General features: G+C 45.8%; 4 protein-coding genes and 1 non-coding gene across 8 annotated transcripts; 3 read left to right on the forward strand and 2 right to left on the reverse strand.

The window, feature by feature from the left end:
* The first annotated feature begins 23,314 nt into the window (after positions 1–23,314).
* LOC109745000 (E3 ubiquitin-protein ligase BRE1-like 2) lies at positions 23,315–33,800 on the forward strand. 4 transcript variants are annotated; one of them, XM_020304138.4, is made up of 19 exons: positions 23,315–23,451; positions 24,422–24,583; positions 24,668–24,755; positions 24,834–25,064; positions 25,191–25,358; positions 26,794–26,987; positions 27,087–27,170; positions 27,277–27,396; positions 27,476–27,662; positions 27,762–27,922; positions 28,969–29,040; positions 29,873–29,949; positions 30,709–30,903; positions 31,749–31,821; positions 31,912–31,998; positions 32,472–32,609; positions 32,792–32,994; positions 33,091–33,253; positions 33,455–33,800. In XM_020304138.4, exons 2-19 carry the CDS (start codon positions 24,422–24,424, stop codon positions 33,584–33,586), a joined length of 2,535 nt encoding a protein of 844 aa, XP_020159727.1. In that variant the 5' UTR covers positions 23,315–23,451; the 3' UTR covers positions 33,587–33,800. The 4 variants fall into 4 exon arrangements, with proteins under 4 accessions (XP_020159727.1, XP_020159728.1, XP_045089806.1 ...); XM_020304139.4 differs by having other exon boundaries at positions 23,342–23,589; XM_045233870.2 differs by lacking the exons at positions 23,315–23,451; positions 24,422–24,583; positions 24,668–24,755; positions 24,834–25,064; positions 25,191–25,358 and adding exons at positions 26,150–26,267; positions 26,367–26,454.
* A 1,692-nt stretch (positions 33,801–35,492) lies between these two features.
* Positions 35,493–36,710, forward strand: LOC109745004 (protein ASPARTIC PROTEASE IN GUARD CELL 2-like). The gene is made up of 3 exons (XM_073496004.1): positions 35,493–35,889; positions 35,969–36,285; positions 36,387–36,710. Exons 1-2 carry the CDS (start codon positions 35,752–35,754, stop codon positions 36,254–36,256), a joined length of 426 nt encoding a protein of 141 aa, XP_073352105.1. The 5' UTR covers positions 35,493–35,751; the 3' UTR covers positions 36,257–36,285; positions 36,387–36,710.
* Positions 36,711–42,202: 5,492 nt separating this feature from the next.
* Positions 42,203–43,518, forward strand: LOC141020730 (uncharacterized). Its single transcript, XM_073495670.1, has 4 exons — positions 42,203–42,206; positions 42,276–42,863; positions 42,948–43,224; positions 43,449–43,518. Exons 1-4 carry the CDS (start codon positions 42,203–42,205, stop codon positions 43,516–43,518), a joined length of 939 nt encoding a protein of 312 aa, XP_073351771.1.
* A 5,540-nt stretch (positions 43,519–49,058) lies between these two features.
* Positions 49,059–50,743, reverse strand: LOC141020731 (F-box protein At5g49610-like). The gene is made up of 2 exons (XM_073495671.1): positions 50,608–50,743; positions 49,059–49,582 (listed from the first exon to the last, which is right to left on the reverse strand). Exons 1-2 carry the CDS (start codon positions 50,741–50,743, stop codon positions 49,059–49,061), a joined length of 660 nt encoding a protein of 219 aa, XP_073351772.1.
* Positions 50,744–56,818: 6,075 nt separating this feature from the next.
* TRNAL-CAG (transfer RNA leucine (anticodon CAG)) lies at positions 56,819–56,898 on the reverse strand. Its single transcript has one exon. It is a non-coding gene; the product is annotated as a tRNA-Leu (tRNA).
* Positions 56,899–71,084: the final 14,186 nt, after the last annotated feature.

Raw genomic sequence — 71,084 nt, forward strand, 5'->3', positions numbered from 1 at the left:
ATTTGCAAATTTTCAAAATTTCCCACATATTTAGTTAATTTTTTGACCCTGGTACTGACCAGAAAATGGCCAGCAATTCTAAAAATGGAAAACGGGCTGCAATAAATTCCATATGAATTAGAAAATGAGTAAAAATTATAAAAATAATAGCAAATGGGTTGTACACGCCACAGATTTCGAGGCTGACTTGTTTACGCAAGGCTTTGTCAGTGAACACACGACGTGCTTCTTGAATCTCTGATCTTCCTGCTCTAGCCGCCTAAACTAGCGCCAGCGGGACTGCCTGCTCCCTCCTCTTGTGGCCCGCTATGATGCCGCGTAGGCTTCCCCGGCCCACCCTACTCCCTCCGCTGGCCTGGCCGCACGCAATCAACTGCCTCCTTATTACACGAAAAAAAATGATTCCTCCCACTGACATCTGGGGCCCACCTGTTGGGAGGCTGACCTGTGGGCCTACTAAGTTGACGCGTACGCAGGGCTTGTCAACTTAGTCAACAAACGATTCTAGCAGCAGTAACCGTTGGATTTGAATCGAACGGTCCTGCTGCTTCTTCAATCGCTGCTCTTCTTGCACCAACCGCCCAAACCAGCGCAGGGGAGACCGCCTGCTCCTGCCTCCAGTGGCCGGCTGTGCTGCCGTTGAGGCCTCATCGCCCCCTACTACTCCCACCGCTAGCCAGGCCATGCGGCGACGGCAGCCTCACACTGTAGCCGAACCAGTGAACCCTCGTACTCCTCTCCGCGTGGGCATCCACTGCCGCGTCTTCCCCGGCTCCTTCCTAGGCCTCGCCGTCGTCCACCGCCTTGGTGCTCTCGGCGCAGCGTGGTCAACGACATTCCATCGGAAGAGTATTGTACATGGAGGGGCTGACAGCTGGGTCCACGGCCACAGCCCAGTTTTTTTGTGATTTGCCAAGTAAGTCGCTTTGTCAGGCCTATTGGGCTGCAAATCTTAGAAGACGAGGAGAGCTTTCATTCGGCTGGCCGAGAAAATGGCCCATCAGTAATGAGAAATGGGTTGTACATTTTTAAAACACATCAAACCGGTAATTAGTTTCAAATATCTTTTTTTTCATTTCGAGATTTTAAATTACATTAATTTTTATGCGTGGATAATTTGTTGGATTTTATATTGATATACATTTATTTTTAAAATCAGTTTGAATGTGAGTCAAAATTTTAGGATTAAAAACAGTTCGGACCGCAGCAAAATATGCAAAATTTCGTATAATTTTTTAACCGTGGCCACAATATGGCCTGTAATGCTAACAAAAAGAATATGGGCTCCAAAAAAACCTTAATAATTAGCAAATGGGCTGTAAATTATTAGAAATAATGGCAGATGGGTTGTATGCTGTTTTCCACATATTTGAGGCTTTCCTAAAAAAAGGTTGACGCACAGGCACTGACTGTTGGATGTCCATCCAACGGCCGTCGTGCTTCTTCAATCTCTGCTCTTCCTGCTCCAGCCGCTCAAACAAGCGCCGACGGGACTGCCTGCTCCCTCCTCCCCGCGGCCGGCTCTGCTGCCGCGCAGGCCTCACCGCCCCACCGTACTCCCATCGCTGGCCTAGCCATCCCTCTACTCACCCACACCTGCTGTTATTCTCCGGCGACGGCAGACGAACCAGTAAACCCTCGTACAGTCGTACTCCCCTCCGCGTGGGAAACAACTGCCGAGTCTTCCCTGCCTCCGTGTCGTTCCCTTCCTAGGCCACGCCGTCGTCCACCGCACTGGTGCTCTCGGCGCGGCCTGGTCAACGTGGTCAACGACCGACACGCATCTGAAGTGGACTGTATGTGGAGAGGCCGACAGCTGGGTCCACGGCCGCACGCAAGGAAATGCCTCCTTATTACGCGCAAAATAATGATTCCTCCACCTGACATCAGGGACCCACCGAAAGGGCCTCTGTATTTCGCGAAAAAACGTTACCGCCGCTGACAGCTCGGACCCACCAGCTATATCTTCGCACGCAAGGAAGTGCCTCCTTATTACGCACAAAAAAATGAATACTCCCCCTGTTAGCTGGGACCCAGTATAGTGGCAGGCTGACTTGTGGGCCTACTAAGTTGACGGGGACGGAGGGCTTTGTCAACTTAGTCAATATGCACGATTCTAGCTCCAGTGACCGTACGATGTCCATCCAACGGCCGTAGTGCTTCTTCAACCTCTGGTCTTCTTGCTCCAACCGCCCAAAGCAGCGCCGGTCGTGCCGCATGCTCTTGCCTCCCATGGCCGGCTATGCTGCCGCAGAGGCCTCACCGCCCCCTACTATTCCCACCGCTGGCCAGGCCCTGCGGCGACAGCAGCCTCACACCACAGCCGAACCAGTGAACCCTCGTACTCCTCTCCGCGCGGGCTTCCACTGCTGCGTTTTCCCCGGCTCCCCGTCGTCCCCTTCCTAGGCCTCGCCGTCGTCCACCGCCCTGGTGTTCTCGGCGTGGCGTGGTCAACGTGGTCAAGGAACGACTTCCAACAGACGTGTACTGTAAGTGGAGAGGCTGACAGCTGGGTCCACGGCCGCAGCAAGGAAGTGCCTCCTTATTACGCGGAAAATAATTATTTCTCCACCTGACAGCTGGGACCCACCGGACGGGCCACTGTATTTCACAAAAAAAATGTTTCCCCCTGACTGCTAGGACCCACCAGCTACATCTTCGCACGCAAGGAAGTGTGTCCGGGCAAAAAAATGATTCGCCCCCCTGATTGCTGGGACCCACCAGCTACATCTTCGCAGGCAAGGAAGTGCCTGACAGTCGGGACCCACCTGGTCGAAGCGTACGTAGCGTTGTCATTCTGGTCGCGAACGTGTACGTACATATATACTGGTGGATGTAGAGGCGCGCACGTGTCGTAGTAGAGGCGCGTACGTGTCGTAGTAGAGGCGCGCACGTAGCATGTACACGTACGTACAGCGGCCAGGGTGCAAGAAAGAAAATACGGACATGTATGTGTACATACGGGCGGGGTCTCGAACGCCTACTCGCGCATACGTACGGCTAGGGCTCATGTACATGGCTGGGTCGGAACGGAGAAACAGTGTCGTCGTCGTGTTCATGGGGAGCCAACCGGCTGGGTCGAAACGGAATGCGTCGTCTTGTTCGTCGGGAGGGCTTGGACGGAACAACCGATGGAAACGAGGCCTGGCGTACCGCAGAACGGAGGAAACGGCCTTGTGTTCGACCGGCCACGTTTGAAACGGGATCCTGTTCATCGGGAGGGGTCTGGCGTACCGCAAAACGGAGGAAACGGACCTCCTACGGTCGAAACGGGGGTCCTGTTGATCGGGAGGGGTGTGGCGTACCGCAAAACGGAAGAAACGGACTTGTGTTGGAGCGCTACGGTCGAAACGGGGGTCCTGTTCATCAGGAGGGGTGTGGCGTACCGCAAAACGGGACTCCACGGGATACTGTTCATCTCCACCATCGACCCCCTCTAGCCTCCACGGGCTACTGTTCATCCACCGTCGACCTCCTCCAGCCTCCACCTGCGACTATTCATCCACGGGCTGCTGTTCATCCAGCCTCCACCACGCGCTACTCCACCGGCTACTGTTCAACCAGCCCTCTCCACGGGCTCCTGTTCAACCACCCCTCCACGGGCTACTGTTCATCCAGCCCTCCACCGTCTACTGTTCATTCTGCCCTCCACGGGGTGGTCCTATTCATCCTGCCCTCCACGGGGTCCTGTTCATCCAGCCCCAACCGGCTCGATCGATCGGGGTACTGTTCATCCAAAGGCAACACCACGGGGTCCTGTTCATCCACCCCCACCGGGAACTGTTCATCCAAACCCCCCAGCAACGCTCACTGTTCATCCAGAGACAGCATTGATCGGCTTCAGTTAGCAGCAGTAGCGAAGGAATCGCTCGGTCGGGTTCAGTTAACAGCCATCGATCGATCGCTCAGGTTCAGTAACGCGTAGCCTGTAGTGCAATCGCTCGGGTTCAGTTAGAGCCCAACGCCTCGCTCGGGTTCAGTTAGAGCCAATGCCTCGCACACACACGCGTACGTGTACGAGCGAAACGCGCATCGCTCGGCCCCCGACCTCCCACCGTAAACGGGAACTCCCGGAAATTTTCCTCGCCCTCGCTTCTACCACGGTTTTTTCCGTCATGGACGGCCCAAAGAATGTCATGCAGCTGCGTCTCCGGCCCGCCCAGGACAAAAAGCCCATTTTCTGTCATGATTTTTTGTCATAGAAGTAGGAGCCCACCACATCTATGATGATACCGGGTTTTGTCACAATTATCGTCATAGAAGTGTCATACGTATGACAGAAAAAAATTCGTTTGGCCCAAAATGTCACGGATGTGTCTTTTTTTGTAGTGCGTTAATTGTGCGTTTTGCCACCGCCTTGCGCTTTACTGACCAAAGCGCATGCTTATGCGCAGTTATGCACAGATTATGCGTAGTTATGCGCAATGCGTTTTGCCAACGCCTAGAGCCTAGGCGCGCTTAAGCGCTCGCTTAGGCGCGCCTTTTTTAACTATGATTGCTTTGCTCTTGTATCACTGTATTTACTCATACAAACTTATTTTTAAATTGAAGGATCCAATCAAAACTCCAATGGCATAGCAGGTATGTTCACGCATGTTTCTTTAATAGGTTTGCTCTTATCAATAGCTCTGTTGATTTCAATTTCAATTGTGTATACAGTTGACTCTCATATCATGCACATTACTAGCATCACAACAGAGCCAATAGTGTTGTACATGTAGACCCGTGGTACCCATCTGAAATCTTGTTGTGCCGTGTAGTTTCCTACGCTTTGTATTCTTTCACTGCTGCTTTGTCTTGAACTAATATGATTTGAACCGTGTCTCTATTTTGATTTGGCAAGACAATGCAGTGACCATAGGACATAGATATATGTTTGTTTGATGCTTTTATTATGTACTAGTACTTGGCAATAGAAGACTTGGTAGTTTAATCCTGTCCACCTTACTAATGAACTGGTTCACCGAAATGAGTTTCATATACTAGTACATGCTAAACTTGTTATGTGTCTGCTTGTTTCTTCTTTTAGAATGCTGACAGAATATTGGGGAAGAGTGCCTTATTAAGCAATGGTAAAGGAAGTAATGCAGATAAGGTTCAGGATAGTGACACATCCTTGTTGGTCTCCAACAAAGCTGATAAAACAGCTAAGGAAGACTATCTTGAAGACAGCGAGACAACCCCAAAGTCCTGTCTTGGTTTAGTGTTCGAGTTACTGGCCACTACCGCTTGCACAAGCTATTCAAACTCACTGTCTGAATCAGTTCGGTTTCTTGAGTCTCAACTACAAGTTGAAAGACATCGATCAGCTGTGCTGCGACAAGAAGCAGAAGGACCGCGGAAGTCCCTGGAGCATTCAGATGCATACTTTCTGGTGCAACAGCAAGCGTTGGAGGATTTTAGCGCCAAACAGGACAAAGCTAATCAGCTTGCTAAGCTTATTGCCAGCATGGTGGATACCTAGGATAACGTTTCTTGGGCTCTTCTGAAGTTGTTTCAGTTATGCTCTTGTTTTGCTGCCGCATTTATTTGCACTGGTGGCCAATTTTGACGGCCAGTGTATGTAATGTGCTGCTTTGTTCCCTATATTTGCACTGGTGGCGAACTTTGATGCCCAGTGGATGTAATATGTGTAATAGCGGTAATAGGCTAGCGTTAATTGCTTGCTTATTTATTTCCTTATTGTCTTGTTTAGTTGTTTGCTTGTAGTCACTGCAGTTCTTTTTCTGTTTTTTTCTAGTGGCCACAATAGACTATTTTTGGTAACTAGGCCAAAATAATCATGGCAACACACGGACTGTTGTAACCATGGGCCTCCTGCCGGCCGTATGATCCATGGGCCTTCGTCCGGCCATAGGATCCATCGGCCTTCTATACAGGCCTTAGGGTCCATGGGCCTTCTACGGGCCGTAGGGTCCATGGGCCTTTTACGGGCCGTACGATCCATGGGCCTTCTACGGGTCGTACTATCCATGGGCCTCATACGGGCCGTAGGATCCATGGGCCTTCTACGGGGCGTATCATCATTTCGCTAATCATGGGCCATACTATTCGTGGACCATAACGGGCCGTTAATAGGCTGTATTTGATAACTCTATGAAAACAGCCCAACGGGTTTTTTTGACATGAAAACGGTCCAACGTATTAACGGTTCGCAAACGGGCCGACTGTAACGACGGGCTGAATTTGGCCCACAAGCAGAAAATGACAGTAACGGGCCGTATGTAACCGAATGCTGCAAATGAGCCCAAGAATCAATGGGCCCTGAGAAGGCCGAAAGATAACTTGGGCTGGAAACGGCCCAATGGAATAACGGGCCATTAATGGGTATAAAGTGATACACTGTTCATTACGGGCCAGTTTCACCACGGGCCGTTAATGGGCCAAGAGTTACAAAGGTCCTCATATGGGCCGAAAGAAGTCATGGGCCACACATGGGCCGGAAGTTAAAACGGGCTGAATCATATTGGACAGCCCAGATGACGCTACTGGACCTAATTCGGATAGGGAATAACGGGCCCTGGGTTAGCGGGCTGTAAATGGGCTATATGCGAACAAGCCGTTAACAAACTTTCCGTGGGCCGGCCTGCCACCTTTTGACCAAGTCAAACGGGCCGGCCTTTTCACAGGAATGGGCCTCTATTGGTCCGTGCCACGTGTCGCCGTATCATAGGCGCCTTCGGTCCAATGAGCGGATGGCATCTGTCCCAACGGTGAGCCGACACGTGTTTCCTCCAGCCAATGATGATTTTACACGTGGAAAATCCCCATTGGTCGGGGCTGTTAACGGGTTATCGGATCCAAAACCTGACCCGATAGCTTAACGGCGTTCCGTTACGGTGGATGCCACGTGTTGGTCACCCTTGACAAAAGCACTTCTGTGACGCGCGATTTATCGTCATGGAAGTGGACACTTCCGTGATGATAATTTTGGCAATGTCATGGAACACTTCTACGACAGCACATGTATGACTATCTTGATTCTGTCATAAATTTGTCATGGATGTACATGCATGACAGAAAACGCGACCTACTGTGACAAACACGTATCATCACGGAAGTGTATTTTTTTCTAATGGTTGCTGCTGCCGATCCGAAAATCATCACCGTTGCGGTCGAAGAGTGGAGCGCCGGTTCCGTACCGGCCATGAAGATCGCAACCCGGTTTGGCAGATCAAAGGGGTCCGGAATACTGTCGCCATCGGAACAGCCCCCAATCCGGCCATCTTGTAACTGATATAACGACTCAGTTTCTCCGGTCGATGACTCGTCGCCGGAATAAACAACGGTCTCATCACCAGATTCCGATCTATCCTCAGATTCCCCTCCATGGATAACTCCCACGAAGGCACGCTTCAGACAAGCTTGACCCGAGCAGATCTCGCACGCTGAGCCGTTTCAACAAGGTCGGTGCAGATGTCCGGCTCAGGGCCCGGTTCGCTGATCTTGCCAATGAAAATGTGTATACCACCAAAGGGGACCCGGTACCCGTACTCGATTGAGCCGGCCTCGGGGCCCCAGCCTGCATCGTCGATGTAGAGCTTGCCGCGACGACTCATGGTCATCCGGCCCACATCGTAACCCTTAAGTCCTTCGAAGATGCCCTCCAAGAACATGAAACCATCGTGCGATAGCCCCATGGTGGGCGCCAGCTGTCGTGGTTTGTCACGGCAGATGTCCTAGAGAAAGGACTTAATCATGGAGCCATCGCTACGGGTTAACTTAAAGGGGTTAAAGCGGACAAGGGATGCAAGAGAGTTTTATACTAGTTCGGCCCCTTACGATGAAGGTAAAAGCCTACGTCTAGTTGTGATGGAATTGCTGGGGTTTCGATGACCAGGGAGCGAATACGCTTTGCCTGAGTCTCGAGTTGTTGTCTGTTGTCCTTGAACCGCCGCCGGGTCGTCCCCTTATATACATGGGTTGACGCCCGTCGGTTTACAGAATCCCGAGGCCGGCTCATAATCGTGTCCGGCTCGGTCTCTGCTACTTCTATCTTACAACACAATTTTACATATCAATACCGGTTTATGTCTACAGGCCTTAAACCGGCTTTGGGCCCTGGGCCTTCATAAAGCGTCACCGTCTGTCTTCCTGGACTTCAGATACAGATGAACTACTTATGGGGTTAACCCGGCCTCTCCTGGCCGGTTTACGCCCAGTGGTAATATCCCCAACACTTATGATGAAACTACTTCTATGCTTGATACTACTGTGCCACTTGGTGAATTTCTTGATGAACAACTTGCTAGGGCTAGAGAGCATGAAATTATTGAAACTGATAATATTGATGAAAGTGATGATGAAGATTCTCCCCCTAGATATGAATTGCCTGTTGTGCCTGAGGGCTATGTTATGGATGAAGAAACTGCTAGAGACTTTCTTGCTTGCAATGATAGAAGTGATCTTAAGAAATTATTAGCTAAGTTGAAACAAAAAATCTCTGAATGCTAGAATGAAATATGATCCTGCTTATGCTACTTCACCTATCTTTGTTACTGATAAGGATTATGAATTCTCTATTGATCCTGATATAATTACTTTGGTTGAATCTGATCCTTTCTATGGCTATGAATCTGAAACTGTTGTGGCACATCTTACTAAATTAAATGATATAGCCACCCTGTTCACTAATGATGAGAAAACTCGCTACTATTATATCCTTAAAATATTCCCGTTCTCATTAAAGGGTGATGCTAAGATATGGTTTAATTCGCTTGATCCTGGTTGTGTGCGTAGTCCCCAGGATATGATTTATTATTTCTCTGCTAAATATTTCCCTGCTCATAAGAAACAAGCTGCTTTAAGGGAAATATATAGTTTTGTGCAAATTGAAGAAGAGAGTCTCCCACAAGCTTGGGGGAGGCTTCTCCAATTACTTAATGCTTTGCCTGATCATCCTCTCAAGAAAAATGAAATACTTGATATCTTTTATAATGGACTAGCCGATACTTCCAGAGACCACCTGGATAGTTGTGTTGGTTGTATTTTCAGGGAAAGAACTGTCGATCAAGCTGAAATTCTATTGAATAATACGTTGACCAATGAAAGTAATTGGACACTTCCTAAACCAACTCCTAAGCCAACCCCAAAGAAAAGGGGTGTTCTATTTCTTAGTCCTGAAGATATGCAAGAGGCAAAGAAATCTATGAAAGAAAAAGGTATAAAAACTGAAGATGTTAAGAATTTACCTCCTGTTGAAGAAATACATGGTCTTAATTTACCACCTGTTGAAGAAACACATGGTCTTGATAACCCGAAACATGTAGTAAAGGTAAATTCTCTTTATAGATTTGATGAAGGTGATATTCCTCGTTATAACTCTGCTAGCCAATGCTTAGATGAGTTTGATAATTTATTGTCAAACAAGAAAACTTCAATGCTTATGTTGGTAGAGAATTAAAACTCAATGCTTATATGATTGAACACTTGAGTGATTATATGTCTAGAGTTAAAGGTGAACTTAAACTCATTAGTAAACATGCTTTTATGGTTACCACTCAAGTAGAACAAGTACTTAAAGCTCAGAATGATTTGCTCAATGAATTGAATAGTAAGAATAATGACTTTGTTGTTAGAGTTGCAACTAGAGGGGGTAAAGTGACTCAAGAACCTTTATATCCTGAAGGTCACCCTAAGAGAATTGAGCAGGATTCTCAGAGAAATCATGTTGATGCACCTAGTCCTTCTAAGAGGAAGAAAAAGAAAAATGATAGGACTTTGCATGCTCCTAGTGAACCTGTTGTTGACACACATGAGAATCCCAATGATATTTCTATTTCTGATGCTGAAACACAATCTGGTGATGAACATGAACCTAGTGATAATGTTAATGATGATGTTCATGTTGATGCTCAACCTAGTAATGATAATGATGTAGAAATTGAACCTGCTGTTGATCTTGATAACCCACAATCAAAGAATCAACATTATGATAAGAGAGACTTTGTTGCTAGGAAGCACGATAAGGAAAGAGAGCCATGGGGTCAGAAACCCATGCCTTTTCCTCCTAAACCATCCAAGAAAAAGGATGATGAGGATTTTGAGCGCTTTGCTGAAATGATTAGACCTATCTTTTTGCGTATGCGATTAACTGATATGCTCAAAATGAATCCTTATGCTAAGTATATGAAAGAAATTGTTACTAATAAAAGAAAGGTACCAGAAGCTGAAATTTCCACCATGCTTGCTAATTATACTTTTAAAAGTGGAATACCAAAGAAACTTGGAGATCCAGGAGTACCTACTATACCATGCTCCATTAAAAGAAATTATGTTAGAACTGCTTTATGTGATCTTGGAGCCGGTGTTAGTGTTATGCCTCTCTCTTTATATCGTAGACTTGATTTGAATAAGTTGACACCTACTGAAATATCTTTGCAAATGGCTGATAAATCAACTGCTATACCTGTCGGTATTTGTGAGGATGTGCCTGTTGTGGTTGCAAACGTTACTATTTTAACGAACTTTGTTATTCTTGATATTCCCGAGGACGATAGTATGTCTATTATTCTTGGAAGACCCTTTTTGAATACTGCAGGGGCTGTTATTGATTGCAACAAAGGCAATGTCACTTTTCATGTTAATGGTAAGGAGCATACGGTACACTTTCCGAGGAAACAACCTCAAGTCCACAGTATCAATTCTATTGGAAAAATTCCATCGATTATTTTTGGAGGTTTTGAATTTCCTCTACCTACTGTCAAGAAGAAATATGATATTCTTATTATTGGGGATGTGCATATCCCCGTTGAGGTAACAGTGTTATTCGAAATTTCTCCGGTTCCATGTTATTCGGAATGAGTTTGTTAACAAGACTTGATCAACCTTGTTAGTGGATTCCTTTTGATGAACTTGAGATGGATGAAGTTAGAAAGCACAACTTTCTGTACCCTCCTTTTACTTTCTGTTATTTAGCATAAATAAAGCAAAATAGTATTTTCTGTCAGTTTTCTGAATTATCCGTGCAACAAAAAAATACCCCGAAAATAAAAGTTCTCCAAATGCCCCGAAAATGAAATATGATTTTTTCTAGAATATTTGAGAATATTTGGCACTGAGAACACATCAGGGGGAGCAAGCACGTGGCCATGAGGGTCCTGGGCGCGCCCACCCCCCTGGGCGCGCCCCCTGCCTCATGGGCCCATGGTGGCTCCCGTCCATTTATTCCTGCACCCACACACTCCTTCTTCCTCCCAAAAAAATCACCAACCAGCTCAAGCACGAGTTCTAGCTCATTTTGCTGCGATTTTCGATCTCCTTGCTCAAAGCACCTCTCACAAAACTGCTTTGGGGGATTATTCCTTGGTATGTGACTCCTCCAATGGTACAATTAGTTTTTGTTCTAGTGCTTTATTCATTGCAAATTTGTGCTGCCTAGGTGACCATGTGTCTTGAGCTTGCATGTCAAATTTATATGGTTCCAAGTGGTTCTAATGCATGATATAGTCTCTAGGCACTTGTGGGAGTAGTTGCTATCAATTTTGTTGAGCTTGGTTCACTTTTATTTGAAGTTACTAAAAATTTCAGAAATTTTCAGAAAATGATGAAGAGATTTTTGAGGGGCTCTTCGAGCCGAAGCTCGAAGGATAAGCAAAGTGAAGAAGAAGAGAGGCCCAAATATAATCTGCCTCGCACCGCGGAGGTTCGGCCGTGTGAATGGCTTGTGATGATTTCTTGAGAGCAGCCGGGATTTATGATGATTTTTATGAATTGGCTGAGAATGAAGGCCTCACCGACTTCCTCCGCGACCAACGCGAACAGTATCTCTTACTCACTAATACCTTTGTGCAAAATTTTCATTTCCATTCTAGGAGGTCACCACCTACGGTGGATTTTTATTTTATATGATGAGTATAAGGAGATGACCCTTCGTGAATTTTGTGAGGTTTGCAAGTTGCCCTTTTCGGGCATCATAGAGGAACCACATCGTGACGATGTGGATGGGTTTATTGATACCATTGCTGTAGGGGAAACGAGGAAGGTTTCCGACGCACGAATTACTAGCATACACTTTCCTGTTCTACGTTACTTTGCTATATTTGCTAGTAGATGCTTAATTGGTTGAGGAAACTGTGGCAACCTAAGTGCCCTTGACATTGTTATTTTGTTTCATGCCTTGTTTCGTGATGACACATTTAGTATGGGCGCTATTGTTGCAAAGCGGTTAAATCTTAACCGTACTAAGGACCCTATCTTGGGAGGCATCTTCGCCTCGCGCCTCGCTGCATACTATAACATACATATTAGGCATTATGAGAAAGAAGAAAAGTTGCTGCCTCATGTTTATCTAGATTATAAGAGTATGGTAGCGAATGATTTTATTGTTACGAATAGGGAAAAGGCGCTTAAGTACAAACTCTTATTTGATAAAAATCACCCTAAGACTATTACCTTGCCTGCTCCTTCCCTGTTTGACTTATCTGCAGGCAAGTATCTCGTTCCGCTGGCGGCCATCCACGCCTACCGGAACCCTACATCAGCTACAGAGCCAGAGCCGGAACCACAATTTGATCCTCCACGATAGTCTGATTACCAGTGGGATCTGGAGGTGATTGCCAACCAGTGGCAATCCGAGGCTTCTTCACAGTATGACCCCAACTATAGCTTTGGATATCCGCCAGGCCAGCCGTGGCAATAGACCAACTTAGGCCAAAAGCCTAAGCTTGGGGGAGTACGTATCTCTCACCGATATTACATTCATGTTCACACACTCATTGCTAGATGTCTGTGCTCATACTTTTTCACTATAATATCCATGCTAGTTTATTTTCCTTTTTATGCTTTCTTCTTGTGTGTTTGAAAAACCTTAAGAAAACCAAAAAAATTAGTAGTAGCTTTTAGCTAGTTTACTTTCTTGCTGTAGTAGTAATAATTAAAAGAAAACCCAAAAAAGATTTCTAGTTCTTCTTTTGCTTGTTGGGAGCTTTCCCGTGTAAATAGTTTTACTTCTTTTCTTTTCTTTGGGGGTCAATAGGAGAAGACCATAATAAAATTGTTGAAGTGGCTCTTATATGCATTGTTGTTGATTTAACCAAGGGCCCATATTGCCTTGTCTTCTCCTGTTTATTGAATGCTCGCAGATTCCAGCTTAGTCCAATGCATGTGCACTATTATTATTATTCACATCATTCGGCCGTGCAAGTGAAAGGCAATTATGACGATATATGATGGACTGATTGAGATGAGAGAAGCTGGTATGAACTCGACCTCTCTTGTTTTTGTAAATATGATTAGTTCATCATTCCTGATTCAGCCTATTATGAATAAACATGTTTGCAATGACAATTAAAGATTATAGTTGCTTATGCCATGCTTAATTAGCTAGGAGTTTATAATGGTTTACCTTGCGTGCCAACATGCTATTAAAATGGTTGTGATGTGGTATAATAGGGTGGTATCCTCCTTTGAATGATTCGAGTGGCTTGACTTGGCACATGTTCACATATGTAGTTGAAACAAATCAACATAGCCTTCACGATATTTATGTTCATGGTGGATTATATCCTACTCATGCTTGCACTCAATGTTCGTTCATTTTAATGCATGTTCATGACTGTTGTCGCTCTCTAGTTGGTCGCTTCCCAGTCTCTTTCTAGCCTTCACTTGTACTAAGCAGGAATACTGCTTGTGCATCCAATCCCTTAAAACCCCAAAGTTATTCCATATGAGTCCACCATACCTTCCTATATGCGGTATCTACCTGCCGTTCCAAGTAAATTTGTATGTGCCAAACTCCAAACCTTCAAATGAAATTCTATTTTGTATGCTCAAATAGCTCATGTATCAACTAGGGTTGTCCGTATCTTCCATGTTAGGCGGATCATTCTCAAGAGGAGTGGACTCCGCTCCACACTCACGAGAAAATGGCTGGTCACCGGGATGCCCAGTCCCATGCTTTATGCAAATAAAATCAAAATAATTGCAAATAAAACTCCCCCGGGACTGTTGTTAGTTGGAGGCACTCGTTGTTTCGAGCAAGCCATGGATTGATGCTTGTTGGTGAAGGGGAGTAAAAACTTTACCATTCTGTTTGGGAACCGCCTATAATGTGCATAGCATGGAAGATATCGCCATTCTTGGTTGTTATGTTGACAATGGAAGTATGCCGCTCAAAATATTATTTATCTCTATTTCAAAATCGAGCTCTCGCACCTCTACAAACCCCTGCTTCCCTCTGCGAAGGGTCTATCTATTTACTTTTATGTTGAGTCATCACCCTCTTATTAAAAAGCACCACCTGGAGAGCACCGCTGTCATTTGCATTCATTACTGTTAATTTATATTGGGTATGACTATGACTGGATCTCTTTTACCATGAATTACAATGTTTAGTCAGTCCTTGATCTTTAAAGGTGCTCTGCATTTATGTTTTGCGGTCTCAGAAAGGGCTAGCGAGATACCATCTTGTTATATCATATTATGATTGTTGTGAGAAAGTGTTTTCATCCGAGATTTATTATTATTGCTCGCTAGTTGATTATGCCATTGATATGAGTAAACATGAGACCTAAGTGTTATTGTGAATATGGTTAGTTCATAATCTTTCCTGAAAACTTGAATGCTGCCTTACACATTTGAAACAACAAGAGAAAACAGAGTTTGTAAATCAACTGAATTGCTTGAGGACAAGCAAAGATTTAAGCTTGGGGGAGTTGATACGTCTCTGTCGTATCTACTTTTCCAAACACTTTTGCCCTTGTTTTGGACTCTAACTTGCATGATTTGAATGGAACTAACCCGGACTGACGTTGTTTTCAGCAGAATTGCCATGGTGTTATCTTTGTGCAGAAACAAAAGTTCTCGGAATGAACTGAAACTTCACGGAGATTATTTTTGGAAATAAAAAAAAATACTGGCAAAAGAATCAAGGCCAGGGGGCCACACCCTTTCCACGAGGGTGGGGGGCGCGCCTACCCCCCCTGGGCGCGCCCCCTGCCTCGTGGGCCCCCTGGAGCTCCACCGACCTCAACTCCAACTCCATATATTCGTGTTCGGAGAGAAAAAATCAGAGAGAAAGATTCATCGCGTTTTACGATACGGAGCCGCCGCCAAGCCCTAAACTCTCTCGGGAGGGCTGATCTGGAGTCCGTTTGGGGCTCCGGAGAGGGGAATCCGTCGCCATCGTCATCATCAACCATCCTCCATCACCAATTTCATGATGTTCACCGCCGTGCGTGAGTAATTCCATCGTAGGCTTGCTGGACGGTGATGGGTTGGATGAGATTTATCATGTATTCGAGTTAGTTTTGTTAGGGTTTGATCCCTAGTATCCACTATGTTCTGAGATTGATGTTGCTATGACTTTGCTATGCTTAATGCTTGTCACTAGGGCCCGAGTGCCATGATTTCAGATCTGAACCTATTATGTATTCATGAATATATGTGAGTTATTGATCCTATCTTGCAAGTCTATAGTCACCTACTATGCGTTATGATCCGGCAACCCTGGAGTGACAATAATCGGGACCACTCCCGGTGATGACCATAGTTTGAGGAGTTCATGTATTCACTATGTGTTAATGCTTTGGTCCGGTACTCTATTAAAAGGAGGCCTTAATATCCCTTAGTTTCCATTAGGACCCCGCTGCCACGGGAGGGTAGGACAAAAGATGTCATGCAAGTTCTTTTCCATAAGCACGTATGACTATATTCGGAATACATGCCTACATTACATTGATGAATTGGAGCTACTTCTATGTCACCCTATGTTATGACTGTTACATGATGAACCGCATCCGGCATAATTCTCCATCACCGATCCAATGCCTACGAGCTTTTCACATATTGTTCTTCGCTTATTTACTTTTCCGTTTCTACTGTTACAATCACTACAAAACCCAAAAATACTACTTTTGCTACCGTTACCGTTACTTCCATACTACTTTGCTACTAAATACTTTGCTACAGATATTAAGTTATCCAGGTGTGGTTGAATTGACAACTCAATTGCTAATACTTGAGAATATTCTTTGGCTCCCCTTATGTCGAATCAATAAATTTGGGTTGAATACTCTACCCTCGAAAACTGTTGCGATCTCCTATACTTGTGCGTTATCAAAGGTCTACAAAGAACTACTCATGCATCATCGGAGAGGCACCAATGGAGGTGGTGAACCCCATCCGAGATGGTGTCTAGATTGGATCTGTTGGTTCTGGACTCTGCAGTGGCTGGATGAATATTTCGTCAACTCCCCTAGGGTTTCTGGAATATTGGGGTATTTATAGAGCAAAGAGGCGGTCCGGAGGGCACCAGGGGTGGGCACAACCCACCAGGGCGCGCCTGGGCCTCCTGGCGCGCCCTGGTGGGTTGTGCCCCCGTCGAGGCACCCCCCAGGCGTAGCCATGGCCCATTATGTTCCTTATTGTCCAAAAAGAATCTTCGTGAAGTTTCATTGCATTTGGACTCCGTCTGATATTGATTTCCTGCGATGTAAAAAACATGCAGAAAACAACAATTGGCACTTGGCACTATGTCAATAGGTTAGTACCAAAAAATGATATAAAATGACTATAAAATGATTATAAAACATTCAAGATTGATAATATAACAGCATAGAACAATCAAAAATTATAGATACGTTGGAGACGTATCAGGGAGTGTGCTGCTTTGTGTGGCGATGCGAGGTGAAGTGTGGCAGCTGTGGCGTTCACCGGCGGGGGATCGGCTTTTATAGCCGCGGCCGGGCGACGAGAGCCTGCATGGCAGGCGACGCGTGGCGGGAGCAGGCGGGACGCGCGTCGGTGGCGCCTTCACTGCGCCGCCCGTGAGGCATCATTGGAGGCTGAACGGCGCGGCAGCCTTGGCCAGCCTTCGCATTGATTCCCGCGGGAACCGAGGCGATGAGGACGACGAAGCGGCGTCTCGCTGACGCGGCGGGTCCATCCCCGTTCGCGCCAAAAACGCGCTCCCGGCGCCCCCAGGCGCCCCCCAGCACGCCGGGTTCGGCCTGGGTCCATCGGCATCAGTTTCGGCCCAAACCGGTGAAAAACGGGCTCCTGGGGGCGCGACTGGGCCGATTTTCGGCCGCAGGCGACGAAAAAACATCTGGGGAAGGCCTGTTGTGGGCGCGGCTGGAGATGCTCTAAGTTGACAAGAGTCCAAGTCAAACCACGTATTCTTTTACCGAATCTAAATTGGACTCGTATTTTTAAATAGAAGCATCTAAATTGGGAGATGCTACGCGTTGGCCGGCGGATCTTTTTAAAAGATCTGTGGCCTCGCGAGCCGTCAGATGTGAGACAATCTAGCGACCGTGTGCTGTCCTTTAATTTTGTAACAAAAGCCTTGTTGCGGAACCTTTTGTAACATAAATCATGTTGCGAACATATTTGTAACAAAGGTTGTGTTGCAAAAAGTTTGTAAATTTTCTTTGTAATAGAAATCATATTGCAGAAACATTTGCAATGAAGGTTGTGTTGCAGATTTTTTTTTTTTTGCAGCAGAGATCATATTGTAGAAATATTTATAATTTTTTCTGTAATAGAGGCCTTGTTGCGGAAAATTTATGCAACAAAGATAATGTTGCAGGAACTGTATTGCGGCGGCACCGGCGGTTGCGACTGAGCTCGAGGACGAGACAACCATGAACGTTGTGCTCCTCCGGAACACCGCGACATGGAACGATGGGAGACGGCGGACGAGGCTCCAAAGGCGGTGTGCCTCGCGGAGGCGGGCAACGGCGGGGCAGTGTAGTCCGTGCATCGGTGTTGCTCAAGTCAAAGGCGGCGCTGATTAAATTGGTGAGAGAGAGAAAGTATTGATGAGGAAGGAAATGAGGAGGGACACGGATGGCCGAGCACTTAGGGGATGGCATGATTCAGCTGGTTGCGATTTCGCAAGACGCATTAGGGGATGTATTGCTGGATAAATAAATCATGGAGGTGATTGCTTGAGAGGATAAGATAAGCATCAGCGTGTGTATAACGTGAGGAGGTTTTCAGACGTGGCCTGCGTGTGGCCCACGGGATGCGTGGCACGCGTGCAAGGCGGCGGACGTGTTGTTGTTTTCGGCCGGCGGACTCACAGCTTTTCCCATCTAAATTAGACACTGATTGCCCAAAGTCAATATGCGAATAGAGTTTGGAAAACGTTTAAATTAAGCCGGCTGATTTCCACGCCGCGCAAACCGCCTGAAGCGCACGACACGTGTTCAGCCTCATGCGTCGCTCGCAACCGCCCCAGCCTTATCTTCTCCGTGTCCACAAGTTCGCCCCACTCCTTCCCAACCCTTGTTGTCACGCACGGGAGAAAGAGGCATGGTGCTGCAACACGGAGGGACGCCGGTGCTGTAGCGCAACACGGGAAGGGCGGAGGCGGGTGCCGTCCATTGTCGGAGGAAGTCGTGTCCTTGTGGATCTCGTCACGACGGCGGAGCTACAATACAGAGCGGCGCCCCGACCTCGTGAAGCTCGCCGGCGGACGTACTGCTTGGCTGCAAGGGAGCTCTCGCCAACGGCTCCTAGTGTTGCGTTGCAGCGCTCGCGCCGGCTGCCGAAGTTGCAGTGCTTCACGCAGCATCCGTGGTGCTGCTCACCGGCGACAGAGCTGCAACGCAGCAGCGATGGTGCTTCAACGCAACATCCATAGCGCTGCTCGCCGGCGGCAGAGCTGCAACGCAGCAGCGATGGTGCTTCAATGCAGCATCCATGGTGCTGCTCGCCGCCGACGAAAGCTTCAAAGCAGCATCCATGGTGCCCGGCCGGAGCTGCAATCGAGCTTAGACGGAGCGTCAGTGCTGCGTTGGAGCTCGGCCGGAGTTGCAAGGAAGCTCCGTCGGAGCCATTGGAGCTTTATCGGGGCTGCAATGGAGCTCGGCCGGAGTTGCAATGGAGTTCGTCGGAGGGTCGTTGCTGTGCTGGACCTCCGTCGGGTTGCAATGGAGCTCACCGGAGGCCATCAGTGCTGCGTTGGAGCTTCCCGCGGGGCTGCAATGGCGCTGCGTTGAAGCTGTTGCTCTCACTCCTGCCTATTGTCATCCAACGACTCCCAACATGCTATCCGACGGCTGAACAGGCGGATGATTTCTTCATCCGGCTGATTTGTAGCATCGCCCATAGAGTTTTCTGTGCCCAAACTAGTAGCCTGCAGACTAGTAGCGCGGGTTTTCTTTTTTATGTTTTTCCTTTTTATTATTTTTTGTTTTTATTTTCATTTTCCAATTTACCTTCAAGGTTTATGGAAGTTTTGTGTCTTTCTTTTTCTTTTCATGTTCCTTATTAGAAGTTTTTACAAATCCTATAAATCGGGAATGCCCAACAAGAAAGGGTCTATTTATTCTATGCCATTTTGGTAACTTTCTGCTACGGGAAGAAAATAGGGCTCCTCATGTACCATGTGCAACCTCAGGTAAGTTCATTTGCACCCAACTTTGTGCCCAAATCAAATAAATTGACTTCTGGCTACAAACTTTGAAGTACTACTGTGAGAGGGCTGGCACTACGAATTCTCCTAGATTCTACTCTTTTTTTTTGCGAGGGCTCCTAGATTCTACTTTCAAGTGCCATTTTAAACTGGCGTTTTGGCTCCCGGGAGCATTTGCTCCCGGATAAACAGTAACGCGAAAAAAATATTAAATATTTTCGAAAAATTCTGAAATTTTTTGTGGATAATTGTATTAGTGTCGCAAACATGCATGACAATTTTCAAGCGAAACGGAGCTGCGGTGTTTCGTCGGCAAAAAAAAATTTGGGATGACATCTTGGGGTTACTTTTCGTGCTCAATGTGTTTTTTTGTACAAGCCAAAATGTTTAATCTTTTTGCCTCAAAATTTGCAGGTAGCATTTGGATGTGACTAAATACACAAACAAATTTTGTCTTGATTTTTTTTTCACTTCAAGAATTTTTTTTGGCCCCGGGAGCCAAATTGACTTCCCGCATTTTAAAGTACTACATGTGGATGCACTTCTCAACACATGCATTTTAAGTGCATCCACGAGCATGACACTGCGAATTCTCCTAGACTCTACTTCGCATCATTAGGAAAACATGAACTAGTGTGATTTATTTAACTACTACTTAATAAGACTTGAACATTCACAAGTTAGCTACTGAATAGAATGATCAATAATGGTATTGGTACTATCATCTAAACATTCATACAACATTCAACAAAGAGCAAAAAAAGCAGAAGAAGACCAGTTTGCATCATCATGTTGAACATCACAAGTGAACATATATGCATGACAGTAAACAAAAAGCTACTACCTTTGCAACTTAATATAAGACGTTTTTTGACACTAGTCTTATATTAAGTTACAGAGGGAATAATGGTTCGGAAAAAAATTCACACAACGCCTTGCACCTTCAAAAGTGCAATGATCTGAAATAGACTCTGACAGTCCGAGTCAGTATGAGAATACAATTTCCCTTTTTTAGAAAAAAAAAAGTATGCGAAACATACCGTAAAATGACATATATAGCGATACTTTCCTCATGGGCTACAGACTAGTAGCGGCGGTTTTAATTTTCTGTTTTTCCTATTCTTTTTATGGTTTATTATTCATTTCTTGGTTCACCTACTGTTTTTTTGCACATTTTTCTGAATTTTTAGTTTTTATTTTATTTTATTCCCTTTTCTTTTCATGTACCTTCTTTTATAAATTTATTTTAGAACACTACAAAAATATTTATAGATTTTTTGAAAATATATTTTAAAATTACTTCATCTTTTAAAAGATGCGTGAACACGTTTAAATTACACAAACAATTTAATATTCTTATTTTGATAATTCTAAATCTAGAATATACATAAAAATCTGTAAGAAACTTTTTTAGTCACAAGAATGCATGAGATTTTAAAAAAATATGAATTTTTTTAAGTAAATAAATGTTTTAAATTCTGTGTATACATTTTTAAATTACATGAATCATTTTTTGAAACACAGGAATATTAATTAAAACACGTGAAGACTTTATAAATACAAATATGTATTAAAGGACATTAACCCCCATTTTAAACTATTTCGCAAAAAACCATTTGAAAATACATGGGCATTCTATTATAATTATGGAACATTTTTCGGGACTACACAAACATTTTATACATACACATTCTTGATAATTTGAGGGAATTTTCAAAAAAAGATTTTTTTTATGTGTGTCATGGTTATTACTCCTGCATTCATTCTCAGATGCACAAGTAATAATTAATCACAAGTCTTACTGAGGCCAGACTAGATCTCACCGGCTAGTGTGGCACATTGGCCACCGCCATATTGGCACGGGGGGTCGTCGAGGTGTTTTATACCTAACAATAACCGTAATCATGAATGTCTAAAATTATTTCATTGATGGGATATAATGATCGAGTACACCATGTGTTCCGAACTCGACGAGTCGGGGATGGACGATCTAGACAGTTTACTTAGTATCTAATCAACTAGGTTAATTTGATAGATTTTGAGGCTTCACACACTTCTGGCCCTGTCAAAGATGTCCATGTTTCCATTGAGTGTCCGTTAATCTATTAGGGTCTTGCTCGGTTGCTTTGGCCGTCTTTGTCTCGGTCTCCTTGCTCGCTTTCTTTTTACAATAAGTAGACTTTATTCCTCAAATGATGATCATATTGTTTTACAATGAGGTGAGAAATAAAGTCAGGGCTTGAGGATTCCCCAAAACTAGAAGATCTAGTGCTAAAAGAGTATTTTGCTAAGCCATCTACAACTCCATTCGCCTCTTGGCAACAATGCTGGTAAGAGACTTTTGCAAATTCCATACTTAGTTGCTTTGTCTGCATGATACTCGCCACATCCGGTCCAATATATACATCATGTTGGATCGCAACATCAACAACAAAGGAACAATCTGACTCCAAAGCCATACTAGTACACTCAATATTTGCTGCCAGGTATAAGCCATTCCTAGTAGCAATAATTTATACTGAACGATAGTACTCACGTTGGGTAGAAACCATGTTGTGGCCACTATAAAGTTACCCCGATCATCGCGAGTAACACCTCCAGTAGCACCTGACAAAGTTTCAGACTGAAACGAGGTATCAACATTGATTTTTACAATTCCATTGTGCGGCTTCTTCCACATGTGATTACTCTTTCTGACTGGATGTTTAAGGGTTAGAGATCTAATGCAATTTGTTGCTGGTACCTTAATTTATATCGCGGATATCTCAAGTGACTATCATTTCTCGTTTCACAAATTGTCGGCGGTGCCACCATAACTACCATGCCGTTATTACAACTAGCTATGACGTAGGTAGCTCACCCGAGAATGAATTCAATCGTGCCAAAATTTCCATAGTGATTGAGCCTGAACAATTTTCCATCACCTCTTATTATATAATCTCAAACAAGCCTCAGATCAAACGTCTTTCGCTGGTCGACAAGTAAACAGTGTTGGATGTCCACACATCCGATCAAGCAAATTATCATCGGGCTGAGCATGGGATATGGCGTCCCACTAGAGTTCCATAACAGGGGAGAGTACCCCGAAGAACCTTAGAGACAAAAACCTTTCCTGAGACTTGCAACCGCCAAATCTCCTTCCAAATCATATGGGTATTTCCTTGCCCATCAGACCTCATCAGACAACCACCAACCGAGCCACTCGCCCTTGACGTGTTTGCTTATAACCTTTTCCTCCTTTTTCACTTTCTTTTCCATTTTTTGCTACAAATGTTTTGTCCAGGTTTTTTATTTTTCTATTTTTTTCATTGTCATTTTTATTTTTTCTTGGAATGTTTTGTTCTTTTTTGCTAAACTTTTTTCAAATACATGAATTTCTTTTCAATCTTGTGCACTTATTTTCAAAATTGATATTTTTTTTAAATTTGCTGAACTTTTTCCAAAATTGATGAACTTTTTTCAAATTTAATAACATTTTTTTAAATTCAACGATATTTTTTTCAAATTTGATGAACTTTTTTTGAAAATCTATGACCTATATTTTTAAATTTGATGGACTTTCTTTAAATTCGATGAATTGTTTTGAAGTTTTTAAACTATTTTTCAAAATCATGGTGAACATTTATTCTGTGATTTTTTAAAAGTGGATGGTTGACCGGTCAGCTAATCTATCCCAGCCAACCAGCTGGACCAAGCGAGAGATTTATCAAAAAAAGCTGGATCAAGCGAGCGAATTTCTCGAGCGCCAGAACGCTAAACCGCCGCTCTTAGCTTGAAGCCCCTCCGCTCCAGTAAGGAAGGAAACCAGGGAGTGGCATGTTGTGGAAGTTGGTGCTCTGGATGTGGGACCCTTCTGTCATCTTTTCCTGGGCTATTTTGGGCCTGGCCCGAGCCCCCTCGACGCAGGTCCACCTGGAGATAGAAAAAGGCCCAGCCCGTGTCAGGTCACTCGACCCGGATCGGACCCTCCCAACACACACACGGGAAAGTAGCTGCTCTCTCTCGCTCCCCTCAAAAAAAGGAAAAAACTGCTCTCTCTCGCGTGCGGCAGCGGCGGCGTCCCGGCGGCCGGCGGCGCTCCAAGCAAGGTGACTTGTGCGCCCAGTTCCCCCTCTCCCCCTGACTCGGGTCTAGCCACCGAGCTCCCCTCCTAGTACAAGTTTCTCTCTACCTCCCCTTCCCCTCCCGACTCCCGACTTAATCGCGGCGGCGGTGGCGACCTTCAGGTAACCTCTCCTCCCCGCCCCCTCGCCCTGCTCCCGTCCCGGGCCACTGCTGTTTCTGCTCGACGCCACCCCCTCCCTGCTGTTCTCCGCTTCTGCTCCCGGACACCCCCCCCCCCCCCCCCCCCCCCCCCTTCTGCTTCTCCCCGCTTCTGCTCCGGGGCCTCTCTCCCCTCGGATGGTTCTCTCCAATTACCGGTTCCCTGAATTCAAAGCTTTTTCCATTACTCCAGTATTATGCTATTAAATGTCTGCTCGAATTGTTGTCTCCAATAACCGAGCTTCGTACCATGGTCTCAATGATACCATCCACAGTTCCTGAAACTGGAATGGAGCAAAACGTTAGTCAAGATAATACTCCCTCTCCCAAAATAATCCACAGTTCCTGAAATTGGAATGGAGCAAAACGTTAGTCAAGATAATACTCCCTCTCCCAAAATAAAAGCAGTACAAAAGTTAGTACAAAGTGGGGACACTTATTTTGGGATGGAGGGAGTAACATAGTATGCATAGCAAAAGCTTAAGTAAAACTGTGATCAGGCATACTACCTCTATTTCTCTGTGCATTATTAATTTTGACCTGTAGGGGGCTTCCCAGTTTAACATTTTTGTTTTTTTATAACTTTGATACATTTTGATTTTGAAGTTATTTAGTACATTTAGAAGTTAAATTTGTGTTACAACTTACAATCTGGTTTGAAATTTTAGCAAACCGACAAGACTGACTGAATACTTGCCTCTTTAAAGTTTGGTTAGTGCACATTAATCTGGTTGCAAACCTGTTAATTTCTTGGTGCCCTGTTGAAGGCCTAACTTTCTGTTTTTTTTTTTAAAGATGGATGCCACAGCCCTTCATTATGAAAACCAGAAGTTGGTGCAGCAATTGGAAGCACAGAAGTCTGAAATGCATTTGTTGGAAGCTAAGTTCAAGGAGTTGAGGAATGAACAATCTTCTTATGACAATGCTCTGATTTCCCTGGATAAGATGTGGAATCAGGTTCTTTCCTCTGAGTCATGTAAACTCTGTTTTATGGTTCTTTTCCGGTTCGTAATTCTTCTTACTAATATATGTTAATTATAGCTTGTTGATGATTTAATCCTGCTTGGAGTTCGATTTGGTGGCGGTTTGAATAATTTGCCTGCACTTGACCATGAAGAGTTGTCACAAGGTTGCTTTCTGAGATGTGCTTTTTTGTTTCAGTAGCGATGTTGCCTTAGCTGATTGTGTGTTCTTTTTTGTTGCTCAGAATCTATCGAGTCATGTCCTTCTGAGGAAATTTTTCTCTTCATGCTCTTGAAGTCCAACAATTATGGAAAAAAGGACGACAATACCTTGTTGGAATTCGCTGAAGAAGCTCTTGCTTTGCGCCGTTCGGCAACTCTTGCTCTGATGAGGTCCCTTCAAGAGGCTATTGCTGCACAACAGGCTAGAAGTGAATATTTGTCATTAGCTTTAAATGGAGAGAAGTCAAATGAAGGTAAAGACAAAAAGTAATATCTGGCTTTTCCCCTCCATTTTTTTTGCAGTGTACCTTTATTATTTGCTAATTACCCGTCTTCTTGAACTTTAATTATTTAATTTAGATGTTGTTGCTGCCATTTAGATGTTGTTGTTGCCCTTCAAAACCATAATGATCACTTGAAAGAGGTGATTGGCAATGTCCGTGAAGCTATTTCTATCGTCAATGAGAAGCATAAAAGGTATCTGGATGAGATTGAGGCTTTCAAAAGCAGCTACTCAAAAGAATTGCAGGAAATCAAGCATCTTTCAGGTGTTAAAAAGTCACTCCTTTCCTCATTCGATATATTTGTTAAATTTTTGTCTCGTGTGCATATCTGGGCATTCACAGTTATTATCTTCTCCGTAGTTACCTGACTCACTAAACCACCCTCCGAACCCCAAACCTCCAATCTCGATTGGGGTTCGAGTTCGGTGCCAATCGGTAAGGATGCGGTGACCGATCATTCAGGTGGACCATTAGATTCCAACCAAGGAGATTGAGAGAAAAATGGAAGGAATTGCCATGCAGCTATCTCATGTCGAGTAGATCGAGTTGACACCATTGGGTGCTCTCGAGTAGGTTGGCATGGTATGGGCTGCGGCTGCAGCCATAGCCATGAACCATGTGTGGATGAGGTGAGAAAGATGGAGTCGATAGAATCCCTAAGGAAAGCTTTATGGAAGCAGATCAAACAAACTGGAGGGGTGGCGCTCCATGCTCGATAGGGTAGGCAGTCACGATGCTTATTAGGGATGGGAGTTGGTAGTTGGGACCCAGGATCGTTTATGGGCTGTGTGGGCTGACTAGGCCCGTTTCTTGCTTTGCCTATTTTCCAATGCTTCTGTGTACAGAACCATGTGCTACTTTAGTGTCTGTGCCTAAGATCTAGTGTTCACGAACCCCAACCTCCGATTTGCCGAACCCTGATCTCTGATTTGCCGAACCCGACCTTCGATTCGCCGAACCCCAATCTCTGATTTGAGATCTGCCAAACCTGACCTTTGATTCGCCAAACCCCGATCTCTGAGTTGCCAAACGTGACCTTCGATTCGCCGAACCCTAATCTCTGGTTTGCCGAACCCATTCTCCGATTCGTGAATCAGAGATGTACAACGCCTATTGAACTCGATACGGGCTGAGGTAGCGAATCGTGAAGCCGAATAGCAAATCGCAAATCAGGTAACAATACGCTAATGCATTTGGCTTAATTTTAAAACATACCATTTCCTTCTGTCATCTGGATGATTAAAAGTTGCCCCCCGCCCCCCTTTTTTTTAGAACAAAGCACTGTTCTGTTGGCAAGGCGTGCAGATGCGCAGCCAGCCCAACCACATTCGAGTCTCGGCTCGCACGCATGGTGCTCAAGGTTGCCTCTTCCATTAAAAAATGCCGCCAAGGACTAGTCCTGGCTGGTCCCTTTTTCTTTAAACCTGCCCCTTTTCATAACAAACTCGGCTTTGCATTCTTGACAAGATTGACCTTGCATCACAGTTTGCATATTTCATACGGAAATAATTTGTGGCATTAATTGTGCTAAAACTTGCTGCCAATACAATTGGAAGTAATGTACTAAGATATGTTAACAGACCCTTGCCAAATAAAACAAAAAAACCTTATCTTGTTCAGTGCTTCCAAATTTTGAGCTATGAAACTGGTCAAGCTTTGATTCTAAAGCAAAGCAATCCATATTCATGTGCTTATGCAGGAGAGCTAGAGGAAACCATGGCGGAGCTTGAGGAAAGTCGACGGAAGTTGGTTATTCTCCAGTTGCAGAGGCATGGAAGTTCGCTAATGAACATGTCTGGTCCAAACGCTGTGAATGGTGCTGTTTCAGCTGATAAATCTTCAGACGAAAACATGGGCTGGGGAGATCTTAAAGATGCTGTTGATGAAGCTAAGGTACTTTTAACCAGACCGAATTCCATTGCATATATGCTTTTTATATGCCTTATCTGCTCAGCATTCATCTTATAGTATAATTTGTCCAATGGAGGGCAGACCCTTGCAGGAAACCGCCTGCTTGAACTCCATGAGACTCAAGAGGATAATCTAATACTGTCTAACCAGTTAGAAGATCTGCAGGTTGGCACCTTCTTTGTAATGGATGGCTGACATATTTGTTGTACTTTCAAGTTGTATCCTGGGTCTTCTTATTCCTATAATTTGCATTCTGGTGCTATGTGCGCAGGCTCAATTAAAAGATGATAACTATGTTTTCACATCAAAACCATATACGATTCTTAGCGATCAGTTACATCATCTGAATGCTGAGATAGAACGATACAAGGGTTTGGTTGAAGTATTACAGGTAATGTGCTTTTCCTCTGTTGTGCTGTTGTTTTGCAAGGTATTTTCTCTTGACCAGCTTTTCCTTTCTTTGACTTTAGAATGATAAGAACCAGTTCTTGCAAAGGGAGAAAGAAATGTGTGCAAAAGGAGAATCCGTTGACAATATTAAACAATCCATTACCGCTTATGAGGCCAAAATCGAAGAACTGGAACATCAGATTCTGAAATCCATGGCTGAGAAGAATGATCTTGAGATCAAAGTTGAGGAATCATTGCAAGATTCAGGTATTGAGGCCTGACTTAGTGGCTTGCTAAATCGAGATCTGTGTTTACCTCCTTCTGCAGTGTAATATATACTTTGTTCTGAATTCCACCACTGTCTAGGTAAAAAAGACTTTAAGGATGAGATTCATGTCATGGCTGCAGCACTCTCTAAAGAGATGGAAATGATGGAGAATCAATTGAATAGATCAAAGGATGCGGCTTCTGAAGCACTTGCATTACGTGAAGAAGCTGAATCGTTGAGAACCTTGTTAGCTAAGAAGGTATGTCATTGATCTGGATCTATTGATGTTTCCAAACTGGATCTCAGTCTGCATCTGTTGCCATGTCTGTGAATGTCACTGAAACTTAACATGATTGTACTTGGTAGTGAGATTGCCACACAGTGTGTAATGAAAAATAAATCATTTATGTTTCTTCATTGTGATTCCTGTACACATTTACTCACTTTGCATTGATTTTATCTGATAGGATATTTTCTGCATTCATATATCTGACATATAGATTAAGTACAAAGAGCAAGCACCACATACCTGAACTAGTCCATTCTTACCGTGTCATGAACTGAGTTGAACAAGGGGTTGGAAATGGAATAAGATGGATTAAGGTAGAATGACATTAGATTGAAGGGGTTACCAGTTGGGGTAGTAACACTAGAATAGCTGGTCAAGGAAAGTTTGTTTACTGATCGCCTTCTACAAAGAAGCAAAGTCATCACTTAAATAGTCGACTGCTAGCACATAACCAACTCAATTTAAACCAACCAAATCTAAAATATAGCATGTTCTTTGAGAAGTTTTCCAGATGCACAAGTATCTAAAACCTAGCTCAAGCAACCACCTCTGTATGTACATTTACTTTTCCCAATATAGTATGCAGAAGTGTTTATGTTTGTCACTCAAAATATATTTGTCATAAAATTTATTCTATGTCATTTTTCTGAATATTTTATCTCTAAAGTATACGAAAAGTAATAGTTAATTAGGTGTATCAGAGACCGTGTCTGATCTCCAAAATGAGAAGTGAAGAGAAAGGTTATATTATCTTCAGGCTATCTCTGCTTTATTAAAGCTGGGTGATTATTTACAAAAAACAGGATTAACTCAATACTCTAGGGTATACTCATGTGTACTTTGATGCTGTTATATGCTTGCATTGTTACATGTTTTTAGGATCATTGATAGATCTTCAAACAATATTATTCACAAACTATTTCTGTAGAGTTTTATCCTCTGAACTATACCTGAGAAATTGTGGATAGACCTCTAGCATAATCGAAACATCTGACGGAAGTATCTCCAATTTTCAGATAAGTGAGCAGAAGGAAATATCTGATAGATACAACGCACAAGTCTCTGAGATCAAGTCCCTCAAAGAATTGGTATGGTATCATGAAAATCTCTCGTCTTCTAATTGTGCTGACAGCCTGAGATATATTTGCGTTATCTGAAAATGTTGCTTTTCCCTCCACCATGGTTCTCTCAGCTCGGAGAAATTTTCGAGTTATTACAGAAGCAATTATATCTGATTTGTTATTACTTATTAGCGTAGACTCACCCCATAGATGGCCAAAGGAGCAACTTGGAGAGCAAGTAGCTTGGGCCTTAAGCCAATTATATATAAGGAAATATAAAATTAGTTACGTTAGGGTGAGATATGATCAAATAAGGTTAGATCTGTCAAGATTAGTCTACATGTCCGTTAGGCTACATGCTACCTGTGAAGATTTAGTCCTTGCTCTATAACAAAGCCATTCTTTAAAAAGAGACAGCATGCGCCATTAGGTTATCTCTACTTGTCATTAAATAAGGTCAGATCTGTTAAGATTAGACCTTGCTTGATACCTGCTTTCTGAAAATATATTATGGATTAACAGTTAGTTCTTAGTCTTTCAAGCATTGGTGTATATTCAGCTTTTGCAACTAGCTACCTGAAATTGTTGTTATTTTCCAACTGTGTGCAAACAAACATCTGGTAGTGAATATGCAACTAACAGTATGTGCCCTTAAATTTTAAACATTTGTGGGCAAACAAACATCTGGTAGTGAATATGCAACTAAGAGAGGTTACATATATGAGCATAAATATAAAAATCTTCCATTTTCTTAAGAAAAACAAGGAAGTATTGCCCTTCAATGGTCCGAAGCCAAGCTCTTGCAATTTTGCACTGTGTCTGGATTGCCATTCATGTTTTCTGAATGAAATTTCAACAGATTGAGACATTGGAAAAGGAAAATCAGGAGTTGGAATTTATTGTGGATATGTATGGGAAAGAATGTTCTGAGTCGAGGTATGACTTGATTGTTATTGTTATCACTTATCAGTTGTGTTGATTTTTTATGACTGTGACTTATGCTGTTCTCTTAGATGATCACGTAGTCCACCAGATTTTTAAAGTCTCTGTTAGAAAATGTTTTCTACTTACTTGGGATTTACAGTTTACCACACCTTGGGAACAAGAGATAAAGTTGACACATCCCTTTATGATTCTTAAAGTTCTACTATCATTCAATGCATTTTTTTCTTCTGAATAAACATGTTATACTGTATGCCTAAAAGAAGTCCATCTTTACTCTAATCCTCAATTTCAGCTATATACTTTACATATGAAAATTTGCGGTCAGGTTAAATCTATCAAGTTGTTAAAACATGTGATTGTTAAGCTTCATGCACTAGCCAACGCAAACAGAAGTCCAAACTGATGGAAAGGGCTAAGCAATCCACATAGACACTTCAACAGTGATGAGAGTGTTAATTTGGATGCAATCTGCTAACACTAGCTGACATAGGTGCTATGTGACATTTGTAAATGCCGAAAGAAAAATATACTAGTTTAGATCGCTGAAAATAAAATGTTCAAAATGGCAAGGAATAAAAATCATTGTTCATATAGGCTAAGAACTCAAAAAATGGAGAGAAAAAAACAAGTTGGTTACCTCTACGCTTTCCTCCATTACCAAATCCCCATTGTTCACAGCTTTCATCAATTTTGCATACTAATATATTTTTGCTTCATTTGTTAGATTCTTATTTTACTCTGTGAATCTAGGACAATTACAGAGATCAAGGAATCAGAAAATCGAGCTCGCAAGCAGGCTGAATATTTGAGAACTAGTCTAGAGGAGCATAGTCTTGAGCTTCGTGTAAAAGCAGCAAATGAAGCCGAAACTGCATGCCAGCGAAGGCTTTGCATTGCTGAAGCAGAACTGGAAGAGTTAAGGACCGATGTAGATGCATCTGAAAGGTCAGTTATCTTCTCCTAGTGACAATTCGATATGTGTTCTCCAGTTTACTGGCACTGAAATAGTTCTCCATTACTTGGATTGCTATTTCAAACGAGTTTTCCATTGAGGGGATCAGGATCTTAATTATTGCAGTTGTTTCATCCTGGTTGCTGCTATTAATGACGTGAAAAATGTTGAGTGTGTTAAATACATACTTTCTCCGTCCGGAATTAGTTGATGTTATTCAAACGGATGTATCTAGCATCAAAATACGTCTCGATACATCCGTTTGAGCGTCAATTAATAGCGTATGGAGTACTATTTAATAACGGTTAACAGTCCTTTATAGGTTTCAAAACCGCCCATTTTGCCGCTCAATGGCCAATACACTCCCTTAACCCCCCATACTTGATCACAACTTCCATTGGAAATCCGAGCATATGCACCTTGTTCCTAAATTCTTAATAAACTCATAGGCTCAAAATGCACAAACAAACTGGACTTTTTTTTTGCAGCCGTTAATCAGCCCAGGTGAAATCAGAACTGGCTAGGTTCCAGTTTAACTCCTGCAACTGGTTCGCGCACTAGCTAGTAATACATATATTTTGTGCCTTACTGTCCTGTTTGGCCAACTAGGTTAAAACCTAATTCGAACTCAATAATCCTAAAAAGACTTATATTTAGGAACAGAGGGAGTATTATCCAACTAATTCTAGTGATCAGTAGTTTAAATGAGCTTTTATATTTTCCTACAGCTGGCACTATATGTTATGCTTGTGAACCATTAGATATTTTATTGTTTGATGAGGACTTGGTATTCTGTATCATCTCCGCAGCTTCATCCCTTGTATGATCTGTTTTGCAGAGATGTTCTGGAACTCAAGGAGGCAATAAGAATTAAAGAAGCAGAAGGAGATGCTTATATCTCTGAAATTGAGGTTAGCTCATTTTTAGTTTTCTTATCAGCAGTTCTTTTTTCTGTTTGTGTGTGCGAGTGTGTTTGAAAGCAAATGATGCTGTCACTGCAGACAATTGGTCAAGCATATGAAGACATGCAGACACAAAACCAGCATCTTCTTCAACAGGTTGCCGACAGAGATGATTTTAACATAAAGGTGTGTATCTGATACCAGTGCAGATCATCGCTGCCAGCTTGCTGGGATTTCTGTGGTGGAGTCCGTGCTTCTGTCTCACGGGCGTTTCCCCTTTGCTGTCGGCATGGCACCCCCCTCAATATAGCTAGGCACCACTAGGATCCTGTTACATGCTCCATGTGCACAAGCATGGTGATAGCTGCGGCTGTTGGGCTAGGTGGCCTGGTGTATTTCTCTTTTCCGTTTTCCATCTCTATCTATTACTGTAGATAGTTACTCCAGTTTCTGCTACTTGTTGATTCATATAGCGTGTCCTTGCAGCACGTCTCTAGCACTACAGATGCTGGGGCAGTAGTCCAGTGCATCACCTTGCCTTATCACCTTATTAACCAGGCATTTTAACCCCACATCATTTATACTCTGTTGAATTGCCAGAAGAAACACTGTTTGTTTTTCTTATTGGTTCCATCAGTAACTTGTTTCTCATGTAACAGCTAGTATCAGATAGTGTGAAGACAAAGCAAGCCTCTGCTTCCCTTCTCTCTGAAAAGCATTTGTTACAGAAGCAACTCCATCAGGTGAACAGTTCACTGGAGTCATCTAAACAAAAACTCTCGCGTGGTGAAGAGCAGGTAATCTCTGACTCATGCCCTGTGTGTTATTTATGGTTCAGTTTGCTGTCTGCCAACACCCAACAGTAACTGAAAATCACTTCAAAGCGAATATTTATTGTATTAAAAATATATTGTTTTTGTGTGTCTGTGTTTACCACTGAGCTGGTTTTGAAGTGTCTTTATTTGAATAAACCTTACAGATGAAAGCCTATGTCGCACAAGCTATAAAAGCTTCTTCAGAGAACAGGCATCATGCAATTACCATTGAAAAGACCCTGCTGGAGGTATCTGAAGCAGAGAAGGAGCTCAAGTGGCTTCGGTCCGCCGTTGGATCCTCTGAGAAAGAATATGAGCAAAACCAGAAAAAAATAGCTGAGCTCAGAACGGAGCTGGAGCGTGAGAGGTTAGGCTTGCTGGTGTGGTGTTAATTTTTGGTTCCAAGTTGGTCTTGCTGTAATGCCACCAGGGCTTGTTACATTCTCTTGCTATCTTATTATAGAAGCGAGAAGAGAAAGCTTGAGGAAGAATACGAGGAGGTGAAGAATGAAGTCATGGAGCTGACCTCCGAGAACGAAGAGGCTACTATCCAGAAGCTCCAGGATGAGATAAATGACTGCAAGGCTATTCTGAAGTGTGGCGTGTGCTTTGACCGGCCGAAAGAGGTAAATAATTGTCCGTTGAATCGCACAGCTTAATTTTTAATGATGCGGATTGGTACGCGACACGATTTTAGAAGCTGAGATCTACGTTTATTTCTATTCCCATATCACCGAAGTTCCAGTTTCTCTGTTATGGTCTTAAACCTACGACCACCTACAGCTGAGTGCTGATTAACCTTCTGTTCCTTGTTTGGTTGTTGTCAGGTTGTGATCACCAAATGCTTCCACCTATTCTGCTCGACATGTATCCAAAGGAACCTTGAGCTACGCCACCGGAAGTGCCCGGGGTGCGGCACCCCTTTCGGCCAAAACGACGTGCGAGAGGTGAAGATATGAAGTCTCGGCGAGTTTGCCTTTGATGACCTGGTAGTAGGTCGTTGGTGCCTCTGGACATCATCATCCATCTGCTCTCCGTGCTTGTCTCTTGTAGATATGTAATGGTTTCCGTTGTCTTGTGGGGGCACTTAGATCCAGCAAAGAAGTAATAAAACCTAAGTAAGATAAATGAACAAGTAACAAAGAAGTGAAAAAGAAGTTTGTTGTAACTTTACCACCTGTTTGATGTTTGATTGCTGGGTGATCTCTTGCCTCTACTCGAGGCGATTGCAATGGTGGTTTGAAGCGTGTTATTAGGAGTAAATAAGAAATGAATGGATGGTGAAGATTGTTGGCCTGCCTTATGTGTTTTTCTGTAGATCATAAGCAACAGCTGTTTCTGCGGAGCTGCTCTTGCTGGAGTTGAGAGGCTCCTGTCCTGCTGCAGAACAAATATACATCAAGATGAGCAAGCTTGACGGGCAACTTCCTTCATAATTACTCCCTCCGTCCCATAATATAAGAACGTTTTATACACTAGTGTAGTGTAAAAAACGTTCTTATATTATGGGATGGAGGGAGTATTTGCCAAAATCATAGTTAAGAGTACAGAAGATGCAGATCATTCTCATTGAAAGAAAAATCATAGTTAAGATATTTTGAACATATAAAGATAGCAAACAGTTACATACTCCCTCCGTCCCATAATATAAGAAAGTTTTTGACACTAGAAGGAGTACAAAACATTTTATTTGTTGAAATATCTTTGGATTTTTTCATGAACATTTTATTTGACACTGAATATTTTTTTTTTGTATATGTTAAAACATATTGTTTTACAAATACTTTTGAATAAAGTATTTTTTAAGAACTCTTATAAAATTTGAAAATAATAATCTATAGAACATGATGTATATTTTATTCGGCAATATCATTTACGGTTGCTATTTTCTATTGGCGCATCTTGTTTGCCCCCCTCCCCCCACCCCGGATCATAAATTGCTCGATAGCTCTAAGTAGGCATGCCATCATTGTGCTATGCGCTACGGAAAAACAAAAATGCTCCAATCACCTAACCCTTAAATAGCTGCCGACCCTTGGTGGGCTAGCGCTAGCCGTGCCTCATAATTTATAGGGAAGGGACGCAAGGTTTCTTGAGTGACCTTATGAATCTATTTCTACATCGCTTTTGGTAAATTTTGTACCTGTCATTCTAATAATTTTGCCACCGCCTACCGGTTGCGTTAGCCGATGGTGTAGGGTAGGGCGGCAGAATGTGAAGCAACAGACGTGAAGTCGTTTCCGATGTGGCGGGCGTGGGGAGGGAGAGGCGGAGATGTTGCCGCCCATTGTCCATGTGGTGGGTATGCACAGTGACACACGTCACTGGGCATGAACTCCCCTTCCATATTGTTTTTTTTCTTAAGTATCGGTGAAGATTATGTTCCAAAAGGGACCATGCATACAATATTTTGAGTTGGGTTATTGTAGACATGAATCTCTGCAACGTAGACCGTTAGATCGACATCAACCGATGGGTGATATCAACGTTTCAGCTTAAGGATTCAAATTTCAGAATTGGCAAGATAAGTTTAACAACCCCTTGGTGATAGGAACTTTTTTTTAAGCATAGAGGTTTTTGGGTAAATTTAGAGTTTGCAAAGGAACCGGAGCCCAGCACAGCCAGTTTCATCTCAACGAGATAAGCTAAGGGCGAGTTTGGTTGCCTGCATCGAGGCCAACTAGGCCCGCGCGGTGCAGCATCTTTTCGGCGTCGGTTGTTTGGTTCCCCGCATACACTGTTCAGTCCGCATAACACGGTTCTTAAAGCACCCCTGGACCTGGCCCGTTGGGAACGGCCGAATCGGCAGTTTCCCGAAAGCCCGGCCCGAACGATGCTTCAAGACGCACGTGGGTGGCTCTCTGAAGACGTGTGTCTCGAGTTAATCCCCCTCTCTCTCTCCCTAATCCTCAATCCCCTCACTCTCCCTCCACTCCAGTGCGCGTTGATCCCGTCCGTCGGCGCCTGCGGCGACGGCGACGACTGGTGCAGCCGAGAGCCCACACGTCGGACGCCGGCCCCTGCTCCTCGCCGCGCGCGACCTCCAGCGCCATGAACGCCGGCGTGCCGCCCATCGGGAGCAAGGAGTCCACGGCCCTCGCGCAGCCGAAGTCCGTAGGCCCGGATGGCGGACTCCGGGAGGCAGCCTCAGTTCCTGACGGCCTCGTCGGCGAGCGAGTCGCCGGGCACGACCTCGAGGAAGTGGGAGCCGAGGCAGGGGATGGAGTGCGGCGAGTACCAGCTCTTCCAGGCCAGTCTGCTGGTTGCAGGTTGAGCTCGATGCAGGCAGGGGATGATGTGCGGCGAGCGCGCTCCGCGAGGCGTTCGTGCATTGCATGCAGTCCCTGCCCCGCGCGTCCGGCATGTCGCTCTTCGACACCTGCTACGACCTCGCCGGGCGGCAGAGCATGCAGGTGCCCGCGGTGGCGCTGCGGTTCGAGGGCGGCGGGGAGCTGAAGCTGCCGGCGAAGAACTACCTGATCCCGGGGGACGGGGCCGGGACCTACGGCCTGGCGTTCGCGGGGACGAGCGGGCCCGTGTCCATCATCGGCAACGTGCAGCAGCAGGGCGTGTGCGTCAGCTTCGACACAGCCAAGAACACCGTCAGCTTCACCGCCGACAAGTACTAGTGGGCGCGAGCGAGCGAGCTTGGTCTTCGGTAAGAAATTTCCTCACCACGGCGACATCCATCACTGGTCTTCGGTGTTCCGGTTGGATTGATTCTGAGCTGACTTTGTATGGTTGCCCGCATACAAGCAGAAGGCGTGTTTGATTCCACCTGAGTCAGCTCAAACTCGTCCACGACCGCGGCGAGCCGGGCGCGGCCACGGCCAGGGCGGCGAGCCGGCCACGGCCACGGCGTCGAGCTGGGCGCGGCCACGGCCGCCGGGAGCTGGTGGTGGGCACGATGGGCAGTGGAAGCTCCGGCGCACTCGAGTGTTTGACGAAATGTCAAGTCCAACATGATAGCTGTTAAGTTTTGTTGTTAACGCTGGTACTCATATGCATGTATGAAATCAAATGCCGGGTGAAAATTGCATCTCGATGACAAGACCTTCAAATGCAGGTAACTAATTAACTGGTCATCTACGTTTTTGACCCTGTTTTTGCTTATCCAGGCCCTGCTCAGCGTGACTCGTTTTCCCCCTCTGAGCCAGGCCCGACAGCGAAAGCAACCAAACACGCCCTAAGCCCAGCCTAAATTGATTTCTGTTCGTTTCCACGAGAGAGGAAAACCTACCACTCCACCGCCGCCGCCGTCACTACCCCCCCCCCCCCCCCCCCACACACACACTGTTAGACTTCGTATTGTAGCCCTACTGTGTAAACCATATCTTATTTGTATTGGACTTGTATGTCATCATTATATATATGTGATAGGCCACCCCTTTGAGGGTTGAGCCAGTTTTCCCAAAACCTACGTTTTACATGGTATCGAGTCTAACCTAGGTCCTCCACCTCCACCCCACCCGCCGCCGCCGCCGCACCAAAACCCCAAACCCTAGGGCTGCCGGCGCCGGCGCCATGACCGCTTCCGCTTCAGGCGCCGCCAGCTCCGGGTCTATCCCCGCGTCGCTTGCCGCCCTCCTCAACCTCCTACCTCGCCCTGGCTCCGCCAGTGCCTCAGTTCTTCGGCACCACCGCCGCCGGCTCCCTGTTTTCAGTGCCGATCCCACCGTCACCGCCCGCGACGGCCTCAGCACCAGTCGCGCCGCCGCCGCCCGCGATGGCCTCCTCTGGATTCTCCTCGACACTCGCCGTCATCCCGGCGACCTCGGGGGAGACGCTGCCCGCGGAGCCACCCGCGGCCTCGCTCACGGCACCACCCGCGGCCGTGATCCCGATCGTCCCCGCACCGCCACCCGCGGCATCAGTCGCGGTCGTGGATCCTGTCGTGGCTCCGCCGCCAATCATCCCTGCTGCTGGCGCAATCACGCTCACCGGGCCGTTCCACTTCGACAACTTGATCGCCATCCGACTCACGCCGGACAACTACTTGTTCTGGCGCGCCAAGGTCCTACCGCTGCTACGCAGCCGGTCTCTCCTCGGGTTTGTTGATGGTTCGCTATCGTGTCCTCCGCAGGTCATCCCTACCGTCCACGGCTCGGCCATCAACCCGGAACACCGTATGTGGGTGCAGCAGGACCAGGCGATCCTCTCTGCCATCCAGGGTTCCCTCGGCGACGGGGTCGCTGGCCTTTGTCTCTTCGCCGCCACCTCCATGGACGCCTGGACGACCCTGGAGCACGCCTTTGCCTAGGTCTCTACCTCCCGCTCGATGGCCCTTCACAGCGAACTCGGCGACATCAAGAAGGTGGACTCCTCCGCTACGACCTACTTCAATAAGATGAAGGTGCTGGCGGACACGCTCACCTCTATTGGTCGGCCGCTTAGTGACGAGGAGTTCGCCGGCTTCGTCATCAAAGGCCTCGACGCCGACTACGACAATCTCGCCGAGGCCGTCCACAACGCCAAGCCAGCGATGCCTCCTCACGAGCTCTACTCACGCCTCCTCTTCATCGAGCAACGCGTCGAGGCTTGTCGCTCCTCCGCCATCATCACCGCCCAGCCGGCGGCCTTCTGGGCCTCTCGTGGCCAGCGCCCACCTGCCCCGTCACCTGGCAAGGCAGCCCCGCCCCTGCATCGACCCTGGGTGGGGGCCCTAACACTAGGATGGTGTGCCAGCTATGTGGTCGTGAACGCCATGTCGCCTCCAAGTGTCACCGCCGCTTTCAGAGGAGCTTCCTTGGCATCGGCAATGACGGCAAGGGCAACGAGCGCCAGTTTGCCATGGCAGACTTTGTTCCTCCCGCCGCCGCCCCGGCTGCCCACATCACTGCTGCCCCGTCTGCCCACATCGCCGCCAAGGGCAAGGACCCGCGCGTCGATCAGGGATACACACCTTCCTACCCTGTTGATCCAGCCTGGTACATGGACCCGGCGCCACGGATCACATGACAAACGAGCTCAACAAACTCTCCACCTACCAGCCCTACTACGGGCACGATCAGGTTCACACCGCCAATGGTGTTGGTATGCCCATCTCTCATATTGGCCAAGCATCTCTTTTAACTAGTCATCCCTCTAGGCAGCTCCATCTTCGTAATGTTTTACGGGTACCCTCGGTAACTCATAATCTTTTATCTGTCCCTAAGCTCACCCTTGATAATCATGTCCTATGTGAATTTCACCCTTTTAATCTTTTTGTTAAGGATCGAGCAACCCGGGACGTTCTGCTTAGTGGCCGGTTGAGCCAAGGCTTGTACCGTTTGGAGGATCCATCCGCCCCGTGCGTCTTCAGCGGTGTTCGTGTGTCGCCTTCCCGGTGGCACTCTCGCTTTGGTCACCCTGCCACACCCATCGTTCGCCACATAATCCACCGTCATGAGCTGCCATTAGTGTCTAGCAATAAAGAGATGTCCGTGTGTGATGCCTGTCAGCAAGGCAAGAGTCATCAGCTACCTTTTGTTTCATCTACTAGAGAAGTAAAGAACCCTCTTGAAATTGTGTTTTCTGATGTGTGGGGTCCGGCACAAACATCTGTTAGTGGTCACAACTATTATGTCAGTTTTGTTGATGCCTATAGTCGCTTCACTCGGCTTTATCTTCTTAAGCGCAAATCTGATGTGTTTGATATATTCATACAGTTTCAACTGCATGTTGAATGTCTACTCAAGCATAAAATTATCCATGTTCAATCAGATTGGGGGGGGGGCGAATATCGCAACCTCAAAACCTTCTTTAATAAGCTTGGGATCTCTCATCGTTTATCATGCCCGCATACACATCAGCAGAATGGCACTGTTGAGCGCAAACATCGCCATATAGTTGAGACCGGCCTCACACTTCTTGCTCATGGTTCTGTACCCTTTCGTTTTTGGAGTGATGCTTTTGCTACCGCGTGTTTTCTCATTAACAGATTACCTACGCGTGTTCTTAATATGAAAACTCCGATTGAGCTTCTCTTAGGTGAAACTCCTGACTATACATTTTTTAAGGTGTTCGGGTGTGCCTGCTGGCCTCATCTTCGTCCTTATAATGATCGCAAACTTGAGTTTCGCTCCAAAAAGTGTGTGTTCTTAGGGTATAGTTCTGTCCATAAAGGCTACAAGTGTCTCCATGTCCCAACCAATCGAGTCTACATATCTCGGGATGTTGTTTTTGATGAGACCGTCTTCCCCTTTTCTGCCATGCCTCAGTCATCCACCACAACACCTTCTATGCATTCATCTCCTCTTATGCCTGGCCAATTTGAAAATGTTGCATATTCGCCTGTGTTGTTACCTAATCATGGTGCAGGAATTGGACGTGGAGCTCGCCTGGAACTCCTCCCTGACGGACCCGCTACGTCGCCTGTGGTGCACGTCGATCGGCCGGTGCATGCACCGCCTCCCGCCCTCGACCCCGCACCGGGCGCCCCGTCTCCAACCGCGCCTGGGCCGGAGCCCATGCTGGCTACTGCGACCGGGCCAGAGCCTGCGACGGCCTCCTCTGAGCAGTCTCCGTAGCCACCTCCTCGCCCGGACTCCCCTCCATCGTCGCCCTCGCCATCCACGCGGGCGTCCTTGGTGCCTACATCGCCCGGGTCTGCAGCGGCTCACACGCCGCTGGGGCCTACGCCGCCTGGCCTGCTGTCGCCTGGTCCGCCGTCGCCCGGCCCGACGTCACACGGACCTTCTTCGTCGGAGTCCCCTGGACCAGCCTCACCTGCTCCGGACATCCCGCCGGCCCCGGTGTTTGCTCCCCCGCGGCGTCCACACACTCACAGCCGCAGTGGCATTGTTTGTCCCAAGGAGCGCATCGATGGCACGGTCACCTATCTTGCTGCTTGCCTGGCTCATGCTGTGGATGATCCAACCGCCGAACCACACAGTTATGAAGCCGCTATGAGTATTCCACACTGGAGGGCTGCTATGGAACAAGAATACCATGCTCTTATGAAGAATAAGACCTGGACACTTGTTCCCCCTCCGTCTCGCGTCAACATCATTGATTCGAAGTGGGTGTTCAAGGTGAAGAAACATGCAGATGGTTCCATTGAGCGCTACAAAGCGCGTCTCGTGGCTAAGGGCTTTAAACAGCGTCAGGGCCTGGATTATGAGGACACATTCAGCCCAGTTGTCAAGCCTACCACTATTCGACTTCTTCTGTCTCTGGCAGTTTCTCGCGGATGGTCTCTCCGCCAGCTAGATGTGCAGAACGCTTTTCTTCATGGATTGCTTGAAGAAGAGGTTTACATGCGGCAGCCACCTGGATTTGTTGATCACACTCAGCCTCATCATCTCTGTCATCTGACGAAGGCCATATATGGACTGAAGCAGGCTCCCCGTGCCTGGCATGCTCGCCTGGCTTCAGCTCTACGTACTCATGGGTTCATTCTTTCGACGGCTGATACTTCACTGTTCTTGTTTCAGCGACCGAGTGTGACCATGTACCTCCTTGTGTATGTGGATGATATTGTCCTGGTGAGCTCATCTCCGACGGCTGCTGATGCTCTTGTGACTGCACTTGGTCGTGATTTTGCAGTTAAGGATTTGGGACAACTTCATTTCTTCCTGGGTATTGAGGTCGCTCATCAGTCTCGTGGCAGTTTGGCTCTCACCCCGAAGAAGTACTCTCTTGATCTCTTGCGCCGTGCTGGTATGCTCAAGTGCAAGCCATCGCCTACGCCCATATCCTCCACTGACACCCTTTCTGCTGCTGATGGTGCTCTTCTCTCTCCCGAGGATGCTACTGAGTACAGGAGTATTGTTGGTGGCCCGCAGTATCTGACGATCACACGTCCTGATCTCTCATTTGCGGTTAACAGGGTGTGCCAGTATCTTCATGCTCCCACTGATGTACACTGGTCTGCTGTGAAGCGCATACTGCGTTATGTGCGTCTCACTGTCTCCTTTGGTCTTCACCTGCGCCCCAGTTCCTCCGGAGTTCTTTCTGCATTCTTTAATGCTGATTGGGCTGGGTGTCCAGATGACAGGCGATCCACGGGGGGACATGCTGTGTTCTTGGGTCCTAATCTGATCGCCTGGAGTGCACGCAAGCAAGCCACTGTTTCCCGCAGCAGCACAGAAGCTGAGTACAAGTCGGTTGCCAATGCAACTGCTGAACTTATATGGATTGAGTCCCTACTTCAAGAGCTAGGAGTTGCTCAGCCACATCCTTCGGTCCTTTGGTGTGACAACATCGGTGCTACGTTTCTGTCGTCAAACCCGGTGTTCCATGCATGGACTAAACACATTGAGATTGACTATCATTTTGTGAGGGAACGTGTTGCATAGAAGCTACTACAAGTCAGGTTTATCTCTTCAAAAGATCAACTTGCGGACATCTTCACCAAGCCTCTACCTTCTCCCATGTTTGAGGTCCGTAGGCGCAATCTCAACCTCCTAGATACTTCAGGAGTGAGTTGAGATTGAGGGAGGGTGTTAGACTTCGTATTGTAGCCCTACTGTGTAAACCATACCTTATTGGTATTGGACTTGTATGTCATCATTATATATATGTGATAGGCCACCCCTTCGAGGGTTGAGCCAGTTCCCCCAAAACCTACGTTTTACACACACAAGCAGAGCAGGATGAGTTCCCAGCCGGCGACCACGGCGGCGGCCGCATGAGCAGCAGTGACGCATCTCCTCCCTGGCCTCCTAGATGAGGTCGTGATCTGGAAGATCCTGGTCCGCCTGCCCCCCAAAGCCATCCTCCGCTGCCGCACCGTCCGCCGCGCCTGGCGCCTCGCCACATCCACCTGCGACTTCCTCCTCGCCCACCACGCCCGCCAGCCCACCACCCCCCTCGTCTACGGCTACAACTGCGCCAGCGACGTCGTCGAGTCCCTAGACATCATTCCGTTGGACAACGTGGCAGGGTCGACCAGCTCCAGTACAGCGCGCGACTTGGCATTCGCAGCGTTTATGGCCACGGCCTCCTGCGATGGACTCCTCCTCCTCTCCCTCTACAGCACGCACTTCTCCATCTACAACCCGTCAACTCGTCAGTATGCTCCCCTCCAGCAGCTTCGTGGCTTTTTGCCCTTGGGGATGTATCGGCACGACCCTACCGGCGAGTATCGACTGCTGCTGCGCTCGTTCACAAGGTCGACGTGTGATGGACCGCTGCCAGACGCTCAACATGGCGCCTATGTCTTCTCGTTAGGATCCGGCCAGCAGCCAAGGTGCATCGGGTGCTCTGATGCGGAGGATTTGATATACCTTTCATCTGGATCTGTCCTGCTTCATGGTAGCCTGCATTAGTACGTAAACAATTACATAACGGTATTTGACACCATTGTTGAGTCGTTCCGGTTGATGCGATGTTCGACAGTTATTGGCTGCGGTGACATGTTTGAGATGGGTAGCATGCTTGGCATGTTTGGTCTTAATTATGAAGGGACAAGCGTTGAAATATGGGTGATGCAGGACTACGAAGCTGAGATCTGGGCCTTCAAGTATCGGGTCGAATTGCCGGTGACGGACATCAGCTTGCAATGTGGAAAGTTTGACCATCGTTGGGAGGTGATTGTCACGTCGTCTTGGGACGGTGATGTGCTTGTGCTGGTCCATTTTGATGGTTGGCTACTTCAGGTTGGCATGGAAGGCCAGTTGGTTGCCAGTTTCCATCGCAAAGGCCTCTGTCCTACTCGACTTCGACTCAAAGAAAGTCTAGTTTCACATGCCTTCTGTCCGACACTAGAGGGTTATGTTGTCAACGACTCACCTTTCATCAGATGATAATGTGGTGAGCACACATATCCTTTCATCTGAGGCTTGTTGAGTGTGGTGGTGCTTCTTACATCCTAACTCTCTGTATTCACACTAGCTGCAGTATTTGGGGCCAGTTTGTTTCAGCTGCAGATTCTGCAGGAGTGGATTTAGCTGAACTGGACGCACTATGAGCCTGCTGCTTGCTAGCTTCTTTGTTGAAGGATAAAAACTTATGATCAAGAAGCTCTGACTCTTACATGGATGAGTTATATTTCTTTGAATATCCTGATGTGTCTGCCATCAATGTTGAAGCCAAAATTACAAGTCATTTGGGTAAGTAGTTAAAGGTTTCCTGTTTCTGTGTTTTGTTTTAGCTGAAGAAGAAATGAGGCAGATTACCCTCCTTGTTGACTAGCAAGTGGCACCTTATTTTGAACCAGAACTCTGAGCACTAGACCACTAGTTAACCTGAAAGATTGCATTATAATTATGGTTAAGTATTGATATTATAAATCTACCTTTGCTTTGCATCATTTGGAATTGTATTTATTATTCATGTTAGCTGCTGACCATTTCAAGGAATTAAACACTTCTTGTGATGTCCAATCTTAACAGAAGCTTGTGAAATGATACTTGCACTTATAAGAAGAAGTATTTATCATTGCTCAGCTCAGGTTCCAAATTCCCCTTCAGATTCTGTAACTGCAATTTTCATTTTTATTTAGTTTTTGTAAATGGAGCAAGACCATCTTGAGTACCATTAGCCGAAATCAGATTTGCCTCAAACAGAACATCACCAGGAACCGTGTCTCAACCAGATTGTCTCAACTTCACTCCAATCGTATGCTCTGGATGTACTATGTGACATTGGTGATTGCTCAGCTACCCACATTCAGTTTTCTGTACCATGCACATTTGCATTTGTGTATCTGAGTTTTTTTTGTGTGTGTGTGACATGTTACAGTTTACACTGTCCCTGGAATATACAAGTTTAACACCCATATTGTTAATGGGGTCTGAAACCGGTGAAAAGTATCTTGGATCTCAAACTGTATTCTCAGCAGGGCTCCTTCTATGTTCTTTTAGCTGACGATGAAATGAAGCAGATAATCCTCCTTGTTTAGCAAGTTGCACCCGATTTTGTTAGAGAGTTCAGAACACTAGTTAAACTGAAAGAAATATTGCATTATAACTCTGGCTAAGTATTGAAACATAATACAATTCTGCTTATGTGTTGCATCTTTTGGAACTATATTTATCATTACCATTTCAAGGAATCCGCACTTCATGTGATGTTCGATCTCAACTTCGGCTTGAGAAAAATGTACTGATAAGCAAATTATCATGGTCCGACTCATGTTGAAGATTGTGCACCCCGGTTGAAAGCAGATTGCCTCAAGCAGGAAATCACTAGGAATGTGCTTCTGGATGTAGTATGCGCCATTGGTAATTGCTCAGCTACCTACATTCAGTTTTGTGTGGCATGCGCGTTGGCATCTGCGTGTGTGTGAGTTCCTTTTCCTGTGATGAATGTACATACTGGCGAATTGTGTGTGTTTGGGGTTACAATTTACACTTCGATGGAATATAGTACTCCAGCCCACATCAGATCCCACAACATTAGTGTTTCTACAGTCTGCGGCAAAAAGTATCTTGATCTCAGACTATATTCCCTGCTTTTTCGTTGGAGGGTTTCAGTTTTTCTACCTGAGATGATCGACTGATTGCACACGGCCAATGCAGGAGTAACCATGAAGAAAACTAGCATGTGCATGTAAGCAGGATACCAACCAGCTTTTGATTTGACCATGAGCAACTTGTTCCATCTATCGCCTTGAGTTTTTTTTGAACTTATCTATCGCCTTGAGTTAATTAACAACAGGATCATTAGCGGTGGAGAGTTAACTTTTACTCCAGGTTGCACGCTCAGTAATCCATGCATAAATTGTATTGTTTCGAAACAGGGATATACAATAACGTCAGCTGAGATATATTACATCCTTGGGAATACATACTCATATACGTATTATTTTTGTCAGTTACGCTGCTCCATTTCATCCGAACGGTGAAGCCCTTTATTGAAAGTACAAACACATGAGGTTATACACACAACAAGTTGGGCTCCATATTTAGTTTAACACATGACGAAGACAATTAAGGTTTGGCATTGCCAAACCCGGACCCAGAGCCGCTGCCACCACCGCTACCACCATTTGCGCCATATCCACCGCCACCGCCGCCACCATTATAATTTGCATTTGCAGTACCTTGTGCATAGCGGTAGTTACTAACTGCATCACTAGAGCCAGATCCACAACCATTACCAGATCCATAATATAAATTTCAAATGACAGTTGCTTTTTATAATGTAAATCTTCATGCATGCCCAAGGTCTTGTAACAATACAGCGCATGCCTTAGTTGCGCATTGAACTAGTTTAGGGAATGGCACTTATGAATTCTGGTTAGGCAAATTCCTTGATGTTGTAATGAACTCTGTAGCTAGTGATTTAACCAGCAGGTTACTGTAATGGAATAGTATGTGTTCCTTTCAAAAAAAATGGAAACTGTTATTTTACTATATGTTTGAAATCTGCAGTGGCATCTATCTATAACCGTGGATGGCCCGCAAGTACAGAGGTGCATTGAAATAACCCAGAAATGTGTGTCTTTTAACATGGGGCACAGCCAGGACATTTTGTCAATTGATTCACTATGGATTTGGGTATGAACTAACTTAAATTTTGTAGTTCCAGACTATATAGTTCAAGTTCTAACATAATTGCCGTCGTTAAAATTGCAGTCGTCGTTATTTCACACAAATCAGTTTTACCATAATTGTCCCTAATGATGTATGGTTTAGTAGGTATCCCTGGATCGACAGGTACTCGGTCAAATGTAACGGTGAGCTACTTGAGGCTTTTACACCGTCGAGAGGCCTACGACAGGGGGACCCGCTCAATCCCTATCTCTTTCTCTTTGTGGCTGGCGGTCTGGTTAGTCTAATGAAGGAGATAGAGGATGGTAACCTGACCCCCATCAAAATCGCTAGAAATAGCCCAGGCATATCCAACCTTCTCTTTGCTGATGACAGCTTAATTTTCTTCAAGGCTACGGTAAAAGAAGCTGAGACGGTGAAGAGGATCTTGGCCTCTTTCCATAGCTGTACGGGCCAGTTGCTGAGTGAAAGTAAATGTTCCCTCCTCTTTAGAGAAGCTTGCCCGCAGGAAACCAGAGAAAACATCAGAAGGACTCTAGGGGTCGTCCCATCATCGTTTGAAAGTAAGTATTTGGGACGGTCTGAAGGAAGAATGAAAGATGACAACTTCCAACCAATCATGGACAGATTCTGGAAAAGGTGCAGCGATTGGTCGGAGAGGTTCATGTCGTATGCAGCCAAAGAGGTGCATGTCAAGTCTGTGGTACAAGCTCTTCCATGTTTCACCATGGGTGTTTTCTCGCTATCGAAGGGATACTGTGAGAAGTATGAGAAAATGATCCGGGATTTTCGGTAGGGCGATGAGGAGGGGCATCGTAAGGAACATTGGATGTCGTGGGAGCACATGATCCGCCCCAAACGTGCGGGAGGTATAGGATTCAGAGATATGCATCTTTTCAATATCGCACTTCTTGCAAAACAATGTTGGAGACTTTTGCAGAAACCGAAGAGTTTGTGTGCGAGAGTGCTCAAGTCAAAATACTACCGGCATGGAAACTTGCTTGATATGGTGTTTGCATCGGATGCATCACCTGTTTGGAGAGGCATTGAGGCGGGACTAGAACTAATAAAAAAAGGCGTCATCTGAAGAGTTGGGGACGGCCGGAAAATCCAAATCCAAAGAGATCAATGGATCCCGCGTAATGAAGGGCTTAGGATAACAGCCCTTGTGAGAAGGTCAAGACTCTTCTAGGTGAATCAGCTTATGCGTGCAGACAGCAAAGAATGGAACACAAATCTGATTAAGAAAAATTTTCATAGTTTCGATGCAGATGAGATTTGCAAAATCCCCATTCCATCCTCAGCAGCAGAGGACCGCCTGGCATGGCACTATGAGAGGAATAGCATCTTCACTGTGAGAAGTGCCTATAAATTGGCCGCCTCTATCCATGGACAAGTGCGGCAGATCCCGTCCAGCTCCTCTAGTGAGCCAAATGAGAGGAGCATATGGGATATCATCTGGAAGTCTAGCGCCCCGCCCACCAAAAGTAAAGATTTTTGGCTGGCGGGTTGCGACTAACACCCTGGCCACAAAGCAGAACAAATTTAGGCGCACCCTTGAGCTTGACTCTACCTGCAATATATGTGGAAATGGTGAGGAAACGGAATTCCATGCGGTAGTTGAGTGTACCAAAAGCAAGGCCCTCAGGAACTCAATGAGAGAAGTTTGGGAGCTCCCCGAAGAACTTTCTTTCAGGTACACCGGCGCTGATTGGCGGCAGATGCTCCTCAGCACTGAATGTGAGGACATTTTTTCGACAAAGTGAATGTGAGGACATGAGGAGAAGAATTTTATTGCTGCTCTGGAGATGTTGGTATCTCTGTGATGATTGTGCTCACAGCCTTGGGAAAGAATCGGTCCATCAGTCTGTTAGTTACCTGATGCGGCTCGAGGAAGATGCTGCAGATGCTGGCCTGCAGGGGAGTTCATGGAAGGGGAAAGAAAAGCTGGCACCGTCGAGACCCATGGAATCAATCGAGCCAGCATTAACATCCGTGCAGTCGGTTCCTCCGGCTCAAGGGATGGTTAAATTGAATATGGACGCTAGTTTTCAACAGGACAGCGGACGGGGTTGGGCAGGCGCTGTGGCCAGAGATCACCTGGGCAGAGTGTACCTGTCGAAGTGCCCTGACTTGGGCAGTGTGCAAGAAGCTTGGCCAAAGTTTACAGGGACCAGTGACACTGGAGATGGATTGCAAATGGGTGAGTACCTGAACTCGGATATAACCAGCCTTGCCACATGCTATGGAGTGATCCAAGACATCAAGGAGGCCCTATCTGTTTTCTCCTCAGCCGAAGTTGTTTTTGCCGGGAGGAGATGCAACGCTCTGGCCCATGAGATGGCTGCCGAGGCGAGACAAAACGGAGAAGTGCTGCTAATTGCAGGGGTCCCAGACAGATTAAGACAACTGATGCAGGCTGGGTGTAGCCTTCCTACTTGAGTATCTATATATACTGTTGTATTCTCAAAAAAAAAAAAGTATTCAATAGTGTAGCGCTGCGGTATGCCTCGCACCCACAGTTTAGGATGAAGAGAATGTTCGCTGGTTTCAAATCGCAGACACACTGAGATACATTTATCCAAGTGTTAAACTTCATACTGAATCGACAATGTAAACTGTAACACGCACTCTGGTTTATTTTGGTCTTCAGTACGAATATTTATCACAAACACAGGGCAGAAGTCCGAAGGGGCATGCACACAGAGATAATTAACCATGAGTAGCCTACAAGTGAAGTGAGCGGCTGAGCAGATTACCATGCAGAAATGGCACATCACATGTGCTGTACTCAACATGGCCTTCCAACAGTTACAGAGAAAAAAGGAACATGATCGTGCAGTTAAGAGTGACCGAGGAGTGTGTGATCTGGGACCTAAGCCTGACCATTAAAGAGATACGGAGTACTTTCAAACAATGCAACAGCAATGATGGATTTATAACAGAAGAATTAAAATACCTAACCAGATGCAATGAACACACACGGAAGAATGAATTGCAACATAACATTACACTAATGAGTTGACAATGTGTAGACATAGCAGCCATCTTGAGCTTCAGGTCCCAGCAATAACCGGTACTCGCCCGTAGGGCCGTGCGGGTACATACCCAAGAAAATGAAGTCAGAAAGCAGAGGAAGTGGAGCATACTGACGAGTTGCCGGGTTGCAGATGATGAAGCGGGCATAGTTCATGGTGAGGACGACCAGGCCGTCGCAGGAGGCCAACGGACGGAAGAAGGCGCGTCGAAGTTGTGCGACGGACCGGAGCTGGTCGGTGGGGGCGACCCCTGCCCGGTGGTCGAAGGGGATGATGTCTAGGGACCCGATTTTGTCGCCGACAAAGTTGTAGCCGTAGAGGAGGGGGAGGCTGGGCTGCCGGCCATGGTGGGCGAGGAGGAAGTCGCGGTTGGAGGTGGCGCGGCGCCAGGCGTGGCAGACGGCGCGGCAGCGGAGGAGGGCTATGGGGGCCAGGCGTACGAGGATCTCCCAGATGACGATCTCATCCGGGAGGCCATGGTGTGGAGGAGGCGATGCTGCTGCACTTGCGGCTCAAGATGGCAATGGGGCCCCGAAACCCGCGTCCCCGTGGGTTTTTACCCTATTAGGGGACAGGGATGGGCACCTTTTCATCCCCGCGGGGCTGTTATTGGGCACATTTTACAACCGACACGTTTCATGGGTTTACACCCGTTTCGATAGTCTCCGTCCCCGAAACCCGACAAAACCCGGTAAAATACATATGCATTGATCCGGCCCAGCCCAAAGCCACACAGCCCAACCCCCAGCGTCGAGGCCAAGCCAACCCCTCGCTGTGCCTCAAGATGGCAATGGGGCCCCGAAACCCGCGTCCCCGTGGGTTTTTACCCTATTAGGGGACGGGGATGGGCGTCTTTTTAACCCCGCGGGGCTGCTGTTGGGTAAACTATAAAACCCGACACGTTTCACGGGTTCAAACCCGTTTCAACAATACCTGAACCCAAAACCCGCCATCCCGTTCAAAATACTACAATAAGCATATTCGAGGAGTAAAATCTTGAGAGTGATGATGATCATGGACAACCATCTTGCTCATTCTCTTCTTTGCAAGCACCATTCCTTATGTCACTCTTCAATGAACGTGTTGCTCCAAAATGGCCAACATCTTTTAGGATGAAATCTGAGCTAGACCGTTACTTGGAAGAAGAGCTAGTTCCATTGTCCAAAGATAAATTAAGTGTGTTAGATTGGTGGAAAGTTGGTGGAACACGCTATCCAACTTTGAGGCTGCTAGCATGTGATATTTTTGCAACTCCGGTCAGCACGGCTGCCTCAGAATCAACATTTAGCACAAGTCGTAGAGTTCTAGTTCTAAGCGGTAGAACTCTAGTCCTTATGTTCGCTTAAATATGCCGATTTCCCCGTGGGTTTCCCGTGGGTTTAGAAAACCCGATGGGTTTAGGGGACGGGCAAAAGCCTATCCCCGCGTACGGTGACGGGGACGGGGACGGGCTTCCGAATTTTTCGTGGGGATGGGTTTGGGAAGGCAAAACCCGGTGGGTTTCGTCCTCGTTGCCATCTTGACTTGCGGCCGCCGCCATGGTCGCCGGCTGAGAGCTCTGGGTCCGCGGTGGAGCTGTGCTCTGTGTTGGTAGTGAGATGGCGGCGGCGGCGGATGGAGGTCTTTTTGCAGATGCATTTGGGCTGAGCCCATCTCCCATTCTCATTCTCAAACAAGCTGGGCTTGGCCTGGACCATGTCAGAACCATGCACGCTAGAGATTTGTGATCAGCTTTGAATTTTGAGCAGTTTTTAGTCTTATCATACTCCTGCCAAGTTTCATTGTATTTGGTGAGTCAAAAAAAAAGTTTCATTGCAATTACATTTGTTTTCAAATAATTTTTCCAATCTTATACAACAAGCGCCAATCTGATGCGGAAACTTTGGAATTGATATTTGTTTTTTCAGTACTTTGTCTCAAAAAAAAAAGTTTCATTGTAGTTGGAGAGTAAAAAAACGTGTTATTGCATTTATATTTTTTCCAAATATTTTTTTCTCATATTGTACAACAACCGCCCGTCTGATCCAAAAAACTTTGGAATTGATATTCGCTTTTTTGTTAGTAGCTCGAATTAAATCTTCTATTGCGCTAGATTTATAATCAACAACTATGAGATTTCAGATTAAGAAAATACTAATAGGTTCACATTCGGGGTCGAGGCATCCACGGGGTAGCAGGATGAGGGCAGATAAACTAATCCTGCGCTTTAATCTTTTCTTTTTTTGGGGGGGGGGGGGGGGTGGATTTTTTGAGGGATATCCAAGCGGCAAGAAGGGAACACGGACCAAATTCACCTCATATACCACCCAAACAAATGCATCCGGGGCGAAAATAATTGACAAATCTCAAATCTGATGCCCGTGAAACCCATAATTGTAACTGATGTCTGCAACTTTACCAAGGTTTATTTGCAAGTTCAAAATTATATTCATGTTTCGTGCTTTCAAAAACCCTAAAAATAAATAAATTTGCATGCAGATGCTCACAATGGACCTACACAGTATTTTACACAGAAAATAATCTTTAATATTAGCTGACACAAACTATAAATAGGTGAATCTGTAATGGATTTACCACTCACCATTATACATCCACACATTTAAGTTTTCGTGTAGCAAACAAACTAGAAAAATTATTAATTAACTTTTAAAAATATGTAGCGCATGCTCAAGTGTACATGTGGGATGGTTTATAAAATTTCTAAACTTTTATTCTTATTACTTTTGATAAATTTCAAGCATCACAGAGCCCAAGAGTCGAAAGTCTTGGTCCTCTAGGATCATTCTGAGAGGCAATACTCTCTCCGGCCAGGTTTATAAGTTTCGCAGATATTTGAATGAAAGCTTTGATCATTAATATGGTCACTAAAATATTGTGTGTATGTCTATATCATCATATTAACATTTCAACTGTATAATTTGCAACCCCGCTCCTCCCTTTGCCTCTTCCACATCTATTTCTGAATCTTGATTTGGGTGGCATATAACTCATATTTTGTTGACTAAATTAGTGGTCATACTTACAAACCAAGGTAGATGGAGTAGTAAAGATGGCTCTTTATGCTCTATAACAGAAGAAGCTCTTTGATTATTCATTGTCTAATGCATGTTTTTTTTACCATAAATTTCCCACTTCTAAAATGCCAACAACACTACTAAAAGGACAAGTGATACAAAACTATTTTGGAAGACAATTAAAGCGATATGATAGATGTCCATTCCATATTTCAAGATGGCACTGGGCCAGGTTCGTCTCGGGTTGACCAATGTCAAGTCCATACCCAAATCCATGAAGTCATTCTCTGTCTGTCCACAAAAAAACCCATGGGCGGAAAATTATGCCCATGTCAAAACCTGATGAATATCCATCGGGTTATCTCAACACGTATACATAAGACATAGCCCAGAATTCACATAAGCTCTCGAACCCTCACAAAATGACATAGCAGATGTGCACACCATCAAAAGCTCTTGGATTGTCACAAAGTGACATAGGATAAATGCACATCACCAAATAAGCTCTCAAATTCTCACAAAAATGACAAAACATCAAATAAGCATATACGTAAACAATTCTCAGCCCTCACAAAATGACATAGCAATAGCACAAAATCATTTCTCGATCTTAGTTTCTTACAAAATGGCATACCATAACTTCAAACAAGCAGGGGTTGAGGTACAACCATAAGTGTGTCTCAAGATCTCATTATAACTAAAGAAAGGTATAGTTTTAGGCATCATCTTCCATTCTTCACATCAATGTTCTAGGCATCATCTTCTAGGATTTAGTTATCATGGACTCGGGCTCGTCCTTAAAGTGAACAGATCAAAAGCATAAGAGTGTGGGCCAGATGTCTGACTTACATAGAGGAGCTGATAGAGATCATTCAAGAAGAGGACTCCTTTTCAATCATGGAGATGTGGGCACATGGCCCTACAACAGATACGGACGATGCTCTCCGCACGCAAGCATGCTTGTGATGAGATGAGAGCCGTGTTTGAGGCAAAAATTGTGCAGCATTTCGGAGACATAATGGATGAGTCCCGAGGAGCAACGTTGGAGCCTGGAGGGAAACTTGCAGGACATGCTTGCAAAGGACACAATGGTGGTCGTATCACTCAACAAGGCATGACGGTCAAGTAACTAGCAGTATTGCTCGCCATGGGAATCTTTGTTGTGTTAGCCATCTCTCTAAGGTTCTTCAACTCTAGGAACATCAATGGACGTTCTACTGCAAGCTTGTTTTGTTATCTTTGTTCCATAACAAGCTTGCGAATGTAAATGTATACATTTTATGCTACTCCTGTGATCTTGCATCTGTTTGGTGTAGGCCTGATGTTGTCGTGCCTTAACATTGTGTTTGGGTCTTGTCATAATTTAGTCGTCGAAACACTTTGGGTGTTCTAATTTGTTTTATACATAACAACACGATGGTTAGTTAGCTATATTATAAATAAATATCCAAGTTTCTCTTTTCCCGTTGCCATTTTATGTTCCTTCCAACCACAATACCTGAAGGAGTTTTCTCAAAGCAGTACGAAAAACTCAAGTTCAAGTCCTTGTTTTTTTTCCGACCAAGGGCAATATAATAATATCAAGATGACATCCCCATAGCGATCTGGCTAAAGGGAAAATGGTGGTAACTTAAGGACAACGCCGCCGACAATCCATGGTGAGAAGCACGCCGAGTTCCTGCACACGGCTGCCGGAGCGTTGGACAAAGCCTCCTGCTGGATGGATTAAAGTGAATGTTGATGGAGCTTGGAGGGAGTCAGACATTACCGTGGGTGCTGGCAACTATCTATTCATCATGCAGGTTCATTATTTCCTGCGCTAGCCCACTTGAGGCGGATGTACAAGCATGTAGGGAGGGAATTGCCCTCGCATTGGAGTGGAGCGACAACGAACCATTCATACCGGAAACTGATATCACCACTACTACCAACATGATCAATGAGACGGACCAGAACAGATCACCTGTAGAGCATGTGATATCACATGTGAGTAGGAGTAGAAATAAAGTTAGTCATATGTTAGCCCAAATGGGACATTCGATCCCCCGTACTGCTGTTTGGTTGTGGAATGGACCAGCAGGATTGTAATGAGCTACCCTGATTAATACAATCATTACTGTTCTAAAAAAATGACACTCATAATACCCAGACTTTGCAACAATGCATTATGAAGACTTAGTCCAGCAATTAAAGATGCAAACAACCATAAAAATAAAAATAAAGAAAGGCGGCGCAACCAACAACATGCAACAAACAAGTAACAACACAATCATTCACCATTCTCGCCAACATGTGAACTACGAGAAAGGTTCTCCGAAAGCCACACCTGCTTCATTTTCTAAGAAAGATTGACAGAAAGAAATAGGAAAGGAAAAGCCACAGGGCTTATCCTATTGGGCCGAATGCAAATAATAATGGGGCCTTGGGAAGCTGGGCGTCAAACTGAATCACTCTGACTCAACATAAGAAACAACTCTGTATTACTTACAACTGGACATTACGAACAACGAATATATTCCATGAAAATCAAAGGCAAAGACGTTTTAGAGACTAAGTTGGGCCTTAACTTTGTGTTCGAGTCTAGTCAAAATTTATCCGTAGCAATACTCTGGGTGTTCTAATTCGTTTTATCCATAGCAAAACGAGTGTACTTAGCTATATTATCAAGAAATGTCCAATTTTTTTGTTCCTTCCAATCACAATACATGAAGGAGTTTTCTCAAAGCAGTATGAAAATTCAAGTGCAAGTCCTTGTTTTTTTTTCAACAAAGGGCAATATAATAATATCAAGAGGATACCACTAATACCTAGCCTTTGCAACGATACATTATAAAGACTTAGTCGAGCCATTAAGGTTGCACACAAGCATAAAATTTAAAATAAAAAAAGGCGACGCAACCAACAACAAGCAACAAACAAGCAGCAACAACATCATTCACCATTCTCAACAACATGTGAACTACGAGAAAGGTTCTCCGAAAGCAAAGTCTGCTTTATTTTCTAAGAACTCTTTTTGTACGAAATATTTTCTAAGCAAGATTGACACTGCAGAGCTATGGCTCGCTTATAGCGAGACCATAGCTCCTCTCATCGAAGGAAATCTTCATCCCGCATAGACTTGGGCCAGCCCGTTTGCCCTCTCTTTTTCGATCGATGGCACACGACGGTCGCTCGCGAGCGAGTGTTTTCTAAATCCATTTTTTCTCTTTCGGTTTTTTCTTTCTTCTCTATTTTCCATTGGGTTTTCTGCTTGTCCTTTTTGTTTTCATCAGTTTTCTTTCATTTATTCATGGTTTTTGTTGTTTTTTCGTTTTCCTTGTGGCTTTTTTGTTTCTTTCTCAGTTTTCGCTGGTTTTCTTTGTTTCTTTCTCAGTTTTCACTGGTTTTCTTTGTTCTTTCTCAGTTGTCACGGGTTTTTTGTTGTTCTTTGTTTTTAATTGTTTCTTGCTGTTTTCACTGATATTTTTGTTGCTTTTAATCGCTTTTCTTTGTTTTTCCTTATTTCTTTTTTTGGTTCTCTTGGTTTCATTCTTTTGCATTCGTTTCGTTGGTTTTCTTTGGTTTTCATTCTTTTGCTTTGTTTTATTTTTTAATTGGTAATTTTTTTTTCTTTGTTTCTATGTCGATTTTCATCGGTCTCTTTTTTTGTTCAACACATGTTAACTATTTCAAAACACATTCAACAATTTTTTCTTAAACATCAGAAAAAATATTTCATGTAGATGCTTGACATTTTGCAAATGCATGAGTTACATTTTTTGAAAACTTATTTTTATGTCTACTTTTATTCCATATTGATTGTAATTATTTTGGTATATATGTAATACATTTTCCTAAAACATGTTCATCATCTTTCAAATACTAGTTTAATATTTTTAGTACATAGCCAATATATTATCTATGGACATTCAACATTTTTAAATGCTTTATTGACATTTTTCAGGTATAAGATTAACATTTTCTTAATACATGGTCAAAAAATTCTATACACATTTAAATTTTTTCAAATGCTTGATTACATTTGTCAAATACAAGACTTATATTTTTTAATACATGGTCAGCATTTTTTCTATACACATTTACCATTTTTTGAATGCTCGATTAATATTTTTAAAATACTTGTTTTAAAAAATGCTTGACTAACAGTTTTTAAATACATGATCAACTTTTTTTTCTCACCAATTCTTTTTTTGTATGCATTTTTAGTATACATGAGAAATATTTTCTCTATACGCATTTAACATTTTTCAAAGGTTTGGTCAACATTGTTTTCAATGTTTGATGTAAAGTGTTTTTGTAATATGCACCTTCCGCGCTAAAATAAGGTGTACTAAAGTTGAGACACTTACTTTTGAAAAGGGGGAGTATTTATTTAGAATATTTGGAAGTATAAAAAAAAGAAAGGAAAAAACAAAAACATGAGAAAACAACAAAACAAAAACGAAGTTGGGGGTTCCGCGCGCCTGGACCAGCCAATTCACTCTCGCCTTCAGCAAGGCTTCCCGATTGACAGAAAAAAAAGGAAAGGAAAAGATAGAAAGCCTTTCCTATTGTGCCGAAAGCAAATAATGGAGGCCTTGGGAAGCTGGGCCTGCAACTGAATGACTCCGGCCCAACATAAGAAACAATTTCGGATTACTTACAGCTGGACGTTTCGAACAAAGAATAATCCATCGAGGAAATGAGGATAAAAAATTATTAGAGAAAAAGAAAATTTAATTTGTTGAGAGTGGGATTTGAACCCACGCCCTTACAAAACACACCCTGAATGTGCCGCCTTAGACCATTCGGCCATCCCAACAATTTTTAGGAATAAGATATTCTATTTAATAAATAATTTAGCGTAAGACGCTTCATCTCTCTTGTGAACCAGAGGAAATAGTAAGTTGTACCTGGAAGAAAAACTCTCCACAATGCATGAGTAGTATATAAACTGGGAGGGGCTGCAAGCACATGCGTTTTATCAGCTACTCCTAGGATCTTTGTCAACAGACACAAGCGTCTGCATCACACAATTGGCGAACGCCCCACTACTAGAAATGAAAAAACTGAACCAAGGCACGTAGTGATGAACCACACGTAGTGACGAACCAACCGACACGGTTAGTACATGTCTTCACATATTCAGCTGGAGGCCTGCGTCCATCCAACATCAGGTGCTTTCCACCCCTAAGAACTCCCATCAGGTTTCAGCTTCATTTCTCAACTGTTGATGTTAAAGCATGCATATACTCATATTATACCTCCTTGACCAGTCGTCTGTTCGACAAAGGAGCCAGCCCTCAATGCTGAGCTTGATCCACCCCTCACCATTTTCCATCTGGGAAACTGTCTAATGTATCCTCTGCCGCCTTGCTTCACCATACATCTTCTGCTTACCTTCCTTTTCCTTATTACGGTCACACACACATGGTAATCAGGATGTGCAGAGACGAAATAATTCTGGACAAAGGCACCACTGGTACCATTACCTTTGCTGCAAGTAAATAACGCCATTCCTCACTGTACCCACAACATCAGCAAGGCTTTGCTCATGATCACTTCCCTACAGGACGCCAACAGAACTAACAACCAGTCACGGCCTGAATTTCTGAGCATCAGCATGCTTGCTCATAGAAAGTACAAGGAATCGGTAGCCTCGTGCTCTATGCCAAAGGGAGGTTAAATAACAAGACCAACAACGGCACGGATCATCAGTTCCTTACAAACCTACTAGGAATCTGGCAACCAGTTAGGCACTTGGCCTGCGCACACATCTCCACGAACAAAATGTCGACAACCACAACAATTGATGAGCTCACCGACACACACAGACTCAACTCATCTTCTTTCTTTCTTGCAAACTACATGCACTGTGGTGCAAGAGGAAACACATGAGTATACTGTTTTTTTCCTTGACATACCTGACAATGAACTATTTTCCTTGACATAACGGACAGTGAACTATTCTTACAAACTAGCAAGGGAAAGTTGTAGCTGAGCACTGCACCCTGTTATCCAGCCCATTCAATACACTACTAGAAAAAGGGCTATAGATGGGATTGACACTAATGGCGCACCAGACAAGCGGTGCGCCATTAGTATATACTAATGGCGCACCACCTTCTGATACGCCATTAGAGTTGAAACTACTAATGGCGCACCAGGCGCAGGGTGCGCCATTAGTATCAATTTTTTTTTTAACTAGTGCGCCTGTCCAAACATACTAATGGTGCATCCAGACACAGTGCGCCATTACTAGTTGTAACTAGTAATGGCGCACCTGGCCCAGGGTGCGCCATTAGTATCAATTTTTTTTTAACTAGTGCGCCTGTCCAAACATACTAATGGCGCATCCAGACACAGTGCGCCATTACTAGTTGTAACTAGTATTGGCGCACCTGTCCCAGGGTGCGCCATTAGTATCAATTTTTTTTAACTAGTGCACCTGTCCAAACATACTAATGGCGCATCCAGACACAGTGCGCCATTACTAGTTGTAACTAGTAATGGCGCACCTGGCCCAGGGTGCGCCATTAGTATCAATTTTTTTTTAACTAGTGCGCCTGTCCAAACATACAATGGCGCATTTAGAGTTGGTGCGCCATTAGTAAGTGGGCAGCAACAAGATATTTTGGACAACCTCTCCTACCCACACTCACTTTCTCCCCACTTCATTCTCTCCACCTCCTCCTTGTCTCGGGTGCCTCCTCTTTTTCACCTCATTTCCACCATAGATTCATTCAATTTAAGTGGTTAAATTACCTTTTTTGATAGGTAAGTAAGGGGGGAAGCTATATTTATGTTGTTCTCCCTACAACGATGTGCACATGCACTTTTTATGGGCTAGCTAGATCTATGTATGTTCGTGGTGTTGCATATGTTTGTGGTGTTGCATATGTGTTTGTGTTTGGAGGTGTACCGGTATTTGAAATGCGATAGTTGCCAATATTTTGCCGGAATGTTGATTCATTTCCGTTTCGGCGAGAATTTTGGCATTAAGCATTCTTTTTGGTCCTATTTTTAGGGAAAGTCATGCCAAATTTTTTCTTGGTTCTAAAATATCGTTTTGCTCTACCCCGCAAGCGACCATGGTCCGCATGATGACCGAAGGCATCGTGAATAGGTTTTTGAGGTCCGCGAAGGCCGAGATGCTTCAAAAGAACGAGACGGAGATAAGATGTCCGTGTCGAAGATGCAAGCTGAAGAGCCTTATTGCGGACCCGGAATCCTGGCAGGTGCGGGACCACCTGCTCTTGCGTGGTTTCATGGATGGCTATCGGTGGCAAGGTGATGAAGATGACTACGAAGTCGTCCATGGGGGCCGGGCAAGAAATGAGGAAGGGCAGCAAGACAACCACCGCGGCTCGGGCGGGCGAGAAGACGAAGAATCCCCAGGAGATGATCACGACGGTGATGCTGTACACAATCATCATGTAGAAGATGCAGGACATGATGATGAGGAAGATGCCGGAGCAGACGACGGGCATGATCATGAAGATGATGATGCCGGCGGAGCAGACGACGCTGGACCATCGATGGGCTGGGTGCAGGACCCTCATATTCAAGAGCTGCTTCTCAAGCAGACGGATAACGCAAGAGCTGCCACCCGAGAGAAAGCCAAGATGGATCAACTTGAGTTAGACGCGGTTACTCCATTGAATGAAGGATGCAGGCCCGAGGATACCCGCCTAAAAGTAACGCTCATGGCTCTGGAGATGAAGGTAAAACACAAAATGACCAACGCATGCTTCGACGAGAACATGTTATTCTGGCACGAACGTCTTCCCAAGGGGAACAAGTGCCCGACCAGTTTGGAGGAGGCGAAGAAAATCGTGTGTCCTCTGGATTTACCGCACGTCAAATACCATGTGTGCATGAACAATTGCATCATTTATCGGGACGAGCACGCGGAGTCTACCATATGTCCGGTGTGCGGCCTCACTCGATACAAGAAGAGGAAGAAAGCTCCTCGAAAAGTGGTGTGGTACTTTCCGATCACTCCTCGTCTGCAGCGGTATTTCGCGGACCCTAAGGTAGAAAAGCTCCTGCGTTGGCACGCGGATAGGGAGGAGAAGAAGCGAGAAGATGACGCAAATGATCCGGAGATAGATAAAAAAGACAAGATGCTGAGTCACCCTAAGGATGCGAGCCAGTGGCAAGCGTTGAACTTCGAAGACATAGAATTTGGGAACGATCCAAGGAACATCGTGCTGGGCGCGAGCACCGATGGAGTCAATCCGTTTGGCAGCCAGAGAAGCACACATAGCACCTGGCCTGTGTTTGTGTGGATGTACAACCTTGCCCCCTGGTTGTGCATGAAGAGGAAGTACATTCACATGAGTATGCTAATCGAAGGACCGAAACAACCAGGGAACGACATCAATCTGTATCTGGGGCTGCTGAAAGAGGAGCTTGACACGATGTGGAAAACGCCAGCCAATACGTGGGACGCCGCAGAGAAAGAATATTTCCCTATGAGAGCCGCGCTGCTCACGACGGTGCACGACTATCTCGGTTACGGATATGTCGCGGGGCAGGTGGTCCACGGATTTTCTGGATGCGTCAGGTGCATGGATGACACAACGTATCGCCAGCTAGATAGAGATCCCGGGTCTTCGAAAACCGTGTTCATGGGACATCGAAGGTGGCTTCGCGACGATGACCCGTGGAGAAAACGCAAGGATCTATTCGATGGTGAAACCGAACCCCGAGGACGCCCGCGTACGAGGAGCGGCGAGGAAATAGACGAGCTGTTGAAAAATTGGAAAGACTGCCCACTGCCGGGAAAGAAGCAAAAGGCGCCAGAGCTGGGAAAGAAGCGAAAGGCGCCAGAGCCGCTGCTGAAGGTATGGAAAACGAGGTCTGTTTTCTGGGACTTGCCGTACTGGAAGATCCACCGTGTGCCTCACAGCCTTGATGTCATGCATATCACGAAGAACGTGTGCGAGAGTCTGCTTGGTACCCTGCTCAACATGCCAGAGAGGACCAAAGATGGGCCGAAAGCAAGGGCAGACTTGAAATCAATGGGCATCAGGCAGGAGCTTCACGCTATATATGATGATGATGATGATGATGATGATGATGATGAGGCGAAGCAGGACACGGAAAGTCGTCGCAAAGGCAAAAAGGCCAAGAAGACCGGAAATGACTACCCTCCCGCGTGCTTCACTCTAAGTCAGGAGGAGATCGAGCAGTTTTTCACCTGCCTCGTAGGAGTAAAACTTCCTTACGGTTACGCGGGGAAGATAAGCAGATACCTAGACCTAGCGAAGCTGAAGTTCAGCGGGATGAAGTCTCACGACTGTCACGTGCTGATGACGCAGATACTTCCAGTTGCAATCCGTGGGATCATGGACGCGCACGTCCGTGAAACGCTATTTGGCCTATGCAACTTTTTCGACGTCATCTCTCGGAAGTCTGTTGGCGTGAGGCAACTCAGAAGGCTACAGGAAGAGATCGTGGTGATACTATGCGAGCTTGAGATGTACTTCCCGCCCGCATTCTTCGACGTTATGGTGCATCTGCTGGTCCATATCGTGGACGATATCATCCAACTCGGGCCGACGTTCCTGCACAGCATGATGCCGTTCGAAAGGATGAATGGTGTCATCAAAGGATACGTTCGCAACATGTCACGTCCAGAGGGAAGCATAGCCAGGGGCTTTCTGACCGAAGAGTGCATCTCCTACTGCACGAATTATCTAGGCATCGAGAACCCCGTTGGTCTGCCCGTCAACAGGCACCTCGGCAGGCTCGCTGGATGGGGTCACCGTGAGGGTTGCCGCGAAATGCATGTCGACTTCGAGGGTCGACTCGCCGACTTTGAAAGAGCAAACCTAGTCGCGCTACAACACATAGACGTGGTCGATCCTTGGGTGGTAGAGCACAAAACCTTTATTAAGAAGACGTACAATGACCGAGGCCAACAGAGGACGGACGGAGATATACTCAAAGAGCACAACTCATGTTTCACGCGTTGGTTCAAGCAGAAGCTTCTGTCGTACCCTTTACATGAGGATTCTTCCGCGGAAGAACAACTCATATTCGCCTTGTCACAGGGCGCCGAGCACAACCTGATGACCTATGAGGCGTACGATATCAACGGCTACACATTCTACACCGAGGCCAAGGACATGAAGAGCAATGGTTATCAGAACTCCGGGGTAACGATGGAATCCTACACCGGTAACGACAAGGACAGATACTACGGAAGGATCGAGGAGATCTGGGAGCTGAGCTACGCTGGAGAGAAGGTCCCGATGTTCCGTGTCAGATGGGCCAAGAGCGTCCTAAAAGAAGACCGGTATTTCACCACCATGGTTATACCCGAAGCCAAATCCAAGACCGCAGGCGCAAACGTCACCGCGAAAAATGAGCCATGGGTACTGGCTTCCCAAGTGGACCAATGCTTTTCATTACCGACCCGTCAAAGCCCAGTCGTGTTGTCGTGAGGAGAGGCAAAAGGAAGATCATCGGAATGGATGGAGTAGCCAATGAGCAAGACTTCGACAAGTACGGCGACCCGAGAATCGAACATGACGACGATGATGAAGTAGCAGCATACACCACAAGAAGAAGCAGGACCACCCTACCTAAAGGACGTCCGTTCCACAGAAGAACTCCATTTGCGAAAAAGAAGGGCAAGAAGATTGTGAACAGATAGGTAGCTAAGATCGATTGTATTTAAATCGTCGGCTTCATTTCTCGATTGTATTTCATGGGCACTTTTTGAACTATCATGAATATTTTTAAATTTCATGGACACTCGATCTCGATCCCCCTCCATCTCGATCGCTATCCCACCTCGCCAGATCCGGTCCCCCTCGCCGCCGAGCACCCCCCGGTCCACCGGCCCCCCGCACCCCGCGCACCCTCCCCCGCTCCACCGGCATTACTGTTTGATGATAGTTTTTAAATAATTATTACTGTCTTATAAAAAAATATTACTGTTATGATTTAAACAAGTTTGAACATATTTAAACACAAATAAATATCAAACAACATTTTAAATGCATAAAAAAATTGTGGAGCCTGGGAATCGAACCCAGGACCTCCTAGTGTGAGAACTGGCTGCTGACCAGTCGAGCTAGTAGAGGGAACTTGGTGTGGACCAGGTCAGGTGGAAGATAACCTGTTGGCTCGAGCAGAAATAAAAAAAAATTACTAATGGCGCACCAGGGTGAGGTGCGCCATTAGTATGGATGTACTTATGGCGCACCGAGGGGTGGTGCGCCATTAGTATTGTGCCCTCGCCCTCGCCTATCCCCGGCCCAAACCTATCCCCTCTCTCTCCCTCGCCCTCGCCCTCGATCCCCTTCCCCTCTCCTCTCCCGACGCCGCTGCCCCGCCGCCTCGACGCCGCCCCGTCGTCCTCGTCTCCGCCCCGACGCCCCGACGCCGCTGCCCCTTCCCCTCTCCTCTCCCGACGCCGTTGCCCCGACCTCCTCCTCGCCCCTCGACGTCGCCCTCGATCCCCTTCCCCTCTCCTCTCCCGACGCCGCCGCCCCGTCGTCCTCGTCCTCGCCCTCCTCCTCGTCCGCGCCGCCGCCGCGCCGCTCCGACCTCCTCCTTGTCCCCTCCGGCCTCCTCCGCCTCCTCAGGTACTGCCCCCACCTCTCCATCCCCCTCCGGCCTCCTCCTTCCTCTTTGAATGCTTAATGTGGAACACAACTTACAGTAAGCAGGTACATGTTTTACAGGTATTCAGTCATACACAGATGTTTCATACAAATCCTGAAATCAAATTGTAATCTAAAGTCAATCCGCACAAATCGAAATTCAGAAGCAATTTCAGTACTTGTATGTTCTCGTCAGAGAGTAATAATTTTGGTTCATTTGATTCTCAAGCCATCCTAAGATGCCGATTGAGCGTGCAGATAGGTGCTTACTACAGTACAGCCTTATCTATTTTGTGGGTTGACTAGACGATCTATGTTTCCCAACTGTCAATACTTCTATCGTCTCTAAGCAATGCTAAATAGATAACATCAAGCTTGATAGAACAGGCACAAGTGCAAGAGATTTTTCTTTCAAACGTGGAACACAGCCGCCAGGTTGAATGCTTAATGTGGACTTACAGTAAGCAGGTAAACGTACGGTACGTACACTATATGCTATACGAGTAGTGGTATATTGCTATGTCAAATATTATCCAGGAGGAGCAACAAAGACACTAAATAGAATGTAAACATGATATTTCTACTAATTAGGGTGTGTCAAAAGAAAAAACCTTAGTAAAAATGGTTAGGATGCTCATGCTGGACTAAAACCATGGAATAAAAAAGGCAGCGGTAACAGTTTTTTTTTGGCGGTAACAGAGTTTTTTAGCAATGCATAGAACACCATAACTTTAAATTAAACACCACCTACTTACATACAAGGGGAATCTTGAGTAATCCTACTCATATTGAACAGATAATAAGTTTCTTTTTTTAGAGCACATGTTTCTAACCAACATATTTGAACAGTATATGAGCAGTAAAAGTAAGAGTGAGCAAACTCACCTCATGAGTAGAAGCTGTCTATCTGATTCTGAAGCAATATAGTCATCATTGTCTTGGGAAGAATAGTAGTTAGTTCTGCTTGTACCATTGTCCTGATGTCTTGCCATTGCAGGATTGCTCTTCCCCTTTTCAACAGCCCTTTTTACAGTACCAATCTGGTGGTTGTCCAAAGATACCAATCCAAAATAAATAGACTTCACTTTGCCAATCGTAAAGATAAAAGCACACTAACATAAATGTCATTCCCATCTGTCTCCTCTTTACATGCTAAAGGATGTCATCATATTCAGCTGTAATAGTGCCATCCATGCATGCTCAAGAGTACCCCATTTTTGTTCTAAAAAGGGAGAGAGTACATGTGCCTCATTGGTAATCCTATGATATAGCTAGAAGAAAAACAATGAAGGAAATCTGTAGTATAACTTGTTCAGGAATAATCCTCAAGCCAGTCCAGTTATTAAAATAAAGGCAGAGGAAGTATGTAAATGAATGATGGAACACATAAAGAAATACCTGATTACGAGCAGAGCCAGTCCAGTTCCGTCGTCTGGAGAGTTCAACTTCATCGAGTCCATAATACGCTGGATCCCTTGATGCAACTGAAATTGACAGAAATGATGGAACACACAAAAAGCAACTATGGAACAAAACAACACAGCCAGGGTAGTCAGGTTAGCTTCAAAAATGTTACGGCACTTATTCTGGCAGTCACAGGAGCTGACGGAGTAGTCCAAACAACAGTGGCAAAAAAATTAGGTATAAAAACAGTAGCAAATAAAAAAAGAGTAGCAAATATAGCTAGGGAAATTTTGTTTAGGTATAAAAACAATAGCAAATAAAAAAAGCAGTAGCAAATTAAAAAACAGTAGCAAAAAATTAGGTATAAAAACAGTAGCAAATATAGCTAGGGAAATTTTGTTTAGGTATAAAAAACAGTAGCTACAATTTGTAAAAAGCATGAGCAACTGATCTGATTCATCTCATCCTCTCTCGATCTGCAGGATACAAGTGGAACAGGGCAGGGGCGTAGGTGCTTGCTACTCAGGCAGGGCGGCAGAGCCAAGCACACCCTCCTCTCCCAAGGTACCAACCCCTCTTCCTCTCCCCCTGTATATACTGCTGTCCAGTACATTTTTTGGGTCAATTTGCTGCTGTCCAGTACATCTTGTTAAAATTGCTGCTGACCAGTACATCTTTGCAATATATGGTGATGTGTACCATTCTTGATAGGATGTATCAATTGTAGTAGATGGTCAAGAAGATGTATCAATTCTTCACATGCCAATGTATTTTCCATGTTGTGATGGAGGCCTTTTTTGCCTTGTCCACCCGAGAGGCCCTTGAGTTTGCCGGAATGTCGATTAACTTCCGTTTCGGCAAATTCGGGTACTCCATATGTCCTATTTTCAGCAAAGGTCATGCTGAAATTTTCCGTGAATTTTAGCATGACTTTGCTAAAAATAGGACATATGGGGTACTTGTGACTAATGCATGGGCCGGGGTATCTTAGTAGTTAATTAAGTAGGATCAAGTGCCCCGGCGTACTTGTGACTAATGCATGGCTTTTAGGGTGCCTCGGTGTCGATAAAAACCGAAATGATGAAAGCTTAGGCTTTTAGGGTGCCTCGGCGTCGAAAAACCCTCAATGATAAAAGCTTAGCTTTTAGGATGCCTCGGTGTCGACAAACCCTAAATGATGAGACCATGATCTTGTTCCTTGACAATAACCAACTTTTTGACCAAACTTTGTTCCTATTTAGAGAGAAACATGGCCAACAACGATGAGGCCGGGGGTTCGGGCGTCGACAAGCCATTCTGGAAGCTGTCCCAGGAGATGGAGGAACAACCTCACTTGTATGAGGACGCCGCCTTCCCCACCGATCCTGAGACCACTGATGGTACCACCGAGGATGACCCTACTGATGCCACCACTGATGGTGCCGCCGAGGATGCCACCACTGATGGTGCCGCCGAGGATGCCACCACTGATGATGGCGGCGCACGCACAGATGGCAGCCAACCGAAGAGGCAACGGAAGGACCAGTGCCCGACCGTGCTCCGCACCCTTAAGGAGGAAGTTACTGAAGTGGACTCCGACGGGAATCCAACGGCGCCTGAACGAATAGTCAAGGGGTACTCGCTTCAGCTCGGGTGCATTCTCTGGAGCACCGTCTCGATCAACACCGTGAACCTGAGGCATCCTGACCGAGGGAATTTGCGCAACCTCCTCTTCACAAAGCTGCACGAACGATACAAGTTCCCCGCTGAATTTGAAAACACAAGCCTCAAAGGGAATAAAGTGAACAATGCTGCCCTCACGAAGATGAGCAAGGCCCTGTCTACTTGGAAAAGCAATGTGAAGAGAATGATCGAGAAAGGTGAGAGTTATGAGAAGATCAAGGAGAAAAATCCTTCGATCACCAAAGATGACTACAACGACTTCAAGATCAATTGCTCGAGCACCGCAAACTCCGAATCAAGTAAGTGGGGGAAAGAAATGCGGGAGCTGAACTTAGGGGAACACACACTCGGTCCCGGCGGTTACAGAGTGGCGGAGCCTATATGGGACAAGGAGGAGGCGGACCGTGCCGAGCAAGGCCTACCGCCACTCTTCGATAAATATGGTGACAAGCAGACCAGGAACTTTGTCAGGGCCCGGTACAAGAAGGACCCGAAAACAAAGGAGCTTACCACGGATCCGAAGACCAGGGCGCTTGAGCTTGTTCTATTAAGGAATACACCCCCGCGTAATTAGCTCCATATGGTTGCATTCTAATTAATGAAGCCAAATTTCTAAATGGTTCACATTCCTTCCGCAGGCGACTGAAAGCAGTAGCGCGGGGTCGACTAAGAGCAACCCTTGGGACACCACTCTAAATAGGGCGTTGAATGTAATGAAGAACAAGGATAAGCTCAGTAAGCCGACGTCAGCTGGTCGTGTGGCCGGCAAAGGCTTGTCGACAAAATGGTCGTCATACTATAACACTGCTGGGCGAAAGGAGAAAAAGACCAGCTCGGAAAGCCAGGCGCGCGAGGTTCAAGAACTCAGGGCACAGGTGGCGCGGATTCCGGAGATTGTCCAAGAGCAAGTGCAACAACAACTCGGAGCGACGATCACCGCCATTGTGCCTACCTTGATCCAGGGGATTAGTGCGTGGATTGCGGGCGGCCAACAGGGGCCGCCCCCGATTCCAAGCTTCACGGCCAGCAACTCGCAGAACACGATGGCGGGGCCATTGGTGTCTCCGGCGGAGCCGGCATTGGTGTCTCCGACGCCGGCACGGGAGCTTAATGCACCCGGGTGTACGCCGGCCGGCACCTCTGCAGCAAGCGGCCCCTCCGTCAACTGCACGCCCGCCGTTGGCGGTGCCTCGACATTAGCCGAGCTCGACGCCATCATCACGGTAACTAATTAAGCCTCTCTCGGCCGAGGACTTCATCTCCTTGCCTTTGACTGGGCATCCCTAACGCCCTACATGTTTTCGCAGGGCGCCGCCGACGTTCCGTGCACTCTCCTGCACTTCGTGAACAACGAGTTGGTCGATGTCGCCAAGGGCAAAATCGTTCAACCAGGCAACCCCTTGTTCCACGGTACCCAGATGCCACCCAACTTGTTTAGGGTTCAACTGGTTCGGGTGCTGCCAGGCTGCGACGAGGTGTTACCTCCGATTCGACCCATCGGGGCCGACGATGATGACGTGATGAACCTCAGCGCCTGCCTAAGCTGGCCTCTGCTTTGGCCGAAGAGCCAGATTCGTTTGGGGGCGGGGGACACCACCCCAAAGACAACACCGCCAGTCGTGCCGGCGCCAAGTCGGCCCCATGGCAAGACCGCCGCAACGGTGCCGAACATCCCTATGCCACTGGATCCAAACATGCATATGGCACAGGATCAGAACAACGACGACGACGATACATTTGCCAACGTCGATCAGTACTTTGCCGATCATGGGGACGGTGGCGACTTCATGGGGCCTCCTTCTCAAGAACCCAACCCAACAAAAGACGTGTGCGATCTAGCTGGTACCGCGGAGAAGCCAAGTTGCAACAGGCGTCATCTGCAGTTCAGCTCTCAGGAGACACCTCCAGCTGCCGACTTCACCGAGCCTCAGATAGGCAAGGTGCAAAATATGATCAGCCCCAACACACTCAAGAAGGCGGTCTGTGAGCAGAACTCGGTCCCATTACAGGAGATCAAGAAGAAGGCACGCAAAAGAAAGACTAACAAGGGTGCGGGCCAGCCGGCACCGAGTACGATCCGTGCTCAGGACGGGCCACCTTCAACTGCGGATATCTCGAGGAGGGTGCATGTGGCGGGTAGGCCGATGCTACCGAGAAATATGCTCGATGCTGCAACCGGTGCTATGCGGAGTCTGCATGACAGTGTTCTTTCTTTGGAAAAGCGGCGTCTCCGAGAGAAGGATGTGGCATACCCGGTTTTCGCGGCCAAGGTGCCAGAGGGCAAGGGCTTTGTGGATAACTCCATCGGGGGTACGATCGTCCTGCGGTTTGATGACATCCACGCTATGTTGAACCTTCATCCGCTGCACTACACCTTCGTTCGTCTATTTTCGCTGAGTATGGAGATGCGGATCATTCGCGACAAGACCCCGGACATCGTGATAGTCGACCCCTTCTACATGCGTGCCAAGATCTTGGGCAGCGCTGGGGACCGGCAAGTCGCGAGTTCTTACCTCGAAGGCGTCATTCTGGCAAACCAAGATAAGGACAACTTCCTCGTGCCTTACTTTCCCGAGTAAGTCCTCCCCTCAACCGCCCCGTAACATATGAATTCTTAGATTTCGATCGTTTTTCTTTTAACATTCCGTGTTTTCTGCAGTGACACACATTGCACGCTCATCCTCCTAAGCCCCAAATATTCCATGGCCACGTATTTCGACCCGAACCGTCAGTCGAAAATAGACTACACAAATGTCAAGAAGGTTCTTGATGATGTTCTCCCCGGCTACGTCAAATCTGGAGGCACCTTCACCAGGCCTATTCGTAAGTACGGCAAGCACGTGTTCTCCCACAATACTACGTTCTGCCGCGTCAAGCAGCCGCCTGGCGGTCAGAAGGGTGCCTACTACGCCATCCATCACATGCGGGCGATCGTACGGGACCATCATCAACTACTGCTACCGAGTAGACTCAAAGATTGGGCCGCGAGCGTGTCGGCAATCCAGGACGCGGACATCAGACAAGAATTCTTTCGCATCCAGTCGGAGTTTGCGGAAATCATCCATCAAGATGTCCTTCGTACCTCGGGGCAGTTCTACCTCAGAAATCAACCGTCCAACAGTGACATCGACACAATCCTACAAATGCAGGCTGACAACGCCCGTTGTTTCATGACTCCCACGATAGACGGCGGCTTCATCCACGCTCCGGTCCCTTGAGTCGAGTCGAAAGCAGTGATGCTGTGTCTAGTTCTGAAACATCGATTGGCTCATGTTGTAATTAAACTTTAATGAACTTGTAGTATGTCTCTTTGGTTTCGAGAGTCCTTCAACTTAGATGTAATCGATGCTATTAATGTCTTGCTTTTCTCTTTCGATCGTTCTGTTGCATACTTATATATTGCTTATGTATTGTCTGTGAATTGGTACTAACGTTTCGTTTGGCTACTGCATAGCGATGCCGTGGTATGTCGTGTACAAGGGTAAGGTTCCCGGAGTCTACGACGACTGGGAGGAGTGTCGGAGAAAGGTTCACCGATTCAGCGGTAACAGTTACAAAGGGTACACCACTAGGGCCGAGGCCGAATCTAGATACGCCCGCTATCTAGCGGGAGAGGGGAGGGAGCGTTGGAGGAACCGGATGAAGACGAGTTTCATCGTGATGATGCTCATCGTGATGACCGCAGCTCTCTTCTATGTGATGGTAGTTTAGATGATCGATATCGACTTGTAATGTGAAGACAAACTCGCGGTCTCGAGACTTGTAATATAATGTTCTATCTTTGTTCGGTCTTTTCAATTCGGAGACTAATATGATGAATTGTATTCGGAGACTAAAATGATGAATTGTATTCAGAGACTAATCTTCTATTGTATTCGATGAATCTGTTGTTGATGTGTGCTGTCTATATTTTGTCCAATTATACATTTTCTAACCTGTGCAAAAAACAGAAAATAAAAAAATAAAAAAAACCTAATATTCATACTAATGGCGCATCACATCATAGTGCGCCATTAGTATGCCAGAGGATACTAATGGCGCATCACTAAACAGTGCGCCATTAGTATGCCGAAGTTACTAATGGCGCATCCAGTTGTTGTGCGCCATTAGTATGCCAAAGCACCTGGGTATAGATGGCCCCCTGGGAGGCATACTAATGGCGCACTGTTGTATATACTAATGGCGCATCTGGGGTGCGCCATTAGTATACCAGATACTAATGGCGCACCAGTGGTGCGCCATTAGTAAAATATACTAATGGCGTGCTACTAATGGCGCACCACTAATGCGCCATCAATAGCCAAATTAGGTGCGCCATTAG

This window comes from Aegilops tauschii, chromosome 3 (assembly GCF_002575655.3).
Source record: "Aegilops tauschii subsp. strangulata cultivar AL8/78 chromosome 3, Aet v6.0, whole genome shotgun sequence".
NCBI classification, from domain to species: Eukaryota; Viridiplantae; Streptophyta; class Magnoliopsida; order Poales; family Poaceae; genus Aegilops; species Aegilops tauschii.

Coding starts and splice junctions, on each gene's coding strand:
- LOC109745000 (XM_020304138.4), top strand. CDS start 24,422: ATGGATGCCACAGCCCTTCATTATGAAAACCAGAAGTTGGTGCAGCAA. Junction 26,988..27,086: donor ATGCTGTTGATGAAGCTAAG/GTACTTTTAACC, acceptor AATGGAGGGCAG/ACCCTTGCAGGAAACCGCCT. Junction 29,041..29,872: donor TCAAGTCCCTCAAAGAATTG/GTATGGTATCAT, acceptor AAATTTCAACAG/ATTGAGACATTGGAAAAGGA.
- LOC109745004 (XM_073496004.1), top strand. CDS start 35,752: ATGGCGGACTCCGGGAGGCAGCCTCAGTTCCTGACGGCCTCGTCGGCG. Junction 35,890..35,968: donor TCTTCCAGGCCAGTCTGCTG/GTTGCAGGTTGA, acceptor CATTGCATGCAG/TCCCTGCCCCGCGCGTCCGG.
- LOC141020730 (XM_073495670.1), top strand. Junction 42,864..42,947: donor TGGATCTGTCCTGCTTCATG/GTAGCCTGCATT, acceptor GATGTTCGACAG/TTATTGGCTGCGGTGACATG. Junction 43,225..43,448: donor CAGGTTGGCATGGAAGGCCA/GTTGGTTGCCAG, acceptor CACTAGCTGCAG/TATTTGGGGCCAGTTTGTTT.
- LOC141020731 (XM_073495671.1), bottom strand. CDS start 50,743: ATGGGAGATGGGCTCAGCCCAAATGCATCTGCAAAAAGACCTCCATCC. Junction 49,583..50,607: donor GACCATGGCGGCGGCCGCAA/GTCAAGATGGCA, acceptor CCGCAAGTGCAG/CAGCATCGCCTCCTCCACAC.